Source organism: Magnolia sinica, chromosome 14 (assembly GCF_029962835.1).
Source record: "Magnolia sinica isolate HGM2019 chromosome 14, MsV1, whole genome shotgun sequence".
Lineage (NCBI taxonomy): Eukaryota > Viridiplantae > Streptophyta > Magnoliopsida > Magnoliales > Magnoliaceae > Magnolia > Magnolia sinica.
The window spans coordinates 35940811-36012899 of record NC_080586.1 but is presented as its reverse complement, the minus strand read 5'-3'; the positions used below and the strand labels follow the sequence as shown (position 1 = coordinate 36012899).

Here is a 72089-nt window from a genome sequence, read left to right as displayed (position 1 = left end):
TATAACCTAAACCTAAACCTAAACCTAAACCTAAACATTAACCTAAACTTAAACATAAACCTATAACCTTAACCTTAACCTAAACCTAAACCCGTAACCTATTAGCTAGACCTGAACCTAAAACCTAAATGTATTCGTAAATCCCTAAACCTAAAGCTACACGTAATCTTAATCTCAAATCCCTAACCTAAACCTAAACCTAAACTTGAAAACCAAAACCTAAACCCGATCCCGAACCCGAACCCGATTTCCTAAACCTAAACCTTAACCTATTCTCAATTCCCTAAACCTAAAGCTTATATCCTAAACCGAAAGCTAAACCTATACCTTAACCTAAACCTAAACCTAAAGTTATAACCTAAAACCTAAACATAAACCTAAAATCTAAATGTATTTTCAAATCCCTAAATCTAAACCTACACCTAATCCTAATCTCAACTCCTTAACCTAAACCTAAACCTAAACTTGAAAACCCAAAACTAAACCCGATCCTGAACCCGAACCCGATTTCCTAAACCTAAACCTTAACCAATTCTCAATTCCCTAAACGTTAACCTAAAACCAAACCTAAGCCTAAATCTATAACCTGCACTTATAACCTAAACCTAAACCTAAAACCTAAGTGTATACTCAAATCCTTAAACCTAAGCCTACACCTAATCCTAATCTCAACTCCCTAACCTAAACTTAAACCTTAACTTGAAAGCCCAAACCTAAACCCGATCCCAAACCCAAACCCGATTTCCCAAACCTAAACCTTAACCTATTACCAATTCCCTAAACCTATATCTTATAACCTAAACCTAAACCTAAACCTAAACCTTAACCTAAACCTAAACCGAAACCTATAACCTATAACCTTAACCTAAACCAAAACCAAAACCTGTAACCTATAACCTAAAACGAAACCTAAAACCTAAATGTATTCTCAAATCTGTGAACCTAAACCTACACCTAATCCTAATCTCAACTCCCTAACCTAAACCTAAACTTAAACTTGAAAACCCAAACCAAAACCCGAACCCAATTTCCTAAACCTAAACCTTAACCTATTCTCAATTCCCTAAACCTATAGCCTATAACCTAAACCTCAACCTAGACCTAAACCTAAACCTAAACTTACAACCTTAACCCAAACCTAAACCTAAACCTGTAACCTATAACCTAAACCTAAACCTAAAACCTAAATGTATTCTCAAATCCCTAAACCTAAACCTACACCTAATCCTAATCTCAACTCCCTAACCTAAACCTAAACCTAAACTTGAAAATCAAAACTTAAACCCGATCCCAAACCCGAACCCGATTTCGTAAACCTAACCCTTAACCTATTCTCAATTCCCTAAACATATAGCTTATAACCTAAACCGAAACCTAAACCTATACCTTAACATAAACCTAAACCTAAACTTATAACCTATAACCTAAACATAAACCTAAAACCTAAATGTCTTCTCAAATCCCTAAACCTGAACCTACACCTAATCCAAATCTCAACTCCTTAACCTAAACCTAAACCTAAACTTGAAAACCAAAACATAAACCTGATCCTCAACCCAAACCCGATTTCCTAAACCTCAACCTTAACCTATTCTCAATTCCCTAAACCTTAACTTATAACCTAACCTAAACCTAAATCTATAACCTGCACTTATAACCTAAACCTAAACCTAAAACCTAACTGTATTCTCAAATCCTTAAACCTAAAACTACACCTAATCCTAATCACAACTACCTAACCTAAACCTAAACCTAAACTTGAAAACCCAAACCTAAAACCGTTCTCGAACCCGAACCTGATTTACTAAACCTAAACATTAACCTATTCTCAATTCCCTAAACCTATATCTTATAACATAAACCTAAACCTAAACCTAAACCTAAACCTATAACCTATAACATTAACTTAAACCTAAACCTAAACCTTAACCTAAACCTAAACCTAAACCTATGACCTATAACCTTAACCTAAACCTAAACCTAAACCTGTAACCTATAACCTAAACCTAAAAATACAATCTCAATGTATTCTCAAATCTCTAAATCTAAACCTACACCTAATCCTAATCTCAACTCCCTAACCTAAACCTAAACCTAAACTTGAAAACCAAAAACTAAACCCAATCCCGAACCCGATTTCCTTAACCTAAACCTTAACCTATTCTCAATTCCCAAAACCTATAGCTTATAACCTAAACCGAAACCTAAACCTATACCTTAACCTAAACCTAAACCTAAACCTACAACCTATAACCTAAACGTAAACCAAAAACCTAAATGTTTTCTCAAATCCCTAAACCTAAACCTACACCTAATCCTAATCTTAAATTCCTAACCTAAACCAAAACCTAAACTTGAAAACCCAAACCTAAACCCGATCCTAAACCTAAACCCGATTTCCTAAACCTAAACCTGAACCTATAACCTAACCTAAACCTAAATCTATAACCTGCACTTATAACCTAAACCTAAACCTAAAACCTAAGTGTATTCTCAAATCCTTAAACCTAAACCTACACCTAAACCTTATCTCAACTCCCTAACCTAAACCTAAACCAAAACTTGAAAACCCAAACCTAAACCAGATTCCGAACCCAAACCCAATTTCCTAGACCTAAACATTAACCTATTCTCAATTCCCTAAACCTATATCTTATAACCTAAACCTAAACCTTAACCTAAACCTAAACCTAAACCTATAACCTATAACCTTAACCTAAACCTAAACCTGTAACCTATAACCTAAACCTAAACCTAAAACCTAAATGTATTCTCAAACCCTTAAACCTAAACCTACACCTAATCCTAATCTCAACTCCCTAACCTAAATCTAAAGCTAAACTTGAAAACCAAAACCTAAACCCGATCCCGAACCCGATTTCCTAAACCTAAACCTTAACCTATTCTCAATTCCCTAAACCTATAGCTTATAACCTAAACCGAAACGAAAACCTTTACCTTAATCTAAACCTAAACCTAAACCTATAACTTATAACCCAAACATAAACCTAAACCCTAAATGTATTCTCAAATCTCTAAACCTAAACCTACACCTAATTCTAATCTCAACTTCCTAACCTAAACCTAAACCGAAACTTGAAAACCCAAACCTAAACCCGATCTTGAATCGGAACCCAATTTCCTAAACCTAAACATTAACCTATAACCTAACATAAACCTAAATCTATAACCTGCACTTATAACCTAAACCTAAACTTAAAACCTAAGTGTATTCTCAAATCCTTAAACCTAAACATACACATAATCCTAATCTCAACTCCCTACCCTAAACCTAAACCTAAACTTGAAAACCAACAGCTAAACACAATCCTGAACCCGAACCCGATTTCCTAACCCTAAACATTAACCTATTCTCAATTCTCTAAACCTAGAGCTTATAACCTAAACCTAAACCTAAACCTAAACCTTGACCTAAACCTAAACCTAAACCAATAACCTAAACCTGTAACCTATATCCTAAACTTGAACCTAAAACCTAAATGTATTCTCAAATCCCTAAACCTAAACCTAGACCTAATCATAATCTCAACTCTCTAACCTAAACCTAAACCTAAACATGAAAACCAAAACCTAAACCCGATCCCGAACCCGAACCCGATTTCGTAAACCTAAACATTAACCTATTCTCAATTCCCTAAACCTATAGCTTATAACCTAAACCTAAACCTTAACCTAAACCTAAACCTAAACCTATAACCTATAACCTAAACCTAAACCTAAAACCTAAATGTATTCTCAAATCCCTAAACATAAACCTACACCTAATCCTAATCTCAACTCCCTAACCTAAACCTAAACCTAAACTTGAAAACCAAAACTTAAACCCGATCCCAAGCCCGAACCCGATTTCCAAAACCCAAACCTTAACCTATTCTCAATTCCCAAAACCTATAGCTTATAACCTAAACCGAAACCTAAACCTATACCTTAACCTAAACCTAAACCTAAACCTACAACCTATAACCTAAATGTAAACCTAAAACCTAATTATTTTCTCAAATCCCTAAACCTAAACCTACACCTAATCCTAATCTCAAATTCCTAACCTAAACCTAAACCTAAACTTAAAAACCCAAACCTAAACCCGATCCTAAACCTAAACCCGATTTCCTAAACCTAAAGTTGAACCTATAACCTAACCTAAACCTAAATCTATAACCTGCACTTTTAAACTAAACTTAAACCTATAACCTAAATATTCCAAACCTTAAACCTAAATTAAACCAGTAACCTAAACTACCAAACCTAAACCTTCATCATCATTCCAACCAGGACAGAAAGACCCATCCTTAAACCATCCTTAACCCACCAACCAAAATAACCTATTATTTACCTGTGCCGCCTTTCCAGATCCTTTTCCAATACACTATTAAATCCCCTCATTAACTACCTTAACGCTATTGGAAACCCACCTACCTATGTACTTCCCTAGAACATTAATTCCTTATCACCTAGGTTTACTAACCCTACCTAAACCTACCTTCCTTTTCCCCATAAACAAATCTTAATTCCCAACCTCACCACCCTTTCCAATAAACCCTTACTACCCTTTCACTTTCCTCCATTCCAACAATCCTATGACAACCCATAAGCTCCATAAGGAATGTGGCCACCTCCTTCTCCCATTACCACCAATGACATTACCATGAAATTTTCTTTGGGCTTATCACATCGAAAAAAAAAATAAATTCTTCTCTTTCCTTTTCCCATTTATGCCAACAATATAACAACCTACTTCCACCAAACTCAAAGCCCTTTACCCTAATTAAAGGATACCAAATACTATTATCCAACCGGTGGTCCAACTGTGACCCCCAAACTAATGTACAACCTTCCCTAAACCCATTTCAGAACCTCTTAATGCCAACCTTGACTAAAAAAAATTCATTATTCAAATTTTATCCGTTAATTAACCTTACTTGAATATTTAATCCAAGCCGTCCATCTTTCCTCAGATGACTAGTTTACCAAAATTAAATAATCCAATTCTCCCATACCAGAAATATTTTACAAAGAAATTAATTAGATTCCAAATAACCAAAAAGCCTTTAAATATCAAAATTGACTAATGAAGATAATCAATCATTTTTCCAAATAAAAAAATCTAAATAATAAAAAAAAAAATCCACACAATTTACTAAATCCCAACCTGATACCGTTCAAAAAAAACCCCATACGGCCCACCATTGTTCAACATCCACAACCTCATTTGGCCTTAGGCAAGGGCTCCTCCCAAAATACCGTAAACTTTCCCACCCAAACCAAATTATTAATCCGCATAACCTTTGGATTCCAAAAGTTCTTGGGTATTGAAATTTTTTTCCTCCAATCCCAACCACCCTATTATAATAATAAATTAGCTTAGTCCCATACCCATGTTTTTATTAACCCCATACATCCTGGTGAATTACTCAAACCCAAAGTGACCATTTAACGTGGGCCACCGATTTCTATACCACCTTCCATTCCAACGGTCCTAAAGGGTTTAATCTTCCCCTCCATCCTAGCTTGACTAAATCTATATATAATTAATTATAAATATATAATAATTAATAATATTATTAAAATAAATCACGTGAATGTAAATAAATTAAATTACCTGAATATTAACTGTCCCATGGGACCACCCAATCATTCCTACTTAAACCTTATACATATTTTAAAATAAAATAATATTTAATTATTTTTATAATATTATAATATTATAATAACTAAGTCCACTCCAACGTGAGACCACCACATTCAAGTAACCAGCCCCTACCATTCAATTGGGCCTTATGGATTCCCACCATGTATGATTTACCCAACCCATCCCGGCAACAACTCCCTTTTTTAAACCCCTGGTTCACCTAGTTCTCCACTAAACCGCCCATTATTAAAAAATATAATAAAAATCGACCATCATCCCAAGCTTACACCCCATTTATTTTTCTACCAAGCTCACCTCGAGCTTCCGACTTAAAAAATAAAATAAATAAAATTAAATAAACAAATAATAAAATAAATATACTAAATTTTGAATTTAGAGTTTCATTGGAAGGAATTAGAAAAATCATTGAAAAGTTAAGGCATGATTATATCACTCAACTTGATTTACCTTCCTTTAGACGATGTTCATAGTACAGCAGGAATACTGGACAATCAACCTTCATGACACCTTCAACTGATGTCTTCTTGCACCCGAGTGACACTCGATGTAAGAAGATGCAAACCATGATTGTATATATGTTGTAATCCGAAGATAAAATCGAAGCAGAAATCATGTTTCCCTGACCGTGGGGCCCACCTCGATGTATTCTTGTGTAATCCACGCCGTTCATTCATTTTATTAGATCATTTTAGTGATGGTCCAATAAATTAAAAGTTCCAAATCTTAGGTTGACCACACCCCAGGAAAACAGTGGTGATTGAACGCCTACCATTAAAAACATTCCATGGCCCACTAAATTTTTTATTTGCCTCAAACATATGGACAAGGTCACCCATAGATAAAGGAAAAAAAACAAATAGCAGCTTGATGTGGCCAAAGAAGTTTTTAACGGTGGGAATTCGATTCCTACCGTGTGGTCCATTTGAGACTCAGATCCACATCATTTTTTAGACCATCACCTAAACTGAGATGGAGCAACGCAAACCTTAATAAACCTAAACCTAAACCTAAACCTATAACCTTAACCTAAACCTAAAAACCTATAACCTAAACCTAAACCTAAAACCTAAATGTATTCTCAAACCCCTAAACCTAAACCTACACCTAATCCTAATCTCAACTCCCTAACCTAAATCTAAAGCTAAACTTGAAAACCAAAACCTAAACCCAATCCCGAACCCGATTTCCTAAACCTAAACCTTAACCTATTCTCAATTCCCTAAACCTATAGCTTATAACCTAAACCGAAACGAAAACCTTTACCTTAATCTAAACCTAAACCTAAACTTATAACTTATAACCCAAACATAAACCTAAACCCTAAATGTATTCTCAAATCTCTAAACCTAAACCTACACCTAATTCTAATCTCAACTTCCTAACCTAAACCTAAACCGAAACTTGAAAACCCAAACCTAAACCCGATCTTGAATCGGAACCCAATTTCCTAAACCTAAACATTAACCTATAACCTAACATAAACCTAAATCTATAACCTGCACTTATAACCTAAACCTAAACTTAAAACTTAAGTGTATTCTCAAATCCTTAAACCTAAACATACACCTAATCCTAATCTCAACTCCCTACCCTAAACCTAAACCTAAACTTGAAAACCAACAGCTAAACACAATCCTGAACCCGAACCCGATTTCCTAACCCTAAACATTAACCTATTCTCAATTCTCTAAACCTAGAGCTTATAACCTAAACCTAAACCTAAACCTAAACCTTGACCTAAACCTAAACCTAAACCAATAACCTAAACCTGTAACCTATATCCTAAACTTGAACCTAAAACCTAAATGTATTCTCAAATCCCTAAACCTAAACCTAGACCTAATCATAATCTCAACTCTCTAACCTAAACCTAAACCTAAACATGAAAACCAAAACCTAAACCCGATCCCGAACCCGAACCCGATTTCGTAAACCTAAACATTAACCTATTCTCAATTCCCTAAACCTATAGCTTATAACCTAAACCTAAACCTTAACCTAAACCTAAACCTAAACCTATAACCTATAACCTAAACCTAAACCTAAAACCTAAATGTATTCTCAAATCCCTAAACATAAACCTACACCTAATCCTAATCTCAACTCCCTAACCTAAACCTAAACCTAAACTTGAAAACCAAAACCTAAACCCGATCCCAAGCCCGAACCCGATTTCCAAAACCCAAACCTTAACCTATTCTCAATTCCCAAAACCTATAGCTTATAACCTAAACCGAAACCTAAACCTATACCTTAACCTAAACCTAAACCTAAACCTACAACCTATAACCTAAATGTAAACCTAAAACCTAATTGTTTTCTCAAATCCCTAAACCTAAACCTACACCTAATCCTAATCTCAAATTCCTAACCTAAACCTAAACCTAAACTTGAAAACCCAAACCTAAACCCGATCCTAAACCTAAACCCGATTTCCTAAACCTAAAGTTGAACCTATAACCTAACCTAAACCTAAATCTATAACCTGCACTTATAACCTAAACTTAAACCTAAAACCTAAGTATATTCTCAAATCCTTAAACCTAAACCTACACCTAAACCTTATCTCAACTCCCTAACCTAAACCTAAACCTAAACTTGAAAACCCAAACCTAAACCCGATCCCGAACCCAAACCCAATTTCCTAGACCTAAACATTAACCTATTCTCAATTCCCTAAACCTATATCTTATAACTTAAACCTAAACCTAAACCTAAACCTAAACCTATAACATATAACCTTAACCTAAACCTAAACCTAAACCTGTAACCTATAACCTAAACCTAAACCTAAAACCTAAATGTATTCTCAAAACCCTAAACCTAAACCTACACCTAATCCTAATCTCAACTCCCTAACCTAAATCTAAAGCTAAACTTGAAAACCAAAACCTAAACCCAATCCCGAACCCGATTTTCTAAACCTAAACCTTAACCTATTCTCAATTCCCTAAACCTATAGCTTATAAGCTAAACCGAAACCAAAACCTTTACCTTAATCCAAACCTAAACCTAAACCTTTAACTTATAACCCAAACATAAACCTAAAACCTAATTGTATTCTCAAATCCCTAAACCTAAACCTACACCTAATTCTAATCTCAACTTCCTAACCTAAACCTAAACCAAAACTTGAAAACCCAAACCTAAACCCGATCTTGAATCGGAACCCGATTTCCTAAACCTAAACATTAACCTATAACCTAACATAAACCTAAATCTATAACCTGCACTTATAACCTAAACCTAAACTTAAAACCTAAGTGTATTCTCAAATCCTTAAACCTAAACATACACCTAATCCTAATCTCAACTCCCTACCCTAAACCTAAACCTAAACTTGAAAACCAACAGCTAAACACAATCCTAAACCCGAACCCGATTTCCTAACCCTAAACATTAACCTATTCTCAATTCCCTAAACCTATAGCTTATAACCTAAACCTAAACCTAAACCTAAACCTTAACCTAAACCTAAACCTAAACCAATAACCTAAACCTAAACCTAAACCTGTAACCTATATCCTAAACTTGAACCTAAAACCTAAATGTATTCTCAAATCCCTAAACCTAAAACTAGACCTAATCATAATCTCAACTCTCTAACCTAAACCTAAACCTAAACTTGAAAACCAAAACCTAAACCCGATCCCGAACCCGAACCCGATTTCGTAAACCTAAACATTAACCTATTCTCAATTCCCTAAACCTATATCTTATAACTGAAAAGGCCAAGCTATATGTCCTAGAAGGGGGGTGAATAGGACAATGCCAAATAAAAACTTATAACAGCGGAATAATAAAGAAAATGATAGCCAAATTAAATAACAATGCAGGAAAGAAAAACAACCTCAAAATTCAGATCTTGAGAGGTTGATACAAACGTTATTCTAAGGACAACCTTACACCAAAAACAGAGTTTATGGTAGGACAACCTTATTTCTAGAAAGGTCTTTGTATCAAGTCTCAAATCGAAGAGGAATACAAAAATAAATATAAACTGAATTGAAATAACTTGTAATTAAAGATGTATTGTTCTAGGGACAGCCATACACCATAAAAATGGCAGGGCAACCTTGCTGGAACAACTTTCAAATGAAATTGAAAATCAAGCTTATAAAGGAATAGCAGAAAGTAAATTCTAAGCTATTACAACATTCTCACAAAGCTTGAAATAATTACAACATTCACCACCATACATACATCCCACAAAAAGAATAAAAATTAGAAGAATAAAACAATCAACCACAACTCAAGGGTTTATAGTGGTTCACCTGTGTGTTCACCAACTGTTATACAACAGCCACACAAAAAGGCAACTCCACTCCTAATATCCTCACACAGGGGATATTAGCGTTCACTAAAAATAGGTTTTCCCAGGTTCACCCAAAACCCTTACAATTGTGTCTTTGTATGTGGGCTTACACAATTAAAAAAACCCCACTTCTGAGTTTTCCTGGCTTTCCTCAGATAACCAAAATAACAAGATTTTTCTGGCAAATCTTGAAAGAAACCAAAATAATAGAAAGGAATTTACAATATGTAAAATACCCGAAAATCTCCTTCGTTGTAGCAGGGAGAACCAAATCAAAGTAGATGATTGAATGTCCAAGTTCAATGTCCAGTACTTGATTACAATGGTTCTAGTTCTAATAGATTTTAAATTAAACCAAATAGGGCTTGCCTTAATTGATTTTGATTCCAAAGAAAGGGAATAATAATTCCTCTTTATCAAATCAGATTGGAATATAAGAAACAAAATCAATTAAAATAAAGCTAAGGAAAGAGAATATTAAATAAGCACACTTAGCTTAGATGGAGCACAGAATTATCTCTCAGAAGTTCGACGAAGATTGGCTTGAATACTTTAATTAAATCGATAATTTCTTCTGAGATTCGTGCACTATTTATAGGTGAGAAGATCGGGTCTTCGACTGGTCTAGAGTGCTCTTCGACTAGTCGAAGCCATAACAGATATTTAAAAGATTAGGCAGGATAAGCTTTGACCATTCTACGACTGGTCGTAGGTCTCCTATGACTGGTCGTAGGTCACCTACGACTGGTTGTATGTTTCCTTCGACTGGTCGTAGGTCCTGTAAACCTTCGCTAGACTTCGAGTCAAAAGTTGTACGACTGGTCGAACAGATTCCAGGACTAGTCGAAGGCTAACAGATTTTATCCGGAATTTGTAACAAACTTACGACTGGTCGAGGAATTTCTTAGACTGGTCGAAGCAAGTCTAGGACTAGTCGAAGAAGGCCTAGGACTAGTCGAAGAACAGACCAATCACATGAAAAATAACATTCGACTTATGTATCCAAAATGACCTACTTCTAAGGTCAACCTATGGTCAAACAAACCTCAATCATGAAGTATGGACATTGAAGCATTAGGAATAAGTGACCTTGAAGTATCAGTCTTGAAGTCTTGATGTAGTTGAACTCTTCATGTAACTCAATCTTGAAAGTGGCTTGAGTTTCAGCTTGAGTCTTGAGTTCAGCTTGAGTCTTGTCTTGTGAGCAGTTCTTTCATTCCAGAGTCTTGTCTTGTGAGCAGTTCTTTCATTCAAGATCTTGAGTCTTGTACTTGAGAGCTTTGCTTGTTGTGAGCTTAGCTTGTTTATGAATTTTAATCCTTGAGAGAGCTTCACTTATGCAAGTTATATATAACAGAGTATAACAGTGATTTTGGCACTACAAATTTGACAACAAAGAGGGATAGAAACTATAGCACTTACAATAACCTAAACATAAACCTTAACCTAAACCTTAACCTAAACCTAAACCTATAACCTATAACCAAAACCGAAACCTAAAACCTAAATGTATTCTCAAATCCCTAAACATAAACTTACACCTAATCCTAATCTCAACTCCCTAACCTAAACCTAAACCTAAACCTAAACTTAAAAACCAAAACCTGAACCCAATCCCAAGCCGGAACCCGATTTCCAAAACCCAAACCTTAACCTATTCTCAATTCCCTAAACCTATAACTTATAACCTAAACCGAAACCTAAACCTATACCTTAACCTAAACTTAAACATAAACCTATAACCTATAACCTAAACATAAACCTAAAACCTAAATGTAGACTCAAATCCCTAAACCTAAACCTACAATAAATCCTAATCTTAGCTCCTTAACCTAAACCTAAACGTAAACTTGAAAACTCAAAGCTAAACCCGATCCCGAACCCGAACCCGATTTCCTAAACCTAAACCTTAATGTATTCTCAAATCCATAAACCTAAACCTACACCTAATCCTGATCTCAACTCCTTAACCTAAACCTAAACCTAAACTTGAAAACCAAAACCTAAACCCGATCTCGAACCCAAACCCGATTTCCTAAACCTAAACCTTAACCTATTCTCAATTCCCTAAACCTATAGCTTATAACCTAAACCTAAACCTAAACCTAAACTTAAACCAAAACCTAAGCCAATAACCTATAACCTAAACCTAAACATAAAACCTAAATGCATTTTCAAATCCCTAAACCTAAACCTACACTTAATCCTAATCTCAACTCCCTAACCTAAACCTAAACTTGAAAACCCAAACCTAAACCCGATCTTGAACCCGAACTCGATTTCCTAAACCTAAACCTTAACCTATTCTTAATTCCCTAAACCTATAGCTTATAACCTAAACCTAAATCTAAACCTAAACCTATAACATATAACCTAAACCTAAACCTAAAACCTAATGTATTCTCAAATCCATAAATCTAAACCTACACCTAATCCTAATCTCAACTCCCTAACCTACACCTAAACCTAAACTTGAAAACCCAAACCTAAACCCCATCCCGAACCCGAACCCGATTTCCTAAATCTAAACCTTAACCTATTCTCAATTCCCTAAACCTATAGCTTATAACCTAAACCTAAACCTAAACCTAAACCTTAACCTAATCCAATAACCTATAACCTAAACCTAAACCTAACCCTAAATGTATTCTCAAATCCCTAAACCTAAACCTACACCTAATCCTAAGCTCAACTCCCTAACCTAAACCTAAGCCTAAACTTGAAAACCCAAACCTAAACCCGATCCCAAACCCGAACCCAATTTCTTAAACCTAAACATTAACCTATTCTCAATTCCCTAAACCTATAGCTTATAACCTAAACCTAAACCTTAACCTAAACCTAAACCTAAACCTATAACCTATAACCTATAACCTAAACCTAAACCTAAACCTAAAACCTAAATGTATTCTCAAATCCCTAAACATAAATCTACACCTAATCCTAATCTCAACTCCCTAACCTAAACCTAAACCTAAACTTGAAAACCTAAACCAAAACTCGATCCCGAACCCGAACCCGATTCCCTAAACCTAAGCCTTAACCTATTCTCAATTCCCTAAACCTTAACTTATAACCTAACCTAAACCTAAACCTATTACCTGCACTTATAACCTAAACTTATAACCTAAACCTAAGCTTAAAACATAAACCTAAACCTAAAATCGAAATGTATTCTCAAATCCTTAAACCTAAACCTACACCTAATCCTAATCTCAACTCCCTAACCTAAACTTAAACCTAAACTTAAAAACCCAAACCTAAACCCGATCCCGAACTGGGACCTGATTTCCTAAACCTAAACCTTAACCTTAACCTATTCTCAATTCCCTAAAGCTATAACCTATATACTATAACCTATAACTAAAACCTAAACCTAAACCTAAACCTAAACATTAACCTAAACCCAAACCAAAACATATAACCTAAACCTTAACCTATAACCTATAACCTATAACCTAAACTTATAACCCATAACCTAAAACCTAATCCTAAACCTAAACCTATAACCTAAAGCCTAAAACTTAAACCTAAACCTAAAACCTAAATGTATTCTCAAATCCCTAAACCTAGACCTACACCTAATCAATCTCAACTCCCTAACCTAAGCCTAAACCTAAACTTGAAAACCCAAACCTAAACCCGTTCCCGAACCCGAACCCAATTACTGTAATAATGTAGCCCAACCACATGGCACGAAACAAGAATGTATCCCTTTTAACACATGCCCCTTTTTATAAAGCTTTAATTTTTGTTGTTGTTTCTATTAACTTGAATTGTAGCCTAATCACATGGCAAGAAACAAGAATGTACCCCTTTTAACACATGCCCCTTTTTACAGAGCTTTAATTTTTGTTGTTGTTTCTATTAACTTGAATTGAAACACTTTTTTGCATTACTTGCTTGCATTATTTTTATTTTAATAATCAATTTTATTTTAAAAAAGTGTCCACTTTTTTGTAATAAGTTTATGCAATTCTTCATGATTCTGAATTATAATGTTTTGTTGGTTTAATATTTTTTTTTTCAGATTTGGTTTAATATTTTTTTTTTCAGATGAAAGACAAAAAGAAAATTGTTGCTGATTTTTTTCTTTTTTTATTTATGATGTTAAACTTATATGTATTTATACGTGGATGAATGTAATGTGGATAAGATTGCTTGTGTTTGGATGGATGTAGTTTATGTTGGATTTACGTAGTTTGGGTTTAGATGGATGTGAATATGAATATGATGAAATATATTATATAACAGGTGTATATCAGGAAGAATACGATGAAATATATTGTAACAGGTGTATATTGACCCTCTCAAATTTGAAAATGTGCTTTGAAGGCTCATAAGGGACGATCCATGACAGTCCTTTTTACAGACGGTCTGCGGCCATCCTTTGATGGCTCATAAGAGATGGTCTATGACAGTCCTTTTTAAGGATGATCCATGACCGTCATTTTAAAGGATAGTCCATGACCGTCCTTTGAAGGCCCATAAGAGATAGTCCATGACAATCCTTTTTAAGGACGGTTCATGATCGTCCTTTTAAAGGACGGTCCATGGCCATCCTTTGAAGGCCCATAAGAGACGGTCCATGGCCGTCCTTTGAAGGCTCATCAGAGACGGTCTATGACAGTCCTTTTTAAGGACGGTCGATGGCCGTCCTTTGAAGGCTCATAAGAGACAGTCCATGACCGTCCTTTTTAAGGACGGTCCATGACCGTCCTTTTTTCGTCAATAAGAATGACAGTTTTCAACCGTCCTTTAAGTACTATGACACGTCAAAATTTGATGGCCCATGCGACGGTCCATGACCGTCCTTTTTGGTCATTTGAGACGATTTTGGACTGTCCTTTTTTCACAGTTTTGGCGTAGTGCGCATTCTAGAGATGGGCACCGAAATAATGTTTTCCGCGTTCTAGTAGGTTGGACCTCTTGACATGTTGTGACCCATGGGCGTGGAAAAATCATTTGTGTCCCGGCAGGTTTTCCGGGTATTTCTGCATTCCAGTAAGGTGACCACCCTAATGGTTCCTAGGACTGCATTTGAATTGGGGCTATTAAATGTCTCGTGTTCATGTTTTGAATTTTTCAACCATCCCAGGCCAATGATCTAATGGAGGAACTTAGGTTGTAGCCTCATCTTCTCCATTGAGCGGCTCATGATTGTAGATTTGTTACACTGGAGGGCTACTCAATTTGATCAGAACGGTCTAGTTTGTCTTAAGAAACCAGGCAACTCTACTCATTGGGTCATCTGCCTCTGTAAGAAAAGAAGGGACAGTTTATAAGAACTTGACATTGTCCATTCAATGTACATGTGACCCACCTGATGGGTGTGGATGGTCCTGATTTCTTTCTACGTTTGTATTTACAGTGGGCCCACCTTATGCACTACAACCAGGCTGGTCCACTCACCAGGTGATCTACCCCTATAAGAAAAGAATGGGAGGTTTACAAGAACTTTGACATTGTACACCTTTAATGTAATACTAGTGACTTACTTAATGGGAGTGGATGGTCCTTTTTTCTTGGTCCTTTCTTCGGTTTGTTTGTATTCACAGTGGCCCACCTTATGCACCCGTCAGATAGAGAGAGAGAGAGAGAGAGAGAGAGAGAGAGAGATTGAAGTGTTTAATGTGGAGAGGAAACTGGTAAAATTCAGGTTTCCGTGTGTGTAGGGCCATGGTTCAGTAATCCAAACCATCGATCTGATGAGATGAACAGTTGATAGGGGCTGACTCAAAAATCTTCGATATCCAAAACCATAGATAGCAGGACATGAAAAGGTAATTAATGTGGTCATGATGTCCATGTAGTGTACCTTTTCATGGATGGCCTAAGTATGGATTATGATCAATAAGTATCTATTTTATTTAAAGCTAATATGGGGGCATTTGGATCATAACTTGCTTAAGATAAGTTACTTTTGCCACAAGTAGCTTTTCTTAGTTTCTACGTATTAAGAAGATAAGTATGTTTGATGAATAACATACTTATTAGCTTCTCCTCTCTTTCATCTCTCCTATTCTCTTCAACAACTTATGAAAAATAGAAAAGCTAAAAAATTAACTGAAGTGATCAAGTACCTTTAAGTAAAAAAAGTTACTTATAACTAATCATAAGCCAAACTTACTTATCTGAAATAAGTTATTTATCTATTGCTGTAAGTAGAAAAAAGTAACTTAGTTAGTGGTATCCAAACGGACCCTAAATCACTTCTGTTTAATAAGTAGAAATCAAGATATGCTACTTAAAGCATAAGTACTTTATCTTAAGTAACTTACGATCCAAATGCCCCTTTAGTGAGAAAAAATAATGGAAAATGACGGCAATGATTATTCGTTTGTGTGGTTTTTGAACAGTGGGACATCCTAGGCAATGACCTCTGGTTGGGAAGTCCCAATCCACCATCTCCCTCACCACTTGTTCAGTGGAGGGGTCTCTTTCATGTTACAAGGAAACATCTCTTGTTGAGATGTTGAGTCACATCTGGGCAGCGCCACTCGACTGGTTGTGCACTGGCTCGACTCATTTTCCAGTGAGTTGTGGTTTTGGATTTCAGACATGCTCGACCAATCGTGGGATGTGCTCGACCGGTTGAGGGTACCGCTCGACTGGTCGAGGACTCTACACGACTAGTCGAGCTTACGCAGTTTGAGTTCGGATCTTATGCGGACTACGGATTTTTGAGTCGATTTTCATAGAGATGCGAAAGAGAAGTTGCCTAAATTATAAATACGGGTCCCTAGGACTTTTTTAAGGAGAATGAGAGTTATTCTAAAGTGTGGGCAAAGGGTTTTCTCTATATATTCAAGGGAAAAGGTTAGTAGATTGCTTGCAATCTCGTTTTCTTCATAATGGAAGTTTGCACCCATGGTTTTTTACCCTTGTTTGGAGTTTTTTCACATATATCTTATCTTGTGGTTTGTTTGGTATGCTTTGATTCTACTTCTAGATTATATTTCTTTTTATTTATCGTTTGTGGGTGAGACTGAAGATTGGATCTCGGTTCACTATGTTGTTAGCGTGCTGCGCAATAACTAGTATCAGAGCTATTAGTTTAGTTCTATTGGGAGCGATGACGGAAGAAGAGAAGACTAGAATTGAGAAGTTTGATGGTTCAAACTTTGCCTTCTAGAAGGACCTCTTTATTCCTCTAAGAGGAAAAGAGAAGAAACCAGAAAAGATGACAGATAATGAATGGTTTTTATTGGATTGGAAGGCTTTAGGAACGATCCAACTCTCTTTGTCTAAGAGCGTCGCCTTCAATATATCTAAGGTGAAAACCATAAAAGAATTAATCGAAGCCCTAGCGACAATGTATGAAAAACCTTCAGCGTCCAATAAGGTTCATCTCATGAAACAGCTATTCAACATGAAGATGTCAGATGGTGGGAGCGTGGCTGAACATCTAAATGAGTTCAATACAGTCACGAGCCAGTTGAAATCGGTTAACATTGTTTTTGAAGACGAGGTCAGGGTCGACAAAGCTGAAATTTGATGATGTGGCTAGTCTAATTCTCAGCGAAGAATCTATAAGAAAGGCATAAGGAGTTTCAGGGAATTCAGGGAATGATCTAAACGTTGAAGGAAGAGGAAGATTACAGAACAAAGGAGGCAATAAACACGGATGTTCTAAGTCGAGGAAGAAGTTTAAGGGACCGAAAGACAAAGATGGGTGTTGGCCGGCATTGCGGCAAGAAGGGGCACATGAAACGTGATTGCAGGGCGCTTAAGAAATAAGAAGGAAGCTCTCAAGGCGGGAAGGATTCAGTGAATTTATCTGAGGAGTGTGACACAGAGGCATTGATCTTGTCTCTTGATGCGATGAATGAGTCTTGGGTCATAGACTCGGGTGCTTCGTTTCATGCCACTTCGTGTAAGGAAGTTCTGCGTGATTATGTGTCAGGTGACTTCGGGAGAGTCTACCTAGGTGATGATGAGCCGTGCAGTATTGTTGGAAATAGAGACGTTCATATAAATCAAAAAGATAGAACAACTTTGAAATTGAGGGATATCAGACATGTACCGAGTTTGAAACGGAACTTGATCTCAGTGGGGCAGTTGGCCAATACAGGATATGTGAAGACATTCGCTAGTGATTTCTAGAAGATCACAAAAGGTACTTTAGTGATATCTCGAGGCAAGAAGAAAGGTACTTTATACGTGACTTCATGATCGTATATTCACTCGCAGTTGCATCAACTAGAGTGAATGGGCAGTTATGGCATCAAAGGTTGAGACATATGAGTGAGAAGGGGATGTAAGTGTTATTATCAAAAGGGAAGCTACCAGAGTTGAAGTCTATTGACTTGGAATTCTACTAGGACTGCCTGTATATCAAGCAGAAGAGGGTAAGTTTCAAGAAGACAGGACGCGCTTCAAAGACGCATCTCTTAGAACTTGTACACACTGATGTGTGGGGACTGGCATGGGTATCATCTCTTGGTGGTTCACTGATTTTATTTCTTTTATTGATGATGCTAGTAGAAAACTGTGGGTTTATTTCTTAAAGCACAAATCTGATGTATTTGATGTATTTAAGAAGTGGAAAGTAATGGTAGAAAACGAGATAGGTAAAATAGTAAAATGTCTCATATCTGATAATGGGGGAGAGTACTGTGATAAAAGATTTGAGGAGTATTGTGCAACAAATAGAATCAAACATCAGAAAATGACTCCAGGGACACCTTAACAGAATGGTGTGGCTGAGCGCATAACAGGACCATCCTTGAGCACACCAGAAGCATGAGGTTACATTCAGGGTTGCCCAAGATGTTTTGGGCAGATGCTGTGAATACTGCCACATATCTCATCAATAGAAGTCCTTCAGAACCATTGGATGGTGGGCTATCAGAAGAAATGTGGACTGAGAAAGAAGTGAACCTTGCACATCTCAGATTGTTCGGTTGCACTTCATATATTCACATTGATGTGGGCACAGAAACAAGCTGGATGCGAAGTCTAGGAGTGCATGGTTATAGGCTACGGGCAGCATGATTTTAGCTATAAGTTTTGGGATATAGAAAATAGGAAAATCATCAAAAGTAAAGAAGTAATCTTCAATGAAAAAGTGATGTATAAGGACAGTGTGCAGGAAAATAAGGCCAATGAGAAAGAATTCATAGAGTTGGAAGAGTTACCGGACACTTGTGTTATAGCACCACAGGATGATCATGCACAGGAACATTATGAGGTAAAGCTGCAGATACCGGTTGTGAGGAGGTCTACTTGGGAGAGGAGACCCACGGTCCGATACTCACCCTCCTTACATTATCTATTGCTGACAGATAATGGTCAATCAAAGTGTTTTGAAGAGACATTATAATCAGATACACGGGTTAAGTGGGAGCAGGGTATGGATGATGAGATGGACTCTCTTGAGTCTAATCGTACATGGGATCTATTCACTCTACCTAAGGGTAAGAGAGCTCTTCATAACAAGTGGGTTTACAGACTGAAGGAGAAACATGATGGTTCGAAACGGTACAAGACTAGATTGGTTGTGAAAGGGTTCCAATAAAAGGTAGGTATCGAATTCACTGAAATATTTTCACTAGTGGTGAAAATGTCTACGACTTGCATGGTCTTAAGTATAGTGGCTACAAAAGACTTACATCTAGAGTAGCTAAATGTTAAGACAGCCTTTCTTCATGGGGACCTTGAAGAAGAGATATATATACATTAACTGACAGGATACGTGGCACCAGGAAAGGAGAACAAGGTGTGTTGACTGAAAAATAGTTTATATGACCTAAAGCAGGCCCTGAGGCAGTGGTACAAGAAGTTCAACAGTTTCATGTCGGGAAATGGTTTTAGGAGATGTCATACAGACCACTGTTGCTATTTGAAGAAGTTTATTACGTCGTACATCATCCTTCTTCTGTATGTTGATGATATTCTTGTGGCCGGTTCAAGCATGAAGGATATCTCAGATTTCAAAAGACAACTGTCTAGATAGTTTTCCATGAAGGATTTAGGAGCTACAAAACAAATCCTAGGCATGAGGATAAAACGTGACAGGGAAAACAATAAACTGGTTTTGTCACACGCAGAGAACATAGCCAAGGTGCTTGATCGATTCAATATGGGAGGTGTTAAGCCGGTTAATACTCCATTAGCCAACCACTTCAAGCTTTTTAAGGAGCAAGGTGAAAAGACGCAGGAGGAACGAGACTATATGGCTAAAGTCTCATACGCATCAGATATTGGGAGTCTCATGTATGCTATGATGAGCACGAGGCCAGACATTACTCAAGTAGTGGGAGTTGTTAGCAGGTTCATCAACAATCTCGGGAAGGAACATTAGGAAACTGTGAAGTGGATCCTTAAATACCTAGTATGTACTGTGGATATAGGGCTGTGCTATGGTGGATCAGAAATCAAGCTACAAGTCTACGTAGATTCAGATTTGGCAGGAGATATCGACAGCAGAAGAAGCACTACAAGTTATGTCTTTACTCTGGTAGTGCTGCAGTCAATTGGGTCTCTCAGTTAGAGAAGATAGTATCTATCAGTACAACGAAAGCAGACTATGTTGTAGCTACAGAAGTGTGCAAGGAGATTGTATAGATGCAAGGTTTCATGGAAGAGTTGGGTAAGAAGCAAGTAGATTGCAAGCTGTACAGTGACAGTCAGAGTGCAATACACTTGGTTAAGAATTCAGTCTTTCATTCAAGGACCAAGCATTTTGACATCAGACATTACTTCATATGCTCGTTACTGGAAGATGGATTAATTGCTCTGGAGAAGATTCATACAAGTGAGAATCCTGTGGATATGCTGACCACGGCAGTCATACAGGAGAAGCTGAACCTTTGTTCAGCTTTGATTGGTCTTCAAGCTTGAAGACGGGGAGGTAGTGCACTCCGGATGTAGAAGACGAAAGTTTATGGCGATGTGTTTCCAAATGGGAGATTGTTGAGATGTAGAGCCACATCTGGGCAACGCCACTTAATCGGTCGTGGACTAGCTCGATTTGTTTTCCAGCGGGTTGTGCTTTTGGATTTCTAAGGTGCTTGACCAGTCATGGGATGTGCTCGACCGGTCAAGGACTTTGCACGACTAGTCGAGCTTACGCAGTTTGAGTCCGGATCTTGTGCGGACTGTGAATTTTTAAGTCGGTTTTCACAGAGGTGCGAGAAGGGAAGTTGCCTAAACTATAAATAGGGGTCCCTATGGCTTTTCTAGGGAGAATGAAAGTTATTCTAAAGTGTGGGCAAAGGGTTTTCTCTATACATTCAAGGGAAAAGGTTAGTAGATTGCTTGTAATCTCGTTTTCTTAATAGTGGAAGTTTACACCCGTATTTTTTTTTACCCTTGTTTGGGGCTTTTCCACATATATCTTGTCTTGTGGTTTGTTTGGTATGCTTTGGTTCTACTCATAGATTATATTTCTTTTTGTTTATCGTTTGTGGGTGAGATGGAGATTGGATCTCAGTTCACTGCGTTGTTAGCGTGCTGCGCAACATCTCTATCATATCATCATCCCATAGGTGTGATAAAATTGTTTGGCTAAAATGATTTAAATGTTGTCTCATAATTTTAGCTTTTTAAAATATAAACTACAAAAGAAAAAGGACTTCTTTTTCTTCTTCTTCTTTTCCTCAAAAAGAAGAAGAAGAAAACTATTCTCCTGTCCAGATTTCCAAGTGTTGTTTGTGATAGGTTATTGTGTAATGATACTTCAAAGTTACATTTTTAGAATGTCATTGCAGTGTCGCATGCAAACCAATTTGGATTTCAAATCATGATCGAAGAGTGTTACAATCGATCATCTTGTTATTTCTATCAAGCATTGCAATGTAACATAAATAGGACAATAATCAAAACTTTGAAGATAATCACCATCAAATATTTTCATTCAACTGTTTTATAATCACCATCGAACATTTGATGGTTTTGTTTTTCCTACTAGGAGTTCATGGAGGCTTGTATTTCTTCAAGGGTTCGCCCCTTTGTTTCTGGTACCAGCTTTGCGATGAATAGAACAGTGGCTGCAGAAACTCCAGCATTAAGGAAAAATGTACCTAAAAGCAGAGATATATGTTAGTCCCAATCTTATAGCTTAAAAGAATTCCTGAAGTGATTTTCCTACTCATTCTTTAAATCAACCTGATGTTGCATCATTTCTCTCACGTGTTAACCTTGTAAAATAATCTTCCAAGCTTAAGACACTTAAATACAAGACTCTGAACTTAACAATGACTCTCCAACAGCTGCATATACATGCATTTGAATGAATTCAATGGCCAGGCTTTGTGTTTAATCAGGACAAAAGGATGCAAGTTTATGATGTTTCATGGTATTAATGATGTGGGATATCCCTCAAACGGCAAGTTACGTTTTCTTTCAAATCCAACTTCAAACTAATGGAATCACACTTTTGAACACTCTGCAAGTAGGTTAATTCCACTTTTGCATTTCAAATTGATTGTGCGCCCAAACAAAACCACAATGCTTTCTTGGTGCCTTCAACTGCAACTATATCATCAGTGCAATTGATGCAAAAGAAATGTCAAAACCAATCAATACTACTGATATTGAGCCTTTCCAATTGCACTTAATTCCCACATCACATGCAAAATCACACCAACCATTAAATTCATGTGAATATTGCATGTTGGCTTACAGTTAATTGAGAATATATCATTATGAAATTTCCTCACCTGATGAGCTCCAAATCATGAGAAAGTTGAATGCATATGAAACCACCCAAGCACCAAACCAGTGCATCAAAGTCACCAAGCTTCCGGCAATGCCCTTTATGTTCATCGGGAATATCTGCAATGAAAGTAATCGCCAAACAACCCCACACCCATTTAAGGAATTCGATTTGGGTAGCTTCAAAGAAAGGTAACATTGATATAAATAACAGGTTGTGTGAATCTCCTACCTCCGACATTATAACCCAAGGAACTGCTCCCAGTCCGAGCGAGAACGATCCTATGTATATCTGATTGAAAAGAAACCAATTCATATATTTTGTGGCAAAAAGAAGAATAAAAAATATCTTGTTAGTCCTCTTTGGTATGTACGATTTTTTTACCAGTATGCCAGCCAGAGCTATCATCGGTGCCCACCCTGATAACACTCCATGGTCCTGTTTCACATAAGGATTTAATCTATCTATAAGAATAAGAAAAAAAAAAAAAAAAAAAAGGAACTATATCATGCTTTGCCTGAATTGCAGTGAGGGACTCATGTTTCAGAACTGCAAGTTGTTTGACTGGTAGCTCCAACATGGCCAGGTAATGGAGGAAGAAAAGCAATCACTGCCATCCGTCACTGTACTTGTTCCCATTGTGCACCAGCATCAGCTATTTCTTTCTGACTATCCATTCCCAGGCTGAGCATCAGAAGACTGGGATGGTCTGATGGTGGAGTTTCTTTTCAGCATTGCCCATTGACAGTGGGCCCCAAAAGGCAATCAGAGAATTGGGGAGGCAAAGCGAATTCTAGTAATTCATATTGACCATTGTATATTTCCTCTTATAAAAGAATAAGGGAATAATTAGATACTTTTTTACCTTGAGGAAGAAAGAAATTGCAGTGAGAAAGTTGCCTAGGCAAGTTCCCGTTGAAGCAATCTGAATTGAAAAATCCAAGGGTTTATTGAGGGTTTCTGTTAATATCATTCAGGAGATCGGAGGATTTTATGATACAGCTTACCAATAGGAGAGGCCTCCTTCCAGTTCTATCAGTTAGGATTGCACCCAATGCCGTTATCGGAACCTACAAAACAGTACCATATACAGATTTTGGAATAAGGATCTGAAAGTTGAGAAATCATTTTCCTGCAGCACATGTGCCAATGTAGATATATTAGGATTCAATGCACTCATCAGGTGGGTTACAAGTGTACATTGAATATAGAATGTTGGTCATCTTTTTTTCCCAACCTCCTTGGGTCGATGAGTGGACAGACCTGAATTTTGGGTCATGGCATGTTTTCCTGACGGCCCATCTGATGAATGTGCAATATGCCATGCTGGCACATGCTCCGCTTCTTGTGCATAATTCTGTAGAATTTCTCAATTTGAATGACATGAAAGAGTAGATCACCTGAACGCAAGCAATTGAAATAGTACCGACGCTGCCTGAAGAAAATCCTGATATAGTAGATTCGCGATGAGAATAGATTATTGTTTGGAAATGCAGTAAAACGAATCATTTAGAGAATGGTGTTTTACCTGCAGACACAAAAATTTCACTTGCGTAAAATGCAACCCCATTAATCCCTCCAAATTGTTGAAACGCAATCAGTCCCACTCCAACCTGAACACTGAAAATTCAGTCGGGCTTCGACATTTGTATCAAATTGAAGGGTCCTTCACGAGCAATTTATTTTGACAAGAAAAACAAAGAGCTCCAATGATGCAGAGTCCTGATCTCACATTCACCTTGATATGCACTATCTGAGCTGTGGATCAGATGGGCCCCACCATGTCACTGCACCCACTGAAGGGATCACCATGTGTACATTGACTTGGACCATTGGCAATGCTTTTCGAACAGCACATTCTTTTTCTACCAATGTGCCCCACATGAAGAGTGTATCAGATAAGGCCCACCTGATGCTCACCTTGGACGTCCGCACACAAGTGTCATTTTGGAAGTGAGGTCAATGAAGTTGCTTACGATTACTGAAAGGGCATATCGCCTCTGGAACAAGTCCTGTATTCCTGCCTTCGGAAGTTTTTCAAGAGTTTCTATGTATTCCTACAAAACAAACATTAGCCCATCATCACCAATTCCGGGTCTAATATCATTAAAGGTTTGCATTCTCAAGTAAATCAATGTTTGTAGTTGGAGTAAGAACTTGAATTTCGGCTGCTTCCTTGGAAATATCAGCATCCTTTCCACGCAGCCTTTGTAGTGCAGCTTTAAACTCTTTCTCACGGCCCACCTTTGCCTATGACACACCATGAGATTTCTATACATGTCATTGTATTCTTGTGTACTTTTTAACACAAACATTGATTATTATTATTATTTTTTTCCTATTGATCTGTCCCGACATGGCATACAGTCAACCTGATTGCCGAAATGAGAATTAGATGGTCATGATCGTAAAAAGAAATGGACCCAATCATTTATATATAATAGCTTACCAGCCATCTAGGAGACTCTGGAATGAAAAACAGACCCAAGAGTAGAATTAAGCATGGAACAAGTCCTGCATGTGGAAACCCAAATTAGTCCCTTCTCACAATAGCCTTTTTTTCGGTACTTAAGCTGTAACTAAACTGACGATATCACAGTCTCTGTATCTTTTTACCAGGATTCCTCTCATTTCATGATTTACAAAGATAACCAGATATCTCAAATTTTATTAGGAAGTACAAGAACTACCAGTGAGTGCCAATGTGCGCCATGTTACGACCACCCCCACCACAAATGCGACGGATACCCCAGAACAGATCATGAGCTGCGGAATAGATGAACAGTGAGTAAATGCGATTTGAATGGTTTGGATGAACTTGTGAATCGGATTGTTAAATTAGTTCAATGAAGCAGAAATGACCGAGTTGCATTCCTTTCCAGTCCAGACTGAAACAACATAAAATGCAATCTAGAATGTAGTTTTAAATTTGGCCATTTCAAGGAAGTTGAACATATGATCGCAATTTGATTCAATAGTGCATCCAAACTCAGGCTTAACTACTGACCTACTATTTCTCTTGCACCTGATGAACTGTCGTTAGCCCTCCTCGGAGATTCTTGGGTGTTATTTCTGCTATGAACACGGGTACCTGTTCACGCAGAGACTTTAAATGATATGAAAATGTACGGTGTAGATTTACTTATCAAGTTTACAGAGTGGTAATTACACAATTGGGCCTGTTTGGAACGTGGAATCAGGTGGGATTGGGTGATATGGAATTGCATTTCGTCCAATGCAAATTCCATCTGGCTTCCAGAAATGATGGAAAGGATTGGATTATTCTAGGTGTCATATCTTCCATTCCCAGCAGGAGATACTGTGGGATTTTTGGTGGATTTTGAAATCTACTACAATAATGGGCCCTACATTGATGCATGTGTTTTATCCACATTGTCCATCCATATGCACCCTTTAAACATGACAATCGAGTTGCATATGCATACATGTGTTCAGCATCAATTGTGGAATCTGGCTCATTGATTACAAATTCTCTGATCCATTGAATGCCAGCTTCACTAAATACAGTGTTTTTCTCAAAAGAGAATTTGATCCCAAAAGTAGGATTCAATTGTCAAAATACCATAGTATTTCCAGACAAATAATCGTGTAATAATGGTTTCAATTCAACCTAATGCAATTCGATAACATTTAATCCTGCATTCCAAATGGGCCCTTACAGGAAATAAGAAGACTGTTATGAAATGCATACCACATAGGAAACAATGCCGATTCCATACCCCATGGAAAATCTTCCAAGATCAAGCGACCAAGCAGCCTTCAGAACAGTCCCATGTCAAGATGTCATGATACATGTTTTAAACAGGTGAAAAAAAGATAAAGTGCTAGGCAATCCGTGTCCATCTCTCAGGTGGGCCGCTAGCATGCTAATCAGGTGGGTTGCATGTGAATGAGGAAAATGGATGGTTGGAAAATTGATGATGCAGCTGATGAGAACGTTTGCTTGATATTTGGACTAGGGATGTTCATGGTGGGACCCACCAGATGACTGGCAACGATTCACAAATTGATGTCATGAATTGATTTTAGCCATGGAAATTCATTGTAGATATCAAACCTGAGAGAAGTAAATAGCAAACCATGCAACTATGCAGACAATAGCTGAAATCCTCATAGCCTGTTTTCATGAATCAAAGAAAGTTAGAGAGATGAGAAGAATCCCATGAATGTTGTGCTATGGTTATCAAAGAACACAGATACAACCATCAGGTGGGCTGATCCGACCTGCTAACTCCTTACCCATTTACGGCCAGTGAGATCGGCAATCCGTCCACTCGTCACGGCACCAATCATCGCACCAATATTCAATATGGAACCAAAGACTGAATACTGCAATGTAACAAATAGGATGAAAAGCAATGTAAAAACTGAATACTGCAATGTAACTAATAAGATGGAAAACAATATAAAGATTGAATACTTCAATGTAACAAATAAGATGGAAAACAATGTAAAGACTGAATACTTCAATGTAGCAAATAAGATGGAAAACAACGTAAACCGTTAGTGCCATGGGTCAGGAATCTCCTGCCATCCACGGATTGAAAGCGGTAATCCCGGTGCATTTTTTATTTATTGAAAGAGGTAATCCCGGTGCAATTTTAATTTTAATTTTTTTAATTTTTTTTAAAATATATTTTTATATATCAAAATTTCAAACGTGGAGGGATTCAGATTTTTGAAAGAGGATAGGATTCCCACCCATCATCAATAGACAATTGGTAGGGAAACGTATGGAAACATGTATGCCCGCCTCTTATCATCCAGACCAGTAATATGGGCCCCGTGATCAGTGGGTAATAACTCAAATTTTCTTCCCTTTGGGACTACAAATAAGTGAAAGTTTTTCCTATTGAATGTGGACCATTGTTTCAATTGTCAATTTGCAGACCATTAAGATCTTCTGATGGAGAGATGTTGAAATATAGCTCATCCACGGTGGGGTCCACAATTAATGGATCGCATCATTCCCCAACCATCATCCGCTACATTTTTTTTTTTTTTTGTTCATTTTTGGATTATTATAATTGATGATTTTCCGAGTCAAGTCGGACTCAGTCAAGCCCGATTGGGTTCAGCACCATGAATCAGCACTGAAATATGGGTGATTCGCCCCTAGTCTCGACTCAGCTGAGGACCAAATGAGTCTGTCGGAGTTACCAAGTAATCAATACATTGTGACAAATAGGGTGTAAATGGGCCGAGCAGAGGCTTATCCGAACCAAAGGCCCATGATTAGCCCATTAACTATGCATTTAGCGCAACGTGCTGTCCAAGTAGCCATCTTGATAGTGTTAAATACGTGGACTGAGCCCATTGTTCATTGGCATTAGCAGTAGGTCATAAGAACGCATTCAATACTGGAAGATCCTAGCCATCCAATCTTTGCTTCTTCTTCTTTTTTCTTTTTTCTTTTTTTTAAAAAAAATTAAATTTTTTTTTTGAACATGGACTGTTGCGATATTTATGTTCTTAACAGTCAATTTATAATCCACCAATTGTAGGAATAGGGCATCCTGAGTGTTTTTTTTAAAAAAAATAAAAATAAATAAATAAAATTTTAGCTGGTGTATATTGTTCTTTATGGTGTGGCCCACTTGATAATTGGTTTGCCTGCTTCTCATTGTATGATCAGAATAGTCCGATTAAATCGTTTAGGTCGGTTTGAGCCCATATTTAAGTGGCTGGGGTCAGGCAACGGGATAAAGTGTTACGGTCGGGATGCAGTTCGAATTCTTGGCCCCTACAGTAAACCGGACGTGTTACCTGAACCCGACCCATTGCCACCCCATGCGGTGTATGATTCCACAATGCATGGCACGATCTATTGCAATGTTTTCTGACCTCCAGGTTTGCTCTATAATGCAATACATCGACCTCTGCCTTTGAATCTCGGTCTTCCAACAGTTATCCAAACCGTTTATACGAGGAATCTCACTTTTTATGGTCGCCGATTGCATAATGACACTACCTGCAGTAGCCACGTGCTCTGTAGGTCCCACAATGAAGTATCTGTTTCATCCACTCCGTCCATACATTTTGGATCATTATTTTAGGGCATGAGACCAAAAAAATTATGCAGATCAGTTGGACTACACTACAGGAAACCAATTGTGATTGAACGTCCACCATTAAAATTTTCCTAAGGCACACTGTAACGTTTATTTTCCATGCAACCTTTTGATTAGGTAACAAAGACATATACCAAGGGAAAACACAAATGTCAGCTTCATCCAAAACTTTCGCTGCCCAAAGAAGTTTTTAATGGTGGGTGTGTTCCTGTCCTTATCTAATATTTGATCTGCCTCATTTTCTATGCTCATGCCTTAAAATGATCCCATAAAATGGATGGATGGCTTGGATAAAACACGTACATCATGGTGAGACCTACAGTGCACCAGACAGTAAGGAGTCACCCTATACACTTTTACCAATCATGTGGTCCACTTGAATTAGATGGATATATTTTCATGAGGGAACATTAAATGTGAATTTTAACCACATCAATCCTTTTGTCTCCTTTGGAGGCTTTTCTATCCATTTTCGGTATATTAATTGTGTTGTGTATGACACCACCCGAAAAAAATCTATGTCAATGCACCCAAGTTTTTAGCTTTTCTACAAGCGTAGCCCATAGTTTAGTGATCTGGACTGAACTATGGGCTACGCTTGTAGTGATGGTGGCTAGCACTGAACTGTGAACTGACAGTGGGGTGTACTAACAAGCTAACAGACAGAAAAATATAATAATAATACTTTATAGATGGATATCATTGTTTGGAACCTGGCTAGCATAGAATGAAGCACCCAGTGGTTAGGGTAGATTTTACATTAAAAAAAGAAGAAATTATTACACATTTGCTTATTCGAAGGTAGTGGAATGATAATTATATCATTTAATTAGGCAGCTTTTTGACAACCTCTTGAAAATAGTTGAACAGCTCTATGAGAACCTTTTTAAAATGGCATTGGGATGTAAATTTTATATTAAATTGGTAAAAAAAAAAAAAAATTTATATAAAATTTCCATTTTTCTGGAAAATTCCCAATCCAAGAGTGGACATATCAAATCAACCGTTTGGATCAATGAAAAATAAACCCAAATCCAATGGTGAGAGTTTCGTATATCTTATGGAAACACATGGGATGCATTCCAGCATACCTCTGTATCAATTTATTTTTTTTTAGAATTATTGGTGCTTAGTTTGTTTCCGTGCATAAGCATGCCAGAATCAATAAAGCGGATGGATCCAAATTGATCAACTTTGACCCAAGCACAAATAAGTAGATACATCCAATATGAACATATATGACTAACTAGATTTCGAGAAGATCAGTCACTTACTCGACCACTTGCAGAATTTTTATAATAATTAAATGATAATAAGAGGGTATGGTTCTTCCTCCGAAGATGGGTTATTTTGTGCCTTCCATAAGAAATGACTTTTCAAAATACCAGTGCAATCAAATAAAAGGAAAAACTCATAAATGTGTCTCTTGATAGAACTACATAATATTGGATAGAGGAATGCATCTCTTGAAAGAACTATATAATATTGGATAAATTACAAATCCAACGTATCAGCATAAATTTAGATTAAAAATAAAGACTATAGCTAAGAATTACCGCTACTCTTAGGATAAGCTGAGATAAATTAAATTAGTAGATTTGTTTAATTTGATTTTGTAGATGATTGGTTGCTTGGCTTTTTATTATGTTGAATTCCACTATTATTTATAGAGTTTTGTTGCATATTGTTCTTCCAAATCCTTCTTCCATTACTGCAACGATTACAGTAGTCGAAATGTCTTTCTTTAGATCCTTATTTTTGTTACATTTTCCTTTTATGAGTTCATCTTTTGTTGGCCAAGCTTTGTGTCTCTCGGTTACCTTCTATATCTCAAAGTGCTCGACCGCATCTCTCTCTTCGCTTGTAAAAGTTTTAAGTAACTCGGCCACATCACTTAGTCGACCGTCCACTAATGTATAAAATTGGATTTAAGCTAACTATGATTCCGTAAAAATCACTTTAAGTATCTTGAAGATCTTTTCATGCACCTCTTATTTCTTATGCAATACCACATGTCACCCTCTTATTGGCTCTCTCTATAATGGCCAGAAATATGGTACAACATTGCCCCCCTGTTGCTTCGCCTTTGGAGAAAAAAAATGTGAAAGTGATTTTTGAGTGTTAAATATTGCATATTTTTCTCTGTTTATATCTTGGTTTTATGAATATGATAATGCTTAATGGGTACATTTTATACATGTTTGCATTGCGATGTAAGTTCAAGAGCTTGGATTGAAAAGAATGTTAAAAGCATAGATTTGATACTCAAGAATCACCAAGCCAAAGGATACATCTTAGGAAACTAAGATTGAATATCTCAAGTCCCCAAGATTCAAGGAAATAAAGTGAAGAAGGAAGAATGTCGATAGATCAAAGTATAGAAATTCAGAAATCTGAAGCGTCACTATCGATGACATCGAACACCCTTTGATGCCATCGAAGTAAGTGTTCGATGGAATCTAGACCTGATCGATTGCATCGGAACTTATGCAAAAATCAAGTTTGGTTGCTAGACAAATTAGATGCATTTTTCGATTACATCAAAGCCTTGTTTGATTGCTCGAAGACCTGCTCGACGACATTGAAGGCCATTCGATGGCAACGAGATTTTTAAGGAATTCTATAGCAACTTGTTAGAACATTCTAGACATTTTTCAATGGCTTGAGGATTGTTCAATGGCACTTTTCAGATTACCACGTTCACATGTCCCTTTGACACCTTTGCTTACCAAAGAATCTCATTCAGATTATGTAATGCCCCCGCCACTTTTCAGCGATGTATGATCAGTATTTTTTCTGACATGGTGGGGCGATATTTAAAGGTCTTCATGGATGACTTCTCTATCTTTGGTCCATCCATTAGCGATTGCCTAGAGAATTTAAAAAATGTGCTAAAGCGATGTGAAGAAAAGAACTTGGTACTGAATTAGGAGAAGTGTCACTTTATGGTTTGTAAGGGAATTGTCCCGGGACATATCATCTCGTCCAAAGGAATTGAGATAGATAAAACTAAGATTGACCTTATTTCTAATTTACCTCCACCCAAGAACATATGAGACGTGCGATCCTTCTTAGGACACGCCGAATTTTACAGAAGATTCATAAATGACTTTATTCACCTCTCTCGTCCTTTATAAAATCTACTTCAAAAGGATGTACTATACGAGTAGACTGAGCAATGCCAGGAAGCTTTTTCTAAGCTCAAGGGTATGCTAACCACCGCACCTATCATGTAGCCACCTGATTGAAGCATTCTTTTTAAACTTATATGTGATGCATCTGACTATGCTCTTGGGATGGTGCTAGGCCAGAGAAAAGACAAAAAGCCCTATGTTATACACTACATAAGTAAAATCTTAAATCCTACCCAAGTGAATTACTCTACTAAGGAGAAGGAACTCTTAGCTGTAGTATTCGATTTGGACAAATTTAGGTCCTACTTGATCGGATCCAAGATCATCATCTACACTGATCATGCGCCGCTCAAGTATTTTCTTTCTAAAACTAATGCTAAGCTCTGCTTGATAAGATGGATCCTTCTACTCTAGGAATTTGATTTAGAAAAAAAAGATAAAAAAATGGAGTAGAAAATGTGATGGCTGACCATCTTTCTCGCCTTGATCTCCATGATTCCCTTGAGATGACACAAATAAATGACATGTTCCGTGACGAATAGTTATTTAAAGTCTCCTACTCACCTTGGTTTGTTGATATTGCTAATTATCTTACCATAGGTTTCACGCCGACACATTGGACTGCGCAAGATAAGAAGAAAATTTTCACCAAGAACACAAGTTCTTATGAGATGATCCGTATTTATTCAAATATTGTCCAAACCAAATTTTGAGGAAATGTGTGCCAGACGATGAACACCAAAGTGTCATCTCCTTCTGTTATTCTTAGGCCTGTGGTGGTCACTTTTCTACTAAAAAGACCACGACCAAAATTTTGCAGTGTGGCTTTTACTGGCCCATTATGTTTAAGAATACTCGTGAGTTCTGTAAAGCTTGTGAGCGTTGTCAGAAATTGAAAATGTTGTCCCATCGAAACATGATGCATTTGAATCCTATTTTGATCATTGAAGCATTTAACTGTTGTGGCATCAATTTCATGAGACCATTCCCCAATCCTTTGGGAATTTATAGATTCTGCTAGTAATAGACTATGTCACTAAATGGGTCAAAGCAATTCCATGCCGGAACAATGACCATCAAACGGTCATTAAATTTTTAAAAGAAAACATCATTTCCCGGTTCAGAACGCCTCAAGCCATCATTAATGATGGGGGTTCACATTTTTTTTAATAGGCTGTTTGTGAACTTAATGAAGAAATATGGCATCTCTCATATGGTGAGCACTCCATACCACCCACAAATAAGTGGGCAAGCTGAGATTTACAACAGAAAGATTAAACACATTTTGAAAAAGACGGTTAACCTTGACCGTAAGGATCGGTCGATCCGATTGACCGATGCCTTATGGGCTTACCATATTGCATTTTGGACCCCTATTAGAATGTCTCCCTTTAGATTTGTTTATGGAAAGGCTTGCCACTTGCCTGTGAAGTTGGAACATAGGGTCTACTGAGCTATTAAAAATCTAAATTTCAATTTAGACAATGCTGGCTTGCTGCGCAAACTTCAATTGAATGAACTTGAAGAGATGCAGAATGATGCGTACGAGAACTTGAGAATTTACAAGGATAGGATGAAGGTGTTTCATGGCCAACATATTCTTCGAAAATCATTTACTCCCAATTAGAAGTCCTTTTGTACAATTCTTAGTTACATCTCTTTCTGGGTAAACTTTAATCTTGTTAGACCGACCCTTTTACTATTACTAATGTTTATTCTCATGTGGCCGTCGAGATTCGAAACCCAAACAATGACAATGATTTCAAAGTGAATGGACATCATTTAAAGCCATTTGTTGTAAATTTTGATTTAAAGGACATGTCCATACCACTGAATGATCGTGTTTACCAGGACTGACCTCCTAGTCTGATGGAGGTGTAGTTAGGTTTACCGTTTTCCACCGTTTTAGTATAGTTTGTTTTTCACTGTTTTAGGATAGTTTGCTTATTGTCTGTTGGAGTCTTTTGTGCTGACCCATCTTCGTATTGAGATCATTGAAAAATCCTCAAAATTCCTTCTTCAGGTACTATCTTCCTATTACTTCCCTTTTTCTTTTCGTGGCCTCTTTTGCATTACATGTTTATTTCTTTTACATTGAGAACAATGTAGATTTTAGGTTGGGGATGGGAGATGGGAGATTAGGTAAACGAATTAGTTATTTTCTTAGTCTTTGAGCAAAAATTGTAAAAAATTTAAAAAAAAATTGAAGTTTAAGATGTTTAATATTGATGATTTATGTCTCTTGGATTCAGTTACTTGGAGATTTCAAAGTAAGTTCAAATTATTAATCCATGATTACGAGTTTTAAACATTGTTCGAGTCATGGTGTCATATGTCACATTTAGCTTTCACATTAAAGCTTCGGTCAACAATGAATTATTAACTTGGTGATTATTTAGCATTGAAGGAACCAACCTAGGAAATTTGTCTATCATGTTCAATATAATAATAATAATAATAATAATAATAATAATAATAATAATAATAATAATAATAATACCTAGCTAAAGAAAAACAAGTTGTCTTCGAAAAGGCCACTTATTAAAGATCTTAAAAAGGTTGACATAGCGTGAAAGTCATTGATGGAAAAATCAAAAGTTGGAGGAATAAAAGAGGCAATTAAAAGATGAATTTTAAGGCAAGTTTCGATTTAAGTTTTAGTTGTCTTGAATGCTCTTTAGATTATCAATGTTATCATGAAAATGAAGAATTGAACCTTTAATTGTGATAAGTCTAGACTTCATTATGCACCTATGGAACTCACTGTTAGGGATTATTTTAATTGATGGATTAATGCTTGGAACTTGATTATGAAAGTTACCAAGTACAAGAGTTTAGGAAAGTATAAGACTCAACGTTAATGTACTATGAAACTCTATTATCTGGATTGATTTTGAAACCTCTTGAGCTTATGAAAATTATACAATGGTTTCGAAATATTTTTCGCCTACTTTGCTCAGGACTAGCCAAATGCTGGTTGGGGATTGTGTTGAGGGTCAAAATTGCATATCATCCCCCAATTATATCTTGGTTTTATGAACATAATATTGCTTAATGTCCTACTTTACTCATGTTTGTGTTGCAAGGTAAATTTAAGAGCTTGGATTGAAAAATGTGCTAAAAACATGGATTTAACGCTCAAGAATCACCAAAGCTAAGGATGAATCTTAGGAGGCCAAGATTGAAGAATTCACATACCAAAGATCCAAGGAAACTAAGTGATGAAGGAAGAGAATCGAAGATTTAAAGTGAAGAAAAGGAATCCTGAAATTGTCCTGAAAGCCAACATATTACTGAAATTGTCCTGAAAAATCATATTCTAAAACTCTGGGTATTTTTGAAAATTGTGCAGAATGAAGTCTATCTTAGAAAACTGTGTAAATTGGAGGCAGTTTCTAGAGTTTTTCAAATAGGTGAAAAAGTTGGAGTTCCACAACTATAAATAGGATTCCCTAGGATGCTCCAAGGCATCTTATAAGGTTTGAGGAGTGAAGCAAAAGGGTGGAAAAGCCATTGCTAAGAGTTATTCATTTTCTTCCTTAGTTGTTTTCATATTTTATTTAAGAGACTTTAGTTCAATCATGTCTATGGTTGGCTAAACCTCTTAAATAGGGGGTGAAGCTTATGGCGTGATGTGATATTTCTATTGCTTTGATTCATGTTTATATTAAACTTATTTTGATTCTAGTTTGATTTTTAAGGAATACTTCTAATTTTTAATGGTTTGTTGTAACTCAAATTACAATAGATCTGAAACAGCTTTAAGTATATTTTTTTCATGCTTTGAGATTATGAAATTAGGAAATCCTGTTGTTCAGCATCATCTCTTGGGCATGGTTGGATGATGGAATCCCTTCTAATCTTCATAATTCTCCTATGTTTGTGGAATTGGTATATCCTGTTGTTTGCCATTGTCTCCATGGCATGGCTAAGTGATGGAATCACTTCCAATCCTCATAACTCTCATCCATTGAGAAGTAGGTCAAAGGAAGTTCAGATTTAATTTTATTGCTATATCTTCCAACTGGATAAGATAGGACTTCATTCCAGTAGTGTCTTTGAATCAAGCATAGTATCACCCTGATTGTTATAAGAGGATCCTTGAAAACCCTAGTTCCCACCTTTGAATTCTTAAGTTTCTAATTAAATCTCTCACAATCATTTCCTGTTATCTCAGATTTAGATTCACATCTTTTTCTAGTTCTACTTCTAGTTGCTTTCAGAATACTCACGAGATTAGTTCCTGTGGATTCGATCTCGGCCTCATCAAGATTATTACTATATCGCGACCTTACACTTGGGGTTGTGAACACGTGCCAGAATCAATAAAGCGGCTCAATCCAAACCGATAAACTTTGACTCCAAACGTTGAAATAAGAAGTTACATCCAAAATGAATATATATATATATATATATATATATATATATATGACCAGGTTATAAGAAGATTGGTCGCTTACCTAGTCACTTGAAGAATTATTATAATGATCATGTGATAATTGGAGGGTGCGGTTCTTCCTCTGAAGATGGGTTGCTTTGTGCCATCGATAAGAAATGACTTTTTAGAATATCAGTGCAATCAAACAAAAGAAAAAACTCACAATCGATCACTAGGAGCGACTGCAATAATGCGTCCTTTGAAAGAATTGTGTGATATTGGATAGAGTACAAATCCAATGTATGAGCGTAGATTTGGATTACAAATGAAGACTATAGCTAAGAATTATTGTTACTTGATTACCGCTACTCCTTGAATATGGTAAGATAAAGTAAATTTTCAGATTTGTTTGGTCTGATTTGTAGATGATTTGTTAGTTGTGTTTTTGCTTCAATGAACTCTCTATTATTTATAGAGTTCTTTTACAACTTATTCTTCCATATTCTTCCATTACTACAACGATTACAATAATTGAAAAGTCTTTCTCTAAATCATTTTTGTTATATTTTTCTTTTGTAACTGTTTCTTTTCTATTGGTCAAGCTTTGTGTCTTTCATTCGCTTTTTATATCTCAAATTGCTTGACCACATTTTTCTCTTCACTCGTAAAACTTTTGGATATGTAGGCCACATCACTTTGTCAACCATCCAGTAAAGTGTAAAAATCACCTCCTATATCTCAAATTACTCTACCATATTTCTCTATTCACTTGTGGAACTTTTGGATAATCCAACTACATTATAAAGTGGACCATTCACTAAAATATAAAACTAGATTTACACCAATTATGATTGTGTACGGTGAGTATCTTGAAGATTTTTACATCTATCTATTTGGGGTGCAATTAAACATGACTCGGTCTTATTGGCTTTATAGAAAATGGCCAGAAATTGGGTACAACAGGAAATTAGGAACTCCTCTTGTGGCAGGTCAAACTCACGTATCCACGTCAATGGTAGGCAGTTTTCTTGTCTTTGTTCCATTGTCAATCAAAGGGACCGTATGTCTCGCATATGGACAAGTTTGGCTTGGCGCGACCTAGGAAGATGAGTTATAGTTGCCATTCACGGACATCATGATGCGTCCATTCTGTTCAAGTTGGGTACACGTTTCAGTGATCCAGATCTTTGAGATGATGGGCCCAACTACAGATTGAGCGTGTGCCTCAAAGCATTTCCATTTTTTTTAAAAAATAAAAATAAAAATTATTGAATGTGTTCATCCAATCTACTATGATTGTTTTGGACCGTTGATCTATTAGTTGTAAAGCACAGATGCAAGCTTACGATCTTCTAACCAAGAGGAATAATTCATCTGTTATGGCTACATAGATCAACGGTGTGGATCGCCGAGCAAATGGACTCTACGTGAACAGAAGTCGCAGATCAGGGACATTGTTCCAGTTGTGATGCATTGGGAAGAGACCTAGGCATCTCATAGAGGGCGTTTGGATGCACTATCCAATTGATTTGCAATTATTAATTCTAATGTGGTGGGGTTTTGATAGTGGGCCCCCCGCTTGATAGCTGCCATCCAGTGCCTAGTTCCCACTGATCAGAGATCAAGTTAGAAGAGAAAATGGGTAATTTTTTTTTAATTTTTTTTTTTTGAAAGGTGAAGACTTCAAGGTTCATATTCATGTTCGGCTTACGTAATGTACCAATCAGTATTCGACAATGTTTTAATAATCAGCAAGTTGCTGAATATTAAAACATTGAAATGTAATCTTTGTCGTTTCCTCTTAATTAGTTGGATGTTTTCAATTCAATTCACTTGTGCATCCAAACACACACAAGATTAAAAACCAAAGTAACTCTAGTTCTATGCAAACCTGGTGAGAATTCCGTGTTTGTTTTATCAAATCAAAGTTGAAATAATAAATAAATAAATAAAACACAAGCATCACAAGTAGTCCTGAACAAACCTCAGCCAGAGATAGACCAAGATCGTTCCTGATGCCTTTTTGGGTAGGTGCGGAGTAACCCACCTGCGAAATAATAAAATTTAAGTAATTACAATTATATATAATTGGAAATCAGAAGCAAAGCTTTAAAGATCCATGAACTAGTTTGGACTCAGTGAGTCAACTCAAGTTTAAGCGGGAGCGAAGGTGACAAGGATTCTAGACACCCTGTGAAGGAAACAAGCGCAGAAAGAGGAAGCCCCCAACTTGTTTTTGATGTGGCTTGAATTAGAGAAAACCCCCATTTAGTTGATTGGATTGACTCGAGCCAGACCAATCAATCCCTGAGTCAAACTCAATCTGGGTTGTTGATGATCCAGTCTTGGTCATTTTCTCATGAAGAAAGGTTTGAGGGAATGAAGAATATTCACCACAAGAAACAACAGCTAGCAATCGAGATGTTCACTCGGCTCACTGAGTCAACTCAGTTTAGTCCGTGATTGGAGTCTAAAACCAGACTACCATAAACACAAAACCAGATGCTATTTGCCCATCCACCACACTTGTGAAGACACAAGAAATTCATCAAGTGGGCTACACCTATACATGCATATTGAACATGAACAGTCCACTGGTAATCATTTCTTCTAACTGTCCATCTTTTGGAACATTTCTTGCCACACCTCGTGGACATCTTAGATCTTGATTACTCATCCCATAAAATATAAACGGAAAGTATATCTTAGATCTTGATTACCCATCCCATAAAATATAAAGATTACATAGAAGATTTGCATATGCTAGTCAAATAAAACCTTGAAAATCTTCATATATCTTACTACTTACACACGATCCAAATTCGAAAGAACCGCAGACCGCGACAAACGTGCTTAGCAAAACCACCCACAACGATCCTTTGCTGGTGTCGCTGCTGAGTTCGTGTGTCTGGACGGCAGAGATCTTGTCTGACTGGATGAGTGGCTGGGTGATCTCATCTTGTGAAATATTACCTCCAGTTTCCACATCTTGATGAATGGCCATCTATCTCTCTCTCTGTATCAAGGCAAGAGAGACGAGTTGAAATCCAACACAAGATCTGCAATGAGAGAGAAGAGACATGGACAAGGCTAACTTTCATATATTTTATAACCATCAACTTTGCTAGTTTCACACATGTGCTACAACGGCACATGCCTAAAAATCTGAGTTTTACATTATATGGGGCCATATGTGTAGATTCCCTATCCCACCACTATGCTGGGATCAGATGGATGGATGCAAGTAGTCTGGCAAATGAGCTGGCTGATCAAGTCCAGCCTGGCAGCGCCACAGGCTGGGCTGGGCATGGAATCAGATAAGGGAATTTGACCGTACCACCTGAAGTTGGGTGATATTTTCTGGAGAGGTACTACCTTCCAGATATCCAAAGGGTGGCCTTCTCACACCTTTTAGAAATTGCTTCAGACGAAAATCCCCTTGTCAATGTTTAGAAGTTGTATGGTCTTGGAGTGAATAAGATGTTACCTTTTGTTACAACCCCGAGAAGGAAACCGATTGGCTACCCCCCCCACAAAAGGCAGGTGGTCGGTGCTTTGTGGGCCCCACCATGATGTATGTCTTTCATCCATGCCATCCATACATTTTTCCAGATCATTTTATGGTATGAGACCGAAAAAGAGGTATATCCCAATATCAAGTGAACCACATTACAGGAAACAGTGTTGAATGAGCGTAGACCATTAAGAACTTTTTGGGGGCCATAAAAGTTTTAGATCAAGCTAATCTTTGTTTTTTCCCTTCATCTATGTCTGTATGACCTAATCAACAGATCAGATGTCAAATAAAAAGTACAGTAGGCCTTAGGAGGATTTTAATGGTGGATATCCAATCATTATTGTTTATCGGTGGTGTGGTCCAGCTGAGATTTATATACCTCTCGTTTTTGGGATCAAGCCCTAAAATGATCTGTAAAAATAGATGAACGGAATGGATGAAACACATACATCATGGTTGGGCCCACAGAGCACCGAACACCAGCCCCATGGCATGGACGGAAGCATTTATGAGCTCGGGAAGGGCCAAATGTCGCCTTTATTCACTTTTTATAGACCTTCTTATTCTTCTTTCGTTTTCCTAGAAAAGTGAAGATCCAGGGACCAACTGCCAGAGAAGGATGTTATTTCTCCTTATCGTTTCTCTCATCTGAAAGCCTCTTCCACTACGAGGTTGGTATGTTATTTTATTGCAGGCATTTGTTAAGGTAAAGAAAGATCAGAGTGGAGAAGGTGAGGGTTCTGGTTGTCACATGAAGAGAGCTCACTATAGGGAATACCTTGATCAAACCTCCACCATTGATAGTAGAAAACTACGACTTCACGTTTTCAAACCTTCCACCCTCTAAGAAATCAAACCTCGACCACTGACAATGACAACCACGACCCTTCACATTGTCAAACCAGTTGTTATGGATCATGGTTGTCATGGTATATGGATCGTGGCTTCCAGTTATTATGGATAGTGGTTGTCATGTTATATGGTTCATGGTTTGCATAGTTTGGGCCTACAAGCTATATTCTTCTAATATTAGTTAACCTGCATTATAAATGAATGTGTACAACTTTTCAGAAATAAAGGGTCGTGGTTGTCATTTGTAAAGGGTCGTGGTTATCATCCAATCAGGATCGTGGCTGTCATCCACAACCACGACCACTGTGAATGACAACCACAATCTAGTCGAAGGGTCGTGGTTATGACGAACAATGAGTCATGGTTGTCATCCACAATAGGTCGTGGTTATTTTTGATGTAGTTTCCGGCTCACCCTTTCTATTATTCAAACACCTGCATAGGAAGAAGACAAAGAGACCCTGTTTTGTATAGGGGACCCTCCAATGCCAAAGTTAGGCCTGGACTCTAGGTCTAATAACTTAATGATGGCTAGGGGTGAGACTATGTGTGTACCTTTCACCATTAGGCGTTTCTTACTTATAGAGGAGGTGTAATCCTGTGGATATGAAATATTTCTCTGATTTGCAGGAGATTTGGATTCCATATCCAAGCTAATCCCGAGATCTTCGATCTCCTAGATTTTCGGGATCGAATGTTATCTTCCGAGGATCTCGGGAAGGCAATCTTTCATCTTGAGATGTCTCATTGGTTTAGCTCTGGATCAGATGCAATGCTTGGTCATGAATCATCGACCAATCTATTGATATCCTCTTATCCAGACGGCTTGTACCGGTGGTTCATGCGTCGAATCCATTATGGCCCACTGATGATGGCCGATCCTTAATCGGCTCTGTGTCGATCCATAATCGACCTATTGGCTGACCAGCAATGGCCCTGTGAACGACTTAGAGTGTAGGCCAGATTGGGGCTGGGTCATACTATGCTCGAGTCATATCTAAGTTATGGTCGAGTCATGATTAGGTCGGCATTGTATGGCCACTGATGGGCTTTTTTAGTGTCCTTGAGGATGTTTTGGTCTCCTTAGAGACCTCGCCTCTTGGCTCGGGACATGTGGGCCTCGGTCAGGCTCGTCGCCTAGTGAGTCCGAGCCATGTCAGTAGAGTTGGTCCATTCCATAAGCTGACTTATCGACTTGTCATAGTTTTCCCCCAACAGTAAGCCCCCCTACTCCTTGTGTCGACCTATGGTGGTCGAGGAGTAGATCAGAATTGGGTTAGATTGTTTTTGGACCGAGCTGGTGATGGAGCATTTATTGTCAATATGGCGGCTGCTACGAATATTGGGCCACATAACCTCGTTTTAACACGCGTTGGCTCGTTCCCTGAGATTGCATAGCCGGGAGACTGTCGTTTTAGCGGCAGAACAAATAGAAGGGAGACGCGTGGCAGGGCACTCAGTGGCGGACCCCAACGACGCATGGTGCGGTGCCACGTGTCGGGCTGGGGCATCCGAGGAGGCACCGATTCGGCTCCCCATTTAATGTCAGAGCCGCATGACATGACTATAAAAGGGGCGCCCTAGCGTCATTCCTCTTTCATTGTCGCACCAATCTCCCCCTTTGCTTTCTCTATTCTCGCTTTTTGCCCTCTGCACTCCATTCTCTCCTCTTCTATGCACTTTCCGGCATATCTTCAATTCTCCAGTGAGTTCCTTCTCCCTCCCCTTCTTTTAATTTTGAAAATGTCAGGCACTTTAAGCCCTCGGGAGGGAGTTTACGATGACGAAGGTGAAGCAAGTGGCTTCTAGGCTACTTTGCAATCACCTTTATTGCTGGTGGAGGTAGTAGTGGAGGCGAATGCTTTATTCCATCATTCGCAGAGGTACTAGATTCTCCAGTGCAAAGGTCAGTGGCGTCTATTAGGGCATCGAATCTGTCTCCCAGGCAGGACACCATAAGAGGAGGTTTCATTGGTCGGTCTGACCCTCCGGCCGAGGATGAGGCTGAGGAGGCCGAGGTAGAGGAGGGATCTAAGGGGCCGGTGACCTCAGTTCTGACCAAGGATGACTTAGTTTAGATTCGGACTAGATATCATATTCCTGAATTGATTATCCTGGGTCTTCCTCGGCCTGATGAGCTGCCCGACTGACCCCCCTTGGGGCGATCGCAATCTTCCAGGTCACTCTGTAGTGTGGCCTCTGTCTACCACTTTAGGAAGTCGCTCGGCGTCTTCTAGGTTGCTTTGGCATGGTTCCGGGGCAAGTTACCCCGAATGGGTGGAGGGACTTGTTTGGCTGCGCGGTTCTTTGGGCCGAGATGAAGCAGCCCGAGCTAAGCATGGATGAATTCCTTCACCTGTACCAAGTATGGCCAAACCCTCAGCAGCCTGGCTGGTATTATTTCTGCTCCTAGAGGAATACTGGCGGGGCTCTGATAACCAATCCTCCATCCTCTAACAAAAATTGGAGGGATCGGTGGTTCTGGGCCTTTGGTCGCTGGGAGATGACCGAGCCAGGGCCCTTCAGGCCCATTGTTTCCCGAGCCTTCTTCGGGGCAGGTACTTGAACAGTCACTTGCCTTTATCGTTTTGGTTGGTTAAGTCTTCTTATTATGCCTTTTGACTATTTGTTCATGCTTTGTCAGTTGTCCCCAAGCAACAGCCGAGGCTTGATCCTGGTTCCCTAGCTCGAATTCAGGACTTACGAGCCTTAAGTCCAGAGAGGAGATCTTGGAGAAGGCTTCTCCAACCGGAGCATCTTTTTCAGTCGGGTCTGGACGTTACTTTAACTGGTAAGATTTATCTCTAATAGTTTTTTTAGCGATGATGATTCTACCGACAGTTCTTGCTTCTGTTGCAAAGATGTCTAAAGCTCGACCTACTCTTCATCCTCCTTGCAAGGTCAGGGCCCCACCTCGGAGAGATCCTCGGGTGTCGAAAAAATAGAAGACATCCTCTAACGGTCAGGGGAAGGTCTCCCCTCCTCACCTAACTATTATAGAGGTCTCGGATGAGGGCACGGAGGTGGTGGAGGCGGTTCCTCCCGAGCCTCGGGAGGTTCCTGAGCCAGAACTTGTTATAGAACAGGTTCCCCGCAAGGAGGGAGGAGGAAGATACTCCAAGAGAGGAGGCTGCTGAGGAAGAGAGGGGGAGCTTCCTTCTGCACGTTGAAAGTATACTCCCCTGGGTGAGTAAGCAGGGCACCTAGGAGGAGTTCATCGACCTCTTCGAGTTGCCTTCTATGGATCCGATACTCGCCAAGATGATGAGGGTACTCCTAGAGGTAAGGGCGTAACTATTGTTGCTTGCCTGTTCAGTTCCTCAGTACTGAGCTTCTTTCTTTTCTTTTTACAAATCATGTCATGCACGCTGAAGGCTCGAGCCGAGCTGTCCAAGGCCAATAGGTGGGTTGAAGAGGCAGAGGCTCAACTATCATCTGTCGAGGCTCAGGCTGTCTTTGTAGAGGGTCAGCTCGAGGTGACAAGGGTCGCTCTTGGGGAGTCTTCAGCGAAAAGGGCTTGTTTGGTCTCATGATTGGAAGAGGCTAGGAAGGCCTATGATAAGAGCCGCAAGGAGTGCATTGAGGCTTGCATTGCGGCCAATTGGATTAGGGCGGAGACCAAGGCTACTCTCGCCATTGCTCGGAGAGAGGCGGTGGAGGAGTATCTGTCATCCCAGGCCTTTAAGGATGAGAGGAACACTCCCTTCTGTTAGGGCTACACCGAGTGTGTGAGGGGGATGAAGGAGAGCTTTCCCGAGCTCGACCTCTCTAGCTTCGACGAGAGCGAATCAGGATTCGATGGTTTGGGTGAGGGAGTCGCAGTTGGCCTTGAGGCATATAGTGAGGCGACTCCCAATGCTACTCCTGCGGGAGTTCCTTCGGCTGCCTCTGAGTTAGCTCCTAATGGGGTGGCAGAGCCTAGAAGTTAACTTTGTAGAGCAAAATTCCTTTATGCTCCCCACATCTGCTTCAGGAACTTCAAGCACGCCAAGAGCTAAGCTCGAGAACATCTACAGAGGCGAGCATCGTCCACCCTCTACATTATATACTTTTGTTGTTGTTTTTTTCTTTTTTTTGCCAATGTAATACCGATGTAAACGTTGGATCAATACTATTGTAATATTTCTCACCTGATCAATGAATACATTTTTTTTTCTCGTAATCCATTGTTCGATTTACATTATTTTTCATGGCATGGATTTTTGCATGTTTGTCGATGAAGGTTGAGCAATGATTGTCCATCAATCGACTTAGGGATAGTAGATCTTGAGATGCTCGGCATTCCAAGGATGAGGCAATAGCTGGTTGGTCAGATCTTCCAATCGATATGTACCGAGTCAGATGATGCTTGCAATCACATAGGGTCCTTCCTAGTTGGGCCCCAACGTACCTGCACCGACCTCTTTGGTGTTTTGGAAGGTCTTCCAGAGGATTAAGTCTCTCATTCAGAATCGTTTAATCTTAACTCATGCATTGTAGAATCGAGATACTTGCTGCAGACGGACCATCGTCCGAAGATGATCTTATTCTCTTCGTTCTTCCAGATGTTCAAGGTTGAGCGCCAGTAGTTCCTCGTTGTCCTGTTCATCGAACGAGCTCACTTGGGTAGTCGGTAATCTGATTTCCACAGGGGTAATTGCCTCCGACCCATATGTTAGGGAGAACGGGGTCTCACCTGTCGCAGTCCGAGCCGTGGTTTGATAAGCCCACAGAACTTTAGGAAGTTCCTCGGCCCATGCTACTTTGGCCCGGTCGAGCTTGGTTCGGAGATGTTGCTTGATTATCTTATTGATAGCTTCAACTTGTCCATTTGCCTGGGGATGACGTGGAGCTGAGTAAACGTCCCTGATCCTGAGGTTTTGGTACATCTCTTGATATTACCTATTGTCGAACTACTTTCCATTGTCAGCAATGATAGTCTGAGGTATCCCAAATCAGCAGATGATGTTTTTTCAAATAAAATCTGTAATTTTCTACTTGGTTATCTTGACCAACAGCTCGGCCTTGGCCCATTTGGTGTAGTCGACGGCGACGACAGAAAACTTGGTCTATCCCTTCCCTGTTGGGAAAGGTCCGATGATGTCGATCCCCCATTGAACAAAGGGCCAAGGGCTGATCATTGGGGTGAGTTCCTCCGTTGTCTGCTGAGGAATTGTTTCGAATATTTGGCATTTATCACAACTTTGGACGAGCTTCCGGGTGTCTTGCTAGATGGTCGACCAGTAGTAGCCTTGCTAAACAAATTTGTGGGCCAAAGATCGTCCTTCAGAGTGATTGCCACAGATACCTTCATGAATTTCTCGCATGACTTACTCAGCTTGCTAGGTCGTAAACATCGCAAGAGCAGTGCGAAGAATCCTTTGTTATATAGGATCTCGTTGAGCATAGTGTAGTGGGTGGCCTGGATCTTCAGACGTCAAGCCTCGACTCGATCCTCAGGTAGCTCTCCGGTCTCGAGATACTGAATGATAGGATCCACCCAAGTTGGTCCTGAGGCAATGGGGAGCACGGCTGCGGAGTCGGTTTCGTCAATGTTTGGCTTGACAACATACTCAATCAAGACTGACCTGGGGATTTCATCTTCATAAGCCGAGGCGATCTTTGCTAGAAGGTCGGCTTTGGCATTCTCGGCCTGTGGGATTCAGATGATGGTAACCGAACTCATAAGGAACCCGATAGCCGGTTCTGGCCACAACAGCCTCCGTCGTACCTGAATCTCGGCTCCTGAGCCAAGTTACGATCCTAGGATCCTACAAGGAGGATTTTTCATAATCATATATCCATTCCATTACGAGCATACCCAAGATCGCAACAAGTAAATTTCAGAAATAATAAAAGGACACATTACAAAATCCACTATAAATTTGAGCTTTATACATGATAAAATACTGAAGGAAATATATATGATAATAGAAGAAAAAAGGAAGAAGATCTGCAACAATGGGTCCTCGGCTCGCACACTTATCCAAGCTCCATTGTTAAGACACCAACCTAGGATCTCTTGCATGCAATTGTGCATAAGCTTATAGAAAGCTTAGAGGGTGGTGAAAGTATGTGACAATGGTGCGTAGAAGAATAATAGGGGATACAGATAGGAAACATAATCAAAGCCAACACCATCAGCCTTACCAAGGTTGTCATGAATGCAAGAAGCTATACCAAAGCAGTATAATAAATGCAGGAAGTCATACCAAGGCTAAATAATGCAATGAGTACTGGGCGTCATGCCAAGGCGATGCAATGTAAGCTTATACGGCTGATGTAAATGGAACACGAAGTGATGCTAGTCCTCATATCTAATCCACATATCAGTACAGTTCCTTCATAAGGAATCTACCGGGGTCTAGTATACTATAGGATGACTGCCGCTCTACAGATCCGCACAATCAAATGAGTGTAAGAGACCTCACTACCCGCCAATGGACGGTCAATCACCAGCAAGGCCAAATAGTAGTGGACCCATTCATGAGCTGGTCAGACTCAGCTTAGCTATTGCCCTCTTTCCCTTAGACAGGTAAGGCCACACCCCATTCCAAATGGCTACATTACAGTGGGAGTCGTGGCCTAAAGGTGTAAGGCACTCATGCACTCATGTTTCCACCCGATCACGACATTGGAGCAGATCCTTGGTACCATGAAAGTTTTAAGATTTTCACCCAAGGGCATCTTATGCACCCCATATGCTCAAGTAACATTTTCGGTGTCCAATCATGGCCATCCATGATGTATCTGTGGAGGCTACAACCCTGATGAAGTAAGGGCGATATTATCATATGCTATACAATGCCAGATGCATGAATCACACAATCAATCATGCATCAATTCCAAGCATCCAACGTGCTCAAGAGGGGATACTACGTCCCTTGGGGAAGGTATCATGCATTGCCCAATAGCACAATCATAACCACACACACACACACAGTGTCATTCAAGCATATAATGATGCACATGGGCCATGAAGATGGATCTAAATGCACTATGCGATGATATACAAAGTAGTACACTCCTCCTATCCAAGAAGGAACCAAGACTAGGTACTTAGGCAATATCCATAAGGAAATCCAATCTCTAGTGGAGGCCCATTTACCTGGGGTAGCTCACGAGACTGAGCATACAAGCTACGGGTCTAAGTAATGTAGAAATGAGCCTAACAAGAGTCTTGGATGAGCATCCTATCACACTTAGATACAATCGGGCCTAGAGGGGTCCATAATGGGGATATTTAACCACCATTCCCCAAAAGGCATAAGAACCATGAACTATATGGATAGAAGGACCAAGGCTTACATTCAAGAAAAAAATAGGTGGTTACATATGTGTATACTCCTCTTAATAGGCCATAAGAGAAAAAGGGGATAATACTATCTTCAACAACATGGGCCCCAAGAGGGGAATTAAGGCCCAAGGTTTAATTCCCAATGGCCATAGAATCCATGCATTAAGTTGGACTTGGTGGGCAACCTGCGTACACAATATACGGCCCAAAAATAAGTTTAAGTTTGGATTAAATGGGCCCCACTACATCAGCCCAACACTAGTAATTTAAGCGGGCAACTAAGGGCCCAATACCATCCATATCTCAGCCCACAAGTCCTTTAAAATGGTGGAAGTCGGCCCAATATATGGCTGGGCCAAGCTGGGATGTCCCAACCCACTCTTGGCCCATGGGATACTCCAAAAATCTGATCTAAGATGGGGTCCTCATGTGATCACTAGAGGTGACCTAAAAGAATGCACTGATTAAGCCCAAAGATTATAAGAAAACATAAGTATGCAACACGTACACAAGTTCTTAATATGGTGGGCTCCACAGCCAAATAAAATTTTAACCATAAAAATGTACATTTAAGGCCCTTTCAGAAACTTTTGGCCCATTTGACTTTCTGGACCTACTAAAGTCCAGAAATTAATCAACTATGTGGAAACAATCTCATGAAGGCCAACAATATTCACAGGAGGCCCCACAAGATGGAGGGTGTGTATACATCATGAAAAGATCAAGTGGTCCTGCTACTGGATTGTGAGTCCAGCAACAACCCAAGGCAGAGAGTGCTTCCATGGTCGGGCGATCCAAGGCTTGAATGGCCTGGACCAACATAAGTTGAGGTAGGCTCCACATATATCCATATTAAGCCTCAAATAAATGGCCCAGGGCCTATGGTGGGCCTTTAACCATCCATATAAAAACCCATGGGCCTACCTTAGGATCACCCCAGAGGATATTCAACCTCAGCTAGTTCCCAAGAGGTAGCCCGCTACTACACGAGCGTGAAATAAGGCCCAAGGCCTAAAACAATCCATGGGCTAATGGGTTATACTCAAAGCCCAACACGTAGGCAATTTGGTGGGCCCTCAAGCAAGGTTTGGGCCCAACCATGAAGGTCACAAAACCCATATATTGTGGTGACCCTAATGGGCAGCCCAGTAATCCAACCATAAGGGCAATATCCTAACTTTATCCAAGTGAGTTAGGCCTCATAAATTAGCCCATATACAAGATCATTTTAGTGGGTAACCAAGGGCCCAACCACTTTGCATTTTATGACCCATGACCCAACACAATAGGTGGTGAAATTCAGGCCCGAAATGGTCAAGGGGCCTAACTTAGTAGATCTAAGATGAATGGGCCCACCAAGGCCAATCAAAACTATGAGATAAATCCAAAATAAAACCCAATGGAGGTGGGTCTCCAAGCATATATACATGAAGCCCAAGGACACATCAAAAAATGGCAATCTTATGTGCATAATTCACCCTTAATCTAGTGGGCCATGCTACCCCAAAACATGCCATTAGGGGTAGCCAGTTTGGGCCCATTGCTAAATTTCTAGCCCGCCTATATTTTAGGCCTGCTGGAGCTCAACAATAAATGCTAAGGATTAAGTATGAGTTCCCTGGTGGCCCACATATACCTCTGTGGGTCCCACCAGATGGGAGGACTGAATTACACACATAAAATAGGTGGACCATGCTGTTGGACTGAAGGTCCAATAGCTGTCCAATGGGCCTGGGCGTCCTTATGGTGGACGGTCCCATGGGCCTGGGCAAAGGCCCAAAAATACGTCAAGTGGGTCCCAAAATGGGTGCCACTGAGGAAGATGGTCGTGTCTCACATGGGCCACAATTAGATGGACAGTGGGATAAATAAATACATCAATGGTTGGCCCACAAGGAAGGGTGGATGGCCAACCATGGTCGTGCATCCCAGCCTGGTGGGCCGGTCCAGTTAGCTCCACAGTCGGTACAGGGGTTTGTTGACCCCGAAAATTTACAGGTAGGTTCTACCATGGGTGGGCCACACCTCTATAAAATTTTAAAATTTGAATATTTATAAAAATATTTTTATTAATTTAAGGAATTCAAATTGTCCAAAAAATCTGCTAAGTGCAGAATTTTGATAGACCCTAATTTAAGCCTCCAATGGGGTAGATCAATGGCCTCAAAAAAATTGAAAAAAAATAGTTTTATCTCCCCTCATACATGTAATACAAGGTGGGGTCTACGGATGTGGCCCACCAGTGAAAAAATTATTTTATAATTAAGGATTTTCACTCTAATAAGTTGTTGGAAATAGTCCAGAAATTTCAGGCTAACCACCTCACTTGGGCCACACATTTGGGGCCTCAATCAGGGTCGGATAGGGCTGAAATTTGGGGAACATAAAGATGAGATACTCACATTTAAGAAAAACATATTTTATGGGTACAAAAGGTCCCCCAATTAGTCCCAAATTCAAGTCCAAAGTCCAATAAAAATCTGTCTAGAAATTTTTGGATAGCAATACATGCATGGAATAAAATAAATGTATGGGCCTATTAAGGAAGGGATTGGCCCATAAATTGGGTGTCATGGCCCACCCTAGTGGGCCCCACAATTTTCTAGAACAAACCCCTAACTTCCCAACTTTGCATGAACATTTAAGGTGGCAAAAAGGGGTATCCAAACCATGGTGTAGGTTGAGTATAGATGTCCCTTCCTTATTGGGCTTTTCTGGGCAATCCAGGCCCACTAAGTGGACCACACATAATATCATCAGATTAGAAAAGAAGGAAAGAGAAGGAAGAACATCCGGCCATCAGGGAGGGTTCCGCTACTATTGAGCCATCCCCACACAATCACAACCACAAACAACAATATAAACACTTTGTACAACATAGATCTTATGATGCATGGCCTAGATCTTGGGATGAATGGTTGGGATGGAATCCCAACCACATGCAAGGGTCTAAATGACCTATCATACCTAGATAAATAGGGGAAATCCTCATGCAAGGGGTCCATCAAGGGAAGAATCCCATGCATGGACATGCATGTACAATGTGGGTCTCATGGCCACATCTAGATGGTTGTGTAGGATCTCCACCATTAATTGGTGGGTCCTAGACATCCAAATGAGAGAGATGAAAGAGACTACATGAGGAACAATAAGCTATATGAAGAAGAGGAAGGATCTACTTGATGAACAAAGCACCCACCTAGATCAACCTTGAAACTTATATCATCATCATCTAGATGCTCCAAGAAACATGGATCAATGGCTAAGATCAAGTGAGAAGGGTTAGATGGGGAGGTATTTTAGGGAGAAGGGGTTGTAGAAAATGGGGGAGAGGGGACGTTTGGGTGCTTGCAAGGGAGAGGAGAGAGGAAGGAGTAGAGAGAAATGAGAGGGAAGGAGAGAGAAAGAGGCTTTTAAGTCATGTAATGATGAGTTTTCTCTCCTAGGCAATGATGGTGGCCTATGGTGATATAAACAAGGCTTAGGGTAATAGTCTTTCTAGAAATCTCAACCTAGGGTGAAATGATGGGCATGGGAAAAAGTGTAAACCATGGTGGGGTCCACCAATCATGTTATCAATGGCCTATATCGATTGATGCACATAACTTGAGATGTATATATCGGATTAATGCATGAGATGTGGCGTTGGAACCGCGGCGCTGATACAGACAAGATGGAATGGGTCTCGGGCCAATCCAAGTTAGGTCAATGTCGGCCCAAGTCAGGTCAACGTGACCGAACTCAAGGAAGACTGTAAATGCTAATCGAAAGTCGCAGGTCACCAGAATTTGACCGGTTGGACCGCGAGACCAAGATGAACGAAATGCATACTCACACGCACACATGCACACACATGAACTCAGGCCAGGTCTTACAAAAGGTGTTTTTTGATTTATCACTTGAATGCATTACAATTTGGTTATAGCCTGAATAGGTGTCCACAAAACTAAGTAACTCGTGCCCTGCGGTGCTGTCGACCAACTGGTTGAACGTCACCACTTTGGATGGAGCATTTAGAGCTGCGACATAACATCATCGAGCGTCATGTTAATCCCCTTTGATGATCCCGACTCCCGATTCGGTCGGGAACCCATGGAGAGGTGGTATGTGGAAACTATGGCTCGAAGAAGGCATAGCTGGGTCGGCCGAGAATTGCATTGTATACTGAAGATTGGTCGACTATGAGGAAGTCGATCATGATCGTCACTTAATTTGGCGCGTCCCCAGTGGTGAGGGGTAGCTGAATGGTTCCCTCAGGGTGGACTTGTCCGCCCGAGAAGCTGATCAAAGGAGTTCTCATAGGCCGCAGTGCCGACCGTTCGATACCCATCTTGTTGAAAGCTTGGGTGAAAAGCACCCTTGTAGATGAGCCTGTGTCGACGAGGACCCTAAAGACCCTACGGTTTTCTATAGTGACAATAATGACCAAAGCATCATCGTGCGGGTGGTGGACGCCTCGAGTGTCCTCTTTGGTGAACACCACATTATTTTTTCCAACCTTTTCTCCTTCGAGGGCCGAGCTAAAATCATGATCTCGAACTCGGGCCAACCAATGCTCCTCACATGGGTTTTTTGAGCATTGTTCGAGTCATCTCCGCCTTTGTGACCACCAACGATTGTTCAGATTTCCTTCATTGGTCGGTTATCATTCAGGCGTTCTTCCGCAGTCACGGTTCTATCAGCCCCATGATGCAAGTGCTCACCGAGATGACCTTCTCAGATAAGCCTTTCAAATTCTTGCTTCATATTGTAGTAGTTACTCATATTGTGTCCATGATCATGATGGAAATGACAATACTTGTTCCTGCTTCACCGATCGGGATTGCATCACAGTTTGTTCGGCCAATTGACAAAGTTCTAGCCCTTTATTTCCATCAGGACTTGCTATAGGTTTACTGAGCGGGGTGTATGTCGTGAACTCGTTGTCAGGTCGCTTACCCGACCTGCGTTCGTCTTGAGGCCAATTGTCTTTCCGTTTCTTGTTGGTTGAGTCGGTCTCCTTTTTCATCGATTCTTTTGCCGAGGCATTTCTGTTTTTACCACCTCTCGCAAGATCCTAGATTCCTTTGCGTCGATGTACTTCTGCGACCGGTTCATGAACTCGACCAACGTGGATGGGGGTTCTTGTCCAAGGAGAAGAGAAAGGGCTTATATCTTAGCCCTTGCATAATGGCATTCAGGATCGTTTCATCCGAGTACTTTCAGACTTGTATGGCTTCAAGATTGAAACGTCTGATGTAGTCCTTGAGGAGTTCCCCTTCTTTCTGAAGTATGTTGTTCAGATGTGCCGACGCTTTAAGTTTCTTCTTTCCCCTGATAAAGTTTGTGACGAACACATCACTGAGTTTAGCAAATGAACTAATGGACTTCGGTTTTAATTGTTTGAACCAGAGCCTGGCGGTGTCGGATAGAGTAAGTGAAAAAGCTCAGCACATGACTGCATCCGAGGCATCATGCAACTCCATGTAAGTCCGGAAGGATTCTACATGCTCAGTTAGGTCAGCCTTTCTGGTGTATAGCACGATCTGCGGCAGGCGGAACCTTTCTGGTAACCGAGCACGCAACATGTCAGCACGAATGGGGATTCTGCCTCCGCTTTTTTAGAAGGGTTGACTGACTGGGTTTTCTTCATATTCGCAATCTGTTTCTATAGGTTTTGGATATTAATCTTCCAAGGTTCTTCACTCTCTGCAGTTCCCTCGATCAGGGATTGATTGCACCTCCTCTGATCTATCTCAAGGCAAAGGTCGGAAGTGAGCAAGGGGACAGTCCCCGAAACGTGAGTCGGGGTTGGCTTAGCCGGGTCCTGACATTAACTAGGCTAAGGAAATTCTTGTGGGGCAGAAGGCTGTAGGTTAGAGCGGATGCTAGTCGATTGCCCTTCCCTCTGATCAGGTTCCTGCGCCTGCCGAGACTGCATCTGTTCCAACATTTGCCTCATGTAATCCAAGTCAGATCTAATATTTTTTCCCAAGCATCACGCTGGCCATTTCCCCTGTTCCGCTGAGTATGCCTAGTCAAACCGGATGTTGCTTGGCGGGCTGGAGAGCCCTAATAAGTCTCCGGTTGCACTGTCTTATCCACGGGTCGTGGGGCTTGACCGACCACTAGTAGGGTTGCAATCGGAGTCACCTAAGAAGGGGTTGGAACTTTCTTTTTCCTTCTCACCATGGCAGGTTGTGCAATGTTTTTGGTAAAGCGAAAACAACTGACAATGTCGATTCTCACAAACGGCACCAAACTGTAGATGTAGTTTTGGGCTCACCCCTTCTATTATTTGAACACCTACACAGGAAGAAGACAAAGGAGACCCTGTTTTGTACAGGGGACCCTTCAAAGCCAAAGTCAGGCCTGAACTCTGGGTCTAATAACTTAATGATGGGCTAGGGGTGAGACTGTGTATGTACCTTTCACAATTAGGCATTTCTTACTTATAGAGGAGGTGTAATCCCGTGGATTTGAAATATTTCTTTGATTTGCCGGAGATTTGGATTCCTTATCTAAGCCGATCTCGAGATCTTCGTTCTCCTAAATTTTCAGGATCGGATGTTATCTTCTAAGGATCTCAAGTAGGAAATCTTTCATCACGAGACCTCTCCTTAGTTCGGATCTGGATCGGATGTAATGCTTGGTCATGAATCATCAATTAATCTATTGATATCCTCTTATCCAGACGGCTTGTACTAGCCAGTTCATGCGTTGACTCCATTATGGGCGACTGATGATGGCCGATCCTTAATCGGCTATGTGTCAATCCGTAATCAACCTATTGGCTGACCAGCAATGACCCTGTGGCTGACCCAGAGTGTAGGCCGGATTGGGGCTGGGTCATAATATGCTTGGGTCATATCCGAGTTATGATCAACTCATGATTAGGTCGGCATCGTATGGCCACTGATGGGCTTTTTGAGTGTCCTTGAGGATGTTTCGTTGTCCTTGGAGACATCGCCTCTTGGCTTGAGACATGTGGTCCTTGGTCAGGCTCTAGTCTGGGCCATGTCAGTAGAGTTGGTCCATTCCAAAAGCTACTTATCGACATATTGTATTTTTCCCCCAACAGTTATTATGAACAATGGGTCGTGGTTCACATGAACAATGAATCATGGTTGTCATCCACATTAGATCGTGGTTGTCAACAACAACCCACTCTAGATGAAACCATGACCCATTACTCAAAAAGGCTTTCGTCTACGTCACATTATTGGGATTGATCAACAAAATACCAGGTAACTTCTTCCGCATTCTGGAACCGTACAACTACTAATCTAAGGACAAGGGCATTTTCATCTGAAACAATTTATAACAATTTTCAGAAGGCCACCCTTGGAATATTTGGGATGTAGGACCATGCATCGAGGTAAGTACGAAGGGTCGTGGTTGTCATGGACAATGGGCCATGGTTGTCATGGAATATGGGTCATGATTTGTGTGTCGTGGTTATAATGTACAATGGATCATTATTGTGGTCGTGGTTGTGAACTAGGACCTAGTGTGCATGATAACCATGACCATTCGTCCGGGTCGTGGTAGTCATGCACAATGGATCATTGTTGTCATCCACGTTAGATTGGGGTTGTCACTGTCAATGAACCACGACCCAGTGTGCATTGAAATTGCAGTAATGACCGCTTTAGTTGAAGTGGGAATATGCCAATAGGTCTTAGAGGGGGGTAAAAGGACTTTTTAATATTTTATGGTAATTTAAAATCCTATTAAACTTATCTTGAGAGAATATGCATATATCAATATTTCTTCAAAGTAACTCTAATGGCTTCCAAGCCAAATAGAGGATCCAGTCATAAAACTATTTGAAAGATAAACAAGGTACAAATCATAGTTTATGATGGATATGACTGTGTGTGAGGTGTGATCTCAGATAAGAAAATATGAAAATATTTAAGGAAATTACACAAGCAATAACAATCTCAAACATAATTGTTTTATAGTGGTTCGACTACTTGTCTACTCCACTTTCGGCGGACACATTCAACCCTTAAGTGTACCGGATCTCACTAACGGATGTTTTACAACAGATTTACCTCAAATCAGAGGTTTTAAATTAGGTTCACATCTAACCAATACAACCTACTCTTAGGCTGACACAACGTGTCTACACGACACACTTTATGCTCCCATGAGCAAGGGTCAACACACAGCACCTGACTTTTAGGCCACACAGGCCAAGGATCCACTTAAGGAACCTCACTTATTTATGCTCCCATGAGCAAGGGTCAACATAAAGTACCCAAGTTTTAGACCACACAGGTCAAGGACCTACACAAGGACCTAAGAGTTTATGCTCTCCACAGAGCAAGGGTCAACACAAAGCACCCCCATGTACACTCCCACCGGAGGCCTCCTATGAGGAATTGTAAGGGGTGAGAAATACCTTAGACCCAATCCTACACAAGGAATGATCACAAGGGTCCTCTGGACTCTAATGACTTACAAATAAGTAGATGAGCTCCATTCAGTGCATTGATGAAGATATCCTCCTTTGATGACGAAGAATCTTCAGCTCCCTTGAACCGTAACTCAAAAGATGTACCAATACAAGGCGACGGGTTGGGTCAAGGTTATGATGAAATCCTACTCTATTAAATATTTTCCTATAGAGGAGATAGAGCAATTCCAATCATCTATGCATTTAAGGCATCCCAGCTTAATGATCTGCCATTAAGGTGGTAGTTGAAGGATCCTTAAATGCGGAAGTTCATTCCCCAATCCACTTTATTGAATGTCAATGATGAGGGTGGATTGGAGGATGAACTTCCATGAGAGAAAAGGCTTAGGGTATATGATCTAGGGTTAAACACACAAAAGCGCTCTTCATTTTCTCTACCAACAATCACAGGCAAGCTCTCATTAAATAGGTAAAAGGTTCCAACGGATATAAAACGGTTACATTTTTACAGAGTTCGATATCATCGAGCAGGGTCGATATCATCGAGCATATACTCTCGATAGCATCGACTGTCCACTTGATGACACGAACTCAACTATCAAATGTTTTTTAAAACCTTTTGCCAACTGGTCGAGGAAATTGAACGAGTGTCAATGTCATCGATTTTCGAACTCCGATTCCATTGACACAAGGTTCGATTCCTCAACATTTGAAAATGTGAGAGAAAATGCCTTTGAAATATTTTAAGTATATGATATGATCGAGCATCACTCGATATCATCGAAATTTAAAAATCAATGATATTGAGGGCAGTGTCGATTCATCAATAATTTTAAAGAATTTTCCTATAAGCTTGTTGGACAGTTTTTATCCACTTTCGATGACATTGATCATGCCTCAATATGATCGATATTTAAATATCGATTTTATCGAGTGACCTCGATCCAAGAAAAAGTAACCTGAAAAACTTGCTGGAAAGATAAGTGTCCCAATCCGATATCATCGAAGGGCTTCCGATATCATTGAGATTTGCCAATAATATTGAGGAGCACTTTGATATATTGAGGATTACATGATTTGCCTTAGTAACATTTTAAACACACCAGACATGATATTGATTTTATCGAGTCGGCGTGATGGACTTGAGATTCAAACTTCGATGATATCGATGAGTCCATCGATCCATCGATAATTTAGTCCAGATATCTTTGTGGTTGCTAGACATCTTTGGTCATCATTTCGATAAGATCGAGTGAGTTTCGAGGACATCGACAATAGTGTTTGATTTTATCGAACCACTTGTCGATAAATCAACAAAGGTAGAAAAGTTAAAGATTTTTCTAAATTTTTAAAAAGTTTTCTAACCAAAAACCCTAAGGTGTTCTATTCAATTTTAAGGGTTTTAATTACCTAGTGTTTTGGCACATGAGATGTGAGGCTAAGATTTACCTGTGGCGAGTTTGGGCACACATCCTGTTAAGGCTGACGCTTAATCAATCTTCTTATGGGGCTCCTCTGTCTAGCTGACTCAACGCTCACGCTAACTGACAAACCAGGGCACTTTCATGCATGACAACTATGATCCGTATGAATGGTCATGGTTCACATGCGTAATGGATCGTGGTTGTCATGCACAATGAATCATGGATTTCAACAACGATACCCACTGTGATGTGGATGACAACCACGATCCACTGTGCATGTGAACCACAAACCTTTGTTTGGGTCATGGTTTTACAACATAAAGGGTTGTGGTTGTCAAATACGAAGGGTCGTGGTTGTCACTGTCAAAGGTCATTTTGATTCTAAAGAGAGTGAATACTACTCTTCTTTTGAGATTTAAGAGAATTAAATTAAGTAGCCATTGGTTTTACCTTAATTAAAAACAATAAAATCCTGGATCTTTTTATATCGGACTGAACATTGAGCAATCAACAATTAAGAAAAGCGATTCTTCGGCTATAACTTCTGGTACGTCTTCTACAGTGAAGATAATTATACCTTTAATTCTTATTTTGTTTGTTCTAAGATAGGCAAAAAATCTCAGTGTAGGTTTTGTTTGAGATTGCCCTAAAAATCTCAGTGAGGGGTTTGATTGTGATAGCCTGATAAAATCACAAGTGTATCAGGTTTTAAGGTGGCCTAGAGAAAACCTTTTTCATAATGAAAGCCAAGATTATGTGGAGAGTAATTTTGGGAGTGGAGTAGGTGTGGATGTTTCAGAACAGTTGTTGACACACTAAACCACTATAATTCTGTGTTATGTGGTGAATGATTGTAATATTTATTTTTATTTAGTCTTGTAAAGTTTAGAATTTTGATATTAAAAATATTCATGGAATAAGGTTGTCCTACCTAAACTTTTAGGTGAAGGTTGTCCTATGCATTATTTGAATTCAACGTTTCAATACTTAGGCAATTGAGATCTCTGATTTATTTATTATTCAGCACTTTATTCGATTATTTGGCATAGTCCTATTCTCCCCCCACCCAGGACTTCTTAAGCTCTCCTTTTCAGAATTAGAATCTAAACTAGCTATAAAATATGAGTTAAAAGAGTAATTGTAGAAGAAACTATCAGGAATAGATTACTAAAGCGCCAATGATCCACTTATAGCTTCCTTAATGTTAATTTTATTAATTTAATTGGATCACTCAACTGCAATCGAAGTCCTATCCTATCTAGCAAGGTAATAGAGTAGTTAAATCTCATAAAGCATTAGCGAATTGATCGGAGGGAATTTAAAGCATTTATCATACTCGGAGTTAACAATATATAGATCAATGGAATCTACAAATCAATCCCTTGTAAGATAGGTAATAAAATATTCATAGTCTTCCTAATCATCTAACGTGTCTAGAGTCGACAATGAATCAAAGTAAATTGAAAGTACTTCTTCATTCAAACCGAATATCAATAAGTTGTTCAACATATAATCAAATAATTTGAATCAAAGTAAAATAAACATTAAGAAGAATTACAAGCTTCACCTCTTACCTCTATCTAAGAGATTAACCAACTGTTAGTACTATGTGTAGATCTAGCATCCTGTATTGTCAAATTTTGTAGTGACAATCCACTTTGGAGTGATTGACTTATCTAATAAATGGAAAGTTCACCTTCATATAAAGATGAGTTCCAAGTCATCTACATCAATATCAAGTGCTAGTATAACTTCAAGTCAAAGTGCACGTTCAACTACAAGAACAAGATTAAGTTCACGTACTAGACCGAGTGCAAGTGGGACTTCAAGTCCAAGCGCATTACATGATTAAGTATACAAGTTCAAGTTTCAAGTATACAAGATCAAGCTTCAAGTACTTCAAGTATACTATCTACCAAAGCGACTGATGTTACAAGTTCAATGTTCACATTTAAGGTATATGTGACCCTAAAAAGACCTTAGGCTTAGGTCATTCATGTTGCATATTGAATTTGCATCATAGTACTTATTTTAGACTTTAATTCAACTAGTCCTAGTCATTGTTCGACTAGTCTAGGCACTGGCTCGACCAGTCCAGGGTTTTTCATGATCGGTCCAGAAATTAACTCAAATTTTTGGATAATTCTGGTAGGTCCCTGACTAGTCGAGCACCCTGCTCGACCAGTCGTGGATACTAGCTCGACTAGTCGAGCAAGGCTCGACTCAAACTCCAATAAGCATTTTGTGCCTCACTCGACCAGTCGAGAGTTTGTTTTATCTGATCGTACCAGAAATTTTGAAATTTGGTTGTTCTCATGACCAGTCGAAGCAGACCTTAGACTAATCGAGGGAACCAAATTTCAACCTTTAAATAGAGGACTTTTCTTAACTTTTTTCAATCATTCCAAGCCAATTCAAACCACCACTCTGAGAGATAAGTCCCCGTTATTATGAATCTATTGTACGGTAATTAAGATAAGTCCCCGTTATTGTGAAGCGGTTCTACTGGGCTACATCGAAGAAGAATCTTCAGATAAGTATTGTTATTCTATTTATTATTTTTGGTTTGTGAGATAAGCTAGAAAATCTCCATTGTGGTTTTGACTTAAATAAGCCAGAAAATCTCAGCGTGGAGTTTTTAATTGTGGTAGGCCATTAAAAACACAATTGTAAAAGTTTTAAGGTGAACCTTAAAAAACCTTCTTTCATATTAAAAGCCAATATCACGTAGGTTGTGGATATTAGGAGTGGAGTAGGTGTGGCTATTTGAGAACAATTGGTGTACACACTGAACCACTATAATTCTTGGAGTTTGGATGATGATGATGATGATGATGATGATGATGTATGTAATGTGGTGAATTTTTGTATTTATTTTCATATACTTGTGGTGAATGTTGTGATAGCTAGATTTGTTTTATTTGCCTTTTATATTAGTTTAAGTTTTTGATCCTTACTAAGTTCAAGAAATAAGGTTGTCCTACCATAAACCTTGGTTTTTGGTGTAAGGTTGTCTTTTGAACAAAGTTTGTATCAAGCTCTCAAGAATAGTGCATTTAAGGTTGTTATTTATTTCAGCTATCCGCATTTATATTCCACTTTTATTTTTTATTTGGCATAGTCATATTCACCACCCCCCCCCCCCCCAAAGGACTGAGAGCTCACCCTTTTCAAGTGGTATCAGAGCTAAGTTGCTCATTTTATTGGATTTATTTCCTGAGTTTATTGATCTAGAGCTTTCAATATGTAAAATTTTGATAGCCTATCTGTGTCTAGGCCACCACCATTTAATGGCTCCAACTATGCTTATTGGAAAGCCAGGATGAGGATTTTTCTGAAATCTATTGATGAAAGTGTGTGGCAAGCCACGGTGACTAGATGGACTCCACCAATATCTAAAGTTCTAGGCAGTGATGGAACCAAGTCCCATAAAGAAACACCATATTACATGTGGACTACTCTTTAGAAAAATGAGAGCAGTGATAATGTCAAGGCTTTAAATGCAATAACTTATGCACTATCACCTGATGAATTCAAAAGAATTATTTCTTATGATACTGCTAAATAAGCCTGGGACATTCTTGAAATGACACACGAGAGTACATCTATTGTAAAAAAAAAAAAAGTCTAAAGTTAAGATCCTCACCACTAGGTTTGAGGAAATTCGTATGGAAGAAAATGAGTCTTTCATAGACTTCTATATGAAACTAAATGACATATTTAACTCTATGTGGGGTCTTGCAGATAGTATCCCAGAAAGTAAAGTTTGTGTAAAAATACTGCGATCACTTCCTAAGAGATTTAATTCCAAGGTTACTGCTATTCAGGAACTTAGAGACATAGATTATATGAAGGTTGAGGAACTTGTTGGTTCTCTTCAAACATATGAGTTAAATTTCAAAGCTCCAAATGGTAAGTCTATAGTTCTTAAATAATCCAAATCTATTTCTCAATATAGTGATTCTGATTGTGAAAACTCAGAGGATGATATGGCTTTACTTGCAAAAAAGTTTTATAAGATCTTTATAAGTAAGAAAAGAGTTGATCTTTAAAAACCCTATGAGAAGAAAAAGGGTAAATCTAAAACATGAAAATCTCTAAAAGATAGCCAATGTTTCAACTGGCATGAATATGGGCATTTGAAAAATAAGTGTTCGAAGAGGGACAGGCCGAAGCGTAAAGGCATGTTAGCCACATGGGATGAATCATCCAATTTTGATGTTTCTTCTGAGTCGAATGAATCAGAACCCGAAACTTCAAATGAAGTCAAGGCTTGACTCTAGGCAGAGACACTTCTACAAATAGTTATGATTCAACTGATTATGAAAATCTGAGCAGTGACCCTAAACATGATAATGAAGATGATCTTCAAAAAGAGAAGTTTCTGAAGTTGAAAGAGATTTTAAAAAAATAGTTTTAGAAAAATCTCATATCTTTGATTGTTTAAAAAAACAAAATGCGATTTGAATTGTAAAACATTAGAACTTGAAAAATTAAGAACTGAGAATGAGAAACTAAAAAATGAAGTGCCTTCCCCATTGAGTTCAAAGGATACATGGAGGTATGCCCATGGAGACCCTAAACTTGAAAAGTTATTAACCGCATCTAGAACATGTGGAGATAGATCAGGTCTGGGCTATGATAAATACATGCCTCTTAAAAATAATAGTACATCTCCTATGTTTGTCAAAGGAGAATCCTCTAACTCAAAAGGAAAGGACTTAAAACATAATAATCAAAACAACTCTAGAAATTTAAAGACTTTTCAAGCACCTAAAGTCAATTCTTATAATGTCAACTTTAAAAAACAATCTATAATCCTTTAGCTAAAAATATTATGGACTTACTTAAGGAGCTTCTCAAATCTAACTATAATGTAAGAGTTAACAATAATTTCAAGTAAAGAAAAACCTACAGTGTTCCAAAACCCCTACAATGAAATGGGTTCCTAAGGTTAGTTATTTGGTTGCCTGCACCGCCTTCAAGGCTTCGAGTCAATCAAAGTGGTACCTAGACAATGGTTGCTCAAGACACATGATAAGTGATGGAGATTAGTTCACCAACTATAAAGAAATGACTGACGGATCAATCACGTTTGGTGATGGAAGCAACTACAAGATAATTGGCCAAGGTATGGTTCATATCTCTAACCTTCCTCTTGAAAATGTTTTATTTGTAGAAGGTCTTAAGCACAATCTTTTGAGTATTTCTAAAATCTACAATAACAAGCATAGTGTTAAATTTACGAATCGTGGATGCGAGATCTCAAATGAGAAAGGTTGTGTGATATTAAATGGCCGTAGAACATCTGAAAATTGCTATATCATTAATGAATCTTGCTCATATAATTTATCTTGTTACATGGTCCAAACCGATGATACTGAGTTATGATATGAACGCCTTGGACATGTGAACTACCTAAATTTGTATAAATTGAGCAAAGCCAATCTTATTAGGGGTCTACCCAAATTGAAGAAAATGGATAAAATATGTGGTGCATGTCAAATTGCAAAACAAATAAGGAGTAGTCACAAGAAAGCAAACTCCACTGCCACATCCAAACCTTTTGAACTTCTTCATATGGATCTAGTAAGACTAACCAGAATGGAGAGTAGAGGTGGTAAGAAGTATTTCTTGGTAATTGTGGATGACTTTACTAGATTTACTTGGGTTACATTCATGAAAAAAAAATCTGAAACTCTTGATGAAGTCAAAAGAATACTTAAGCGTATTTAAACTGAAAAAGAAATGAAAGTGGTTAAGATCCGAAGTGATCATGGATCAAAATTTGAAAATAACAATTTTGAAAAGTTCGATAGCAATCATGGTATATCGCAAGAGTTTTCCGCTCCTAAGACACCTCTACAAAATGGGGTTGTTGAAAGGAAAAACAGAGTGCTACAAGAAATGGCCAATGTAATGTTAAATAGCATGAAATTACCTAAAAATTAATAGGCCGAAGGTGTTAATACTGCATGTTATATTATAAATCATGTTTACATTAGAAAATCAAAAGATAAAATGGCTTATGAATTGTGGTTTAATAAGAAACACATAGTTTCGAAATTTTGGAAGTAAGTGTTATATTTTACAAGACCAGAAAAATTTAGGGAAGTTCGACATTAAGAGTGATGAAGGGATATTCCTAGGTTATGCTTTGAATAGTCGGGCATACTGTGTTCTTAATAAGAGAACTGATGTCATTCATGAGTCCAAAAATGTGGTTATAGATGATCACCTGAATACACCAATCACTAGTTCAGAAGATGATGAAGTCAATGTTATTGAAAAACCTGACTCCTCATCTTGTTAAATCTACACTAAACTACGATCATTCAAAGATCATCCTACTGATCAAATTCTAGGTAACCCTCTCATTAGTATGTGTACTCGAAGATAATTAGAAAATATATGTAATTATGTGTGTTTTGCTTCCCAAATTGAGCCAACCAATATAAAAGAGGCACTCACTGATGAAAATTGGATAGTTGCCATGCAAGATGAATTGAATCAATTTGTTAGGAATGATGTGTAGTATGTGGTTCCAACACCATCTGATAAACATATTATAGGAACAAGTGGATTTTCAAAAATAAATCTGATGAATTAGGGAATATAATTAGAAATAAGGCTAGACACAAGGGTACACTCAGATAGAAGGAGTCGATTATGATGAAACCTTTGCCCCAGTAGCTCATCTTGAATCCATCAGATTATTCATATCCATTGCATGTTTCAAAAAGTTTAAGATTTATCAAATGGATGATAAAAGTGCATTCTTAAATGGTGATCTACATGAAGAAGTTTATGTTGAACAGCCCAAGGGTTTTGAAGACCCTAAATACTCTAATCATGTGTATCGCCTTAAAAAGGCACTTTATAGTTTGAAACAAGCTCCCAGTGCATGGTATGAGAAATTAACTAAGTTTTTACTAAGTCATGATTTCGTTATGAGGAGTGTTGATAAAACTCTTTTTGTTAAGAAATATAATGAACACATACTTATAGTACAGATATATGTTGATGATATTATCTATGGTTCTACTTACTCTAACCTGTCTACTGAGTTTGTAGAGTTGATGAAATCCAAGTTCAAAATGAGTATGATGGGAGAACTAAATTACTTTTAGGTCTACTAGTGAAACAACTTAAAGTCAGTATCTTCATTTCTCAAACCAAGTATGCCTTAAACTTGGTCAAGAAATTTGGATTTGAGAATGGTAAAAAATTCGATACTCCTATGAGTACAACTCTTAAGCTTTCTAAGGATGCAACAGGTAAAAGTGTAGATCCTCGGTTATAACACAGTATGACTGGTAGTTTATTATACTTAACTACGAGCTGACTTGATATAGTATTCAGTGTAGGTATCTGTGCTAGGTATTAATCAGATCCTAAGAAATCTCACCTTATTACTGTCAAGCGAATTATTAGATATGTCGTAAGTTCAGCTAATCTAGGCCTATGGTATCCTCATGATACTAATGTTCAATTACCTGGATATACGAATGCTGACTGGGATGGGAATATAGATGATAGAAAGTCCACCAGTGGTAGATGCTTTTATGTTGGGAACTATTTAGTTTCCTAGCATAACAAAAAACAGAGCTCCGTATCACTATCCACGGCTGAGGCTGATTATATTGTAGGTGAAAATGCTTGTACCTAGCTGGTGTGGATGAAAAGAATGCTCAATGACTATGGTATTGTGCAAGATACAAGGATATTATATTGCGATAACTCTAGCACAATTAATATTTCTAAGAATCCCATCCAGCACTCCCATACCAAACATATTGACATTCGATATCATTATATTTGGGAATTAGTCGAAGATAAAATCATTCCATTGGAATATGTACAAACAGAAAATCAACTTGCAAACATATTTACTAAACCACTTAATAAAAATAGGTTTTCTAAGTTAAAATTGGATATTGGTTTGTGCAATTCAAACTAAGTTTATCATGTTTGCATGCTTTATTTTTATATATTTTTATGAAAATAATTTTGAATAAAAGTTAAATATAATGTGCATTTTTTAGTGCTTGCATGACCGGTTGAGCACATGCTCGACCAATCGTGGCTCGAAAGGTTGAGCATGTACTCGATTAGTCGTGGCACATAGTTGGAGGCCCTTTATGAGTGAGAAAATCACCTTTTTCATCATTTTTCCCTTCTTCCTCACTTGCCCCTTCTCCGACTTGTCGAACCCATCTTCGATTACTACTTGGTAAGTGCTCCATTTTTTATTTCCTTTCGTATTTGGGTTCCTTGAATCTTACATTGCTAGATTCTTGCATTTATTTAATCTTTTCTTGTGGTTTCTTAGTTCTTTTTTAGAAAAATCTGTTGGGTTTAAAACCCTTAATTCCTTTATTGCATTTCTTTGTTGATTCTTACAATGAAAGGTCATTCCTCTAAGCAAACCACTAGAGCTTCCTCTTCAAGGTCCACTCATGTTAGGGTGCGAACCCTACAACCTCACGGAGATGACCCCGAATATGTGTAGGATTTTCATCATCGAGAGGTTATTGTTGAGCAGACGGTCAATTCAAACCATCTTGCTCAATTTCATATTCTTCCACTCCTTGTCACTATAGGATGGGAGAACATTCTGAATTGGGGCGGACCGGCATACCGCTTCATTGTGCAAGCCATGTTTGCTTGTATTAGTGACGTCTCTCTTAAGGAATTAACCTTCACAATCACCTTTAGAGAAGGTCTATTCAAAGTCGATCATTATATAGTTTCTGACCTACTTGATGTTAATGTAAATGACGATGGTATACCTATACCGACTTTAGCCGAGAAAATGTCTAAGTCGGAAAAACGTACCATGACTCACAAATTGTCTAACATGGACACGGAATGGAGTTCAGGGAATGCACTCCGGACCAACCAAATGTTGCCTAAATACAGAGTTTTGCATCACATTTTTATTTCTAATGTCTATCTCCGACCTGGAAACAAAGCTGAATTGACATCATTTATGGTTGGTATTATTCATTTAGTCATGTCTGGTATTCCTATGTGTCTTCCTTCTTTGATCTGTTACATCATTATTCAATTTCGACTTCATCCGGGCCATAGCTATATCTCATTTGCTTATTTGATGACCACCCTAGCTTTGCACTGCAATATGGTCATGCCACCTAGTGAAGCTCCTTTTACGCTTCTTCTGTTCAATAATTCAAATATAAACAAGATGAATTTAAAGCTTGCCCCTGGTCAAAGGGATGGGGAAGTAGAGGAAGTTGGAGAAGAAGATGCGTTACCAACTAACACTATGATGGATGATATCTTTGATGAATTAGATGAAGATGATATTAAGGTTGATCCTGATTTTTAGCCTTCTGAGTTTGATGAGCGCCTTCGCGCCTTAGAGGAGAAGGTGGATGGATTGAAGATATCCAAGGATAGTCAAATGAAATATTGCGTAAATATTTTCGACGCATTACAAAGGGATTACATCAGATTGATCCATCCATTCCACCTCCTTCTTCATCTGGTTCGGACTAGTTTACTTTTTCTTGATATTTGATTTTGGGCATGTATTAATGATTAACTCTATACTTTCACTCATTGACTATTTGATATTTGGATGTGTATAACAGTTTGATGTTGACACTTTCCTTCACTATGTTTTAATCTTTTAACTTTCACTCTCTTTCTACTACTCTTTACATATTTCATAATCACAATCATGTTTGTTCTTTATTATGTATTTCTTCCTTTGTCATTTTGTGACAAAAGGGGGGAGAATTTTTGTAGAATGGTATGGTTATGTATGTTTGATTGGTGAATGATGTAATGTAGAGATATGGATGTTTGTATATTTTTTTGGATATGTATTTGTTAATACAGGTCTCTATAAGTCACTCAGCTCAAATTGAGGGGGAGTTTTTGAAAGCTTGATTAGTATGAAGTAGTTTGTGAACTTGCGTATTATGAATAGGTTGATCTTCTAAGTCGGTTTTGTCACAAATTTGACAAAGGGGGAGATTGTAAGTGCTATGTTGTAGATCTAGCACCCTGTATTGTCAAACTTTGTAGTGACAAATGTAATGCTGTAACGCCCTGAAATTCGGGGGTCGAGCATAACTCAGCTCCCGAGTTCCAAAACATCACTTATGCAACATATTTAATGATGGATGTATGTTGTCTGTATTAGTGCATAAAATATGGAATAGATTAAGCCAAAGCACAGATATAATTCAGGGATAAGTGAAGAAAGCAAGCGGAAGACTTATAGAAATATATGTGTACAAGTACAAATCCCTGAAGTACATAAACATACCAGGTCGTAATGTAAGTGTTACTATCAAAATTACAAGTATTAGATTACATCATTTAATTCCCAAAAATAATCCTAAAATCCCGCACATCAGAACAAGGCTCGCTAGAACCCATCTGAAAACTGCATATAAGAGAAAGCAGCCTCATCATCATCCATCTCTCGCTCTGCCTCAGAAGTCGCCTTAACATCTGCAACATCAGCAGCTAAGACAGAGTCTGGTGGGTGTTTAACACCGCCCCAGAACATGGGAGTGAGTGATCAACTCAGTGGAACAATAAGGCAAAGGTTAACATGCTATCAGTTCAATCAAGCAGTAATGATAAAGCAGAACAATTAAATATGTCCTAAGTACTCTTGTTAATGCAAGGATGTATGTAGAATGATGCGTGCCCTCACGCGTACACCCTCAGCGTCTTCATCTTACGTTATGCATGACATCACCTCAAAGTGCACCACGTCTACAAAGCACATGCAAATGCGGTGCATGAATATGATTACCAAGTTGTTATTAGTCATTTTCATACAGCAGGATTGGGAAGCTAAGATACCTTCCTCATATCACCATCCAAACAGTGATCCATTCTAGGGTCGTCAGTCCTAGTCATCTCATACGATCATATAGTTTGAGGTCGTTGCAAAGGGCTCGTCACCAATCAATGCACGCCTATCATACCTTCGTTACTACACCAAGGCTCGTCACCTCAATGCGGTATCCAGGCATGCTCGAGGTCACTACAAATGGCTCGTCACCAATCAATGTAGGCCGACAGCACGAATATAGTGTCCCATACCACCATAATCGGCTCACGAGTTTAGTTGCTCACTGGTTACTACGGGGAGGCTCGTCACCCCAGCGTAGGCCGACAGCTCAACCACGGTGTCCCATATCACCATGTCCGGCTCATGAGTCTTAGCGGATCAAGGTACCATGGTTAATAGGATTTCATTGGTAAGTTCGGTACCTAGATTCAAGCAGTAACGTCCATACATGGTGAACATACATCGAACAATCGGGTTACTTGATGAACTCGACTAGCACGAGCGCACATTGAGTTGAACGACATAGAGTGTGCAAACACTCTGCGTGGCCAAACCACTGCCGACAACTCTAATACGATTCGGGTTCGTCTAGTCACGTCCTTTGTGGCGAAAGCAATCTCAGCCACAACCTTAAGGCAGATTTCCGATTTCCTGGACTATTCATAGTCCCAAACACATTACCCTACAACAGATATTCGTATTAAATGTAGAACAGTAATGGAACAACAACTTCAATCATGTGGTAATCAAGCATTTGAAGAATATCAACTTAACATAAATGTAAGCATAAGTAATGCTTGAACTTAAACAACAAGGAATGTAACTAGTAAGAAGGAAATCATACACGCTAGTGGGAGAGTTGAGAATTGCTCCTCAATGCCTATACTAGGTTCAAATATCACACTTTAGATCATTCAGACATTTCTACAAACACTTAGAATACATAATACAACATATATGACGTATGTTGAAAATACACACGCTTGGACAATTCCTTTTACCAAGGAGTTGTCATACATACATCTAGCATACATACATGACAAATAATCATGGCAAACACAAGTTCATATTTTATACGCATACGGTACTTTATACATACACATAGAAACACAAATCTCAATATAACACATGCATATAAGGAAGGCAAAGTAAACATAACATTTGGCATGTAAAATCTCATCCATAACAAGAATAAATCATTAACTGGCATTGAAAGCCTTGAAAACCATAACCTATACACTTAAAGTCCGCACCTTAAGCCAAAAGAGAACACCGAACTGATTTTAGACGATGTGTCTTCGTCAACGGCGATAGAATACCCTAAAGCAAGAATAGAAATGAGATACAACAACACCAAGACTATTTTAAGATCTAACACAGATTAGGGTTAGGTTAACTTACCCAAAGATGAACTCAAAATCGTCAGAATAACGATTCAAAGTGAAGGTTCAAGGATGAAGAAGAACAAGAAAGAATCTAAGATGATTCACCAACTTCTCTCTCACTTTCCCTCTCTTTTCCACTCTCTATCCAAGCTAGGGTTAGAGAAAATTCGTATGGAAAGGAGAGCTAGGGTTTGAAGGTTTATAAATAGGCCTAACATTGATGAAAATAACCCCAGGGCCAAGGTATACTTGGGTATAACTAAAATTGGCCTCTCGCGATTCAACGAAGCACTTCTAGTGAGCCAAATACCACGAAAGGTCGGACTTAAGTTCACTGATCATGGATCTAGGTCAAGCTGAGTTCTCGTACCGACCGGATCTTCAGATCAGCTGTGGCAGACCACACTCAATTCAATGGTCACAGAATCTTGATCAGGTCCACAAGCACAAGGACATGCCTGGGCCACCTTCCCTGATCAGAGGGTGAAATTGGGTCAGAATCCAACGGTCAGATTACTTAAAATCATCGCGCAAGCGACACGACTCAGATTTCATAAAAGCTTAATAAATTTCCAACCATTCTCATACTCTTCACTCCGAACTCAATCAAATCGACCCAGAACATCACATGGACTTGATTTTCAAGGTGATGGTCAAGCCCAACATGGTGACCACAACAGCCTAAAATCATCGCTATCGGACTTTCGAGGCGCAGTCCAGGTCTGATCCAAAATTTCTAAAAATTCCCCAGAACAACTGGATTTAGCGATGGATTCCAGATTTCAGAGTAACATAACGCTAACTAATCTACAGGTTTTGAGTCATGCAAATCCAATTTAAAGTGATTGATGTAAATTTCACAAGAAATCGAGTATAGCGCTAATTACCCCAAAAACTACTAAGGAAAGATTAGCACAAAAATTCCCGGGTCATTACAAATGCCCCGTGTTTTCAGGACCCAAGTATATGACCCGTCTCTTAAAAACCCGAGTGTTAAACTATAGAGAGCCAAAATTACACGTGTGTGTGTGTGTGTGTGTGTGTGTATATATATTTCTTCTTCTTTCAAAGTAAGCAGTTTAACGTAAATGGAAAAATCAAATATAAAGGAAGATTTGCATTTATATTCAAATTACACGAGCAGTTGCCCATAATGACTTATACAAACTAATGTCCCAATACTTACAATTACAAAATGAGATAACATCGCATGTGAAACAAAATACATTATAACAATTCTTGAGCTGTGAAATCACGTAGCAACTCTTAACAATACAAGCATGCATCCTTGACGATTACACCCTGCTCTTCATCAATATGAACATGAATATCAACTGGGCCACTTGTGCTACCTATACGGTTATATATTCGATGAATGAGTGGACAACTCAGTGTGAATTCTGTAAGTGCTATGGTTTCATGCTCCTTTGATTGTCAAATTTTATAGTGCCAAAACCTCAACCCGTGTATTGTGTAGCACATTGATATATATGTTCAAGGCAATGCATCACATGTACAAGGACAATGCTTTAAGTCAAGAACAAAGATCTACTTCAAGAACTACAAGATCAAGTACATTGTTCTCTTCTGTAAGCTTCAGAGTTTTAGAACTACATCGAAAGACGAGATCTTGTTCAAGACTCAAGGTGAAGTACAACTCAAGAACTATGAATTCAAGCTTCCAAAAATCTCAAGTTCAAGCTTCATCATGTGTCAAGATCTCAAGCTTCATACACATCAAAGATCATCCATCATCTGAAAAAAAGAAGGTTCAATGTTCGTACTTCATGTTTAAGTTATGAATGACTTTAGATTGACCTTAGGGTAGGTCATTTTATATACATAATTCAAATTAAATCACTTTATAAGTGTTTGGATTATTCTACAACTAGTCCTGACACTGGCTCGACCAGTCCAAGAAATTCCAAGACCTGTCCTAAGTTTGGTGTAAATTTTTGGAATTTTTTGTTAAGTCATGACCAGTGCTTGAGTCTGCTTAACTAGTCGTGTGAACAGTGCACGACTTGTTCACGACCAGTCCAGCAGCTACGACTCAAACTCCAACAACTATTCCTGGCTCCTCACGACCGTCGTAGGCAAGTCATGACCAGTCGTGGAGGCCTCACGACCGGTCGTGAAGT

At 38.8% G+C, this 72089-nt stretch overlaps 1 protein-coding gene across 2 annotated transcripts; it reads right to left on the bottom strand.

Moving 5' to 3' along the window:
- Window positions 1-21717: 21717 nt before the first annotated feature.
- LOC131225297 (sugar transporter ERD6-like 16) lies at window positions 21718-39351 on the bottom strand. 2 transcript variants are annotated; one of them, XM_058220806.1, is made up of 18 exons: window positions 39061-39351; window positions 38236-38298; window positions 26908-26997; window positions 26726-26785; window positions 26360-26425; window positions 25673-25738; window positions 25338-25413; window positions 25097-25161; window positions 24805-24897; window positions 24624-24704; window positions 24176-24260; window positions 24048-24094; window positions 23655-23717; window positions 23513-23572; window positions 23032-23085; window positions 22879-22938; window positions 22652-22766; window positions 21718-22012 (listed from the first exon to the last, which is right to left on the bottom strand). In XM_058220806.1, exons 1-18 carry the CDS (start codon window positions 39253-39255, stop codon window positions 21897-21899), a joined length of 1455 nt encoding a protein of 484 aa, XP_058076789.1. In that variant the 5' UTR covers window positions 39256-39351; the 3' UTR covers window positions 21718-21896. The 2 variants fall into 2 exon arrangements, with proteins under 2 accessions (XP_058076789.1, XP_058076790.1); XM_058220807.1 differs by lacking the exon at window positions 26726-26785.
- Between the last annotated feature and the right edge of the window lie 32738 nt (window positions 39352-72089).

What these genes read in the sequence shown, in the direction of transcription:
- LOC131225297 (XM_058220806.1), bottom strand. Translation starts at nt 39,255, where the DNA reads ATGGCCATTCATCAAGATGTGGAAACTGGAGGTAATATTTCACAAGAT. An exon ending in TTGGTCTATCTCTGGCTGAG is followed by an intron (nt 26,998 to 38,235) that starts GTTTGTTCAGGA and finishes GTTACATTGCAG; the next exon opens with TATTCAGTCTTTGGTTCCAT. An exon ending in CATGATTTGGAGCTCATCAG is followed by an intron (nt 22,013 to 22,651) that starts GTGAGGAAATTT and finishes CTCTGCTTTTAG; the next exon opens with GTACATTTTTCCTTAATGCT.